The following is a 72,089-nucleotide window of genomic DNA, read 5'->3' on the forward strand; positions in this document are numbered from 1 at the left end:
TTAAACCCAGGGCCTCGCCATGCTCGGAAAGCACTGTAAGGCTGAAGCCTAGCTCAGCGCCAGGTGTCACCTCTGTACCTGAGGCTAAGCCAAGGCTTCCCACCTGGATTAGTTCCCAGCACAGCTGAAAAGCTCCGCCTGAAAAGGGCTGGGGCCTAGCATCTGTCACTCTATCCAATTTCAGCCAGTGATTGGATGCTGTCGGATGTCAATCACGATACAGAGGCGGGCCTGAAGGCCGTTCTTCCCGGATGCTGGGGGAACTGCCCAATCAGTGCGCAGAGGGAGAGGAAGGGCGGGCTTCCGCGATTTCCGGCTTTTCTTCCTCAGCGACTCCCCTCCTCATCCTTCAAGCTGAGAGTTCTCTGCTCCGGGGACTCAGGTGACTCTGCGCTGCCTGTGTCCCCCCCCACCCCCATCTCGGGTGCCTGGAGGTTTCTCGAGAGGACGCCGGGTCACCACAGAAGACAAAAATGGTGAGTTTGCGACCAGGGCTGAAGGTACGCGTCACCACCTGCCTTGGGGCCTGGTGCCCGGGTGAGCTGGGGAGCGCTGCAGAGTCGTGGCCCTGTTCCTTGGTCTCGTGGGGTGAGCTGGGTTTTGGGTTTTTGAGGTGAGCTGCTGAGCGTGGCAGAGTCCCCGCTGGAAGGTGGCCCTGGGCCCTGTCCCCTGGTTCCCTGGGTTTAGAAGGGAGGCTCAGGTCCCTGGTGTCCCCTTTGCTCCCTACTGGTGGCCCGACTCACTCTTCCCAACGTGGAGGAAGCAGGGGCACAAATGCACCTTCCTTCTCCCAGGGCAGCTCCTCTGGAGGCTGCTGGAGGTTCCCCAAATTGCAGGCGCCTCCTGCCTTCTAAAACCCACCTTCCCCCCACCTCACAGCTCGGCCAGACTCTCGTTCTTCCCACTCGTCCAAATGGACACCGCCCCCTAGTTGTCACTTTTCATCTAGTGAAATATTGGAGAGAATAGTTCTTTTCTTTTAATTGGGGATCCAAACTCGGGGAGCTTTATGAGCCACATTCCCAGCCTCCACTTTTACTGAATTTTGAGATCTGCACCCACTTTGTGTGGAAGCTGGTCTCCAACCTGTGATCCTTCTGTTACCGCTGTTTACCAGTGACAAGTCCTTGCTTCCCCGAATGCTGAAGTATAACACCAGAGAAGCACGCTGAGGCAAGTGGAGACTGGAAAGTAGAGGTTTATTAAAGGACAGCAGAAAAAACTTCTCCCCGCAGGAAGAAGGGGATCCAATAGGTGGAATCCCTGTAAGGGGGAGGTCTTCCCTCTTCTATAGCTAGCGTCTTCTTTCTGCTTTCCCACACTTTGTTTCTCATTATGTTGCAGTGATAGAATGCAGGTGGGAAGGTCCAGAAGGTGGCAGATTGGTGGGTTGGAGGAGTAATCTGGGCAAGAAAGGCCTGGGGTGGCTTTTGGATTATGATTAACAGTTCCTTAGAATGGATTCCTGCCTTGGGGACATTAACATTTCAATTGCTGCTCTGGTTTCCAGGACTCCATTCTCTATAAGGGCCTCTGTTTTATTTATCTTACACATTATTAGACCCAATTTGTCTAACTACCTATCTGTAAATCTGGCTTCACTTCTGCTTTAGCCTCCAAAGTTCCTGGGATTACAGGGCTGTCTGGAGGGGGCAAAACTGTGACTTATGCAGTCAAGGGAGAAATAAAGAATGTCCACACACTTGTGCCCCTTTCAATGCTCTATTCACTCAAATTACTCAATACAGTTTAACTGTATAGGTTCTTAATCAAGAAAACAACAATCCTTAATGCTAGGCATTGCCACAGACATAATCAATTCACAGCAAACAATTCTAGGTTAATTAATTCACAGCAAACTTGATTCATTCTAAGCACTGGAAAACCCACTTAATCATGATAAGCTAATGACAGACATTCCCTCTGCATGGTAAGTTTAAAGGTCTTATATCTTAGGCTTTGAGTCCAGCAGATGCACACCCACTCAGACCTCAGACCTCCGTGACTAGGTCTGTAACCAAGGCAGTCTTTACCTGGTGTGGAGCAGAGGACCAGTTGAGGAGGGGGTCCTAGGAATGAGTCGCAGCTCTCACCAAGTTCCAGAGGAGGCAGTGAAGTTTGAGACTCAGGAAAGTTGCCAAGTGATGGGATGTCAGGTCCTCAGCAGGCTCTCCAGCTCAAGTGCATCCTTGAGTGTGCTGGCTGAATCCCTGTTTATTTGCTCTATCATTTATACTAAATTTGCGGGCTTTTGACCCCCCTTTCAATCCTTATCAGCTACCACCATATTTCTCAGTGACAACATTTACCCTGGGGTCAGAAACACCTAGTCCGGTGGTCTCCACCGTGGTCTTCTCCCTTTCCCTCTTATCGGGCAAGGAGAGCCTGGCAGAGGCTTCACTCTCTTTTTCAGGGTGAGGGGAAGAAACTTGTTTGAGGCCTTACTGGAGGGATCTGTGGATGTGCCTGGTGAAACTGCAGGTTTTTTAAAATGGAGTTGCTTAGGCTCAGGCCTAAGGCCATTCTAACAAGGCCTGTGCCAGTGTCCCTGGCAAGAATACTTTTGAAAGCATTTGTTTTCTATTTATGAATATTATACTTGAGGGGAAAGAATAATCACTTAACAGTTCCCTGTGTTTGGTCAAAATAAGTACTTTAAAAGGAAAAAGGCATTTGTACATAGAAGCTAGGAATATTGAATCTTGGGCTATGTACCCAACCCCCCCTCCCTACTTTGACATATATTATTTATTTACTTAAATTTGTTTTTATTAGTTATACATGGCATTATAATGTATTTTGACACAGCACACATAAATAGAGTGTCACAGCTTCTTTTTCTGGTTGTACTCCATGTGGATTCACACCAGTCCTGTAGTCATATGTGCACATAGGATAATAGTGTGTGATTCATTCTTCTGTTCTTCATCCCCAGTTCTTTAAATTTGATTTTCAGATGGGGTCTGGCTATGTTGCCCAGTCTGGCCTGTAAGTCCTCCCCGTCCTGCTTCAGTTTCTCAAGCTGTTGACATTAAAGGCACTGGCAATCCCAGCTATGGAAAATAGTTCATTTTGATCCAAATATTAATGAGCATACTCAGGAACATGAATTCAAGTGACCCTAAATGATGTATGTGTCCCACCCTGAAAGAAAAGGATTGAACCCAGGGGCACTTAATCACTGAGCCACAATCAGTCCTTTTTAGATTGTATTTTGAGACATTATCTCATCAAGTTTCTTATGGCTTCCCTAAGTTGCTGAGGGTGGCTTTGAATGTAGCAATCCTCCTACCTTAGCCTCTCAAGCTGCTGGGATTACAGTTGTGTGCCACTGTGCCTGGCCTACATGAACTTTTATAAAAGAAAGTTGTGTATCACTACATTAACCAAATGCATTGGTAGGAACATCAGATGAGTGGGTTACAGGGAAAATTTAAAAAAAGAAAAAAGAAATTTCTTCTGTCTGTAGTTATTACATTCTTACTTTGGTAGATGGTGGGGACTAGATGTCTGTTAAGGGTAATGATATATTCTGAGAAATTTAATAGTTTTGAGATTGTGTTCTTATACAGAAATTAAGATGATTGGCTATTAAATGGCTTAAGATAGCCCAAGATAATTTTTGCTCTCCATTCAGAACCCTGCCTTTTCACCCTCATGGTGGTCTAGTTAGCCAAAGTCAAGTACTCTGAAGGTTCTTTGATGTAGATGCAACTGTATAGAGAACTTGAGTTCACAGCTATAAAAATCTTGTGCTTCTCCTTATATCTTCCTTAGGTGTAGACACCATGTCAGATTTCTTGGACAGAGGTTCCCTTTGGTTACCTCACAAGGTCTCATGTCCTCAGCCACTGTCCTCTCCTGGAGCTGCCACAAGGTGCCCACAGGTTCCCTGTGCCCTGAAGGGTGAACAGAACTTCAGGCCCTGGGTCAGTTCCTCCTAGGGGGCAGCCTGAGGTGTGGGGTGCAGCCTCTCAGGGAAGCTGCTGGGGACCCTGGGCTGAGGAATCTCCTGGAACTGGCCTCATCTAGACAGCTACTTCCTTGGGACCTTGTTTTCCCCAAGCCCTGTTCCCATTCCTTGGAGACAGGTGGACAGTCAGCCTGTGGATGCTGGTGCTGCGGGGCCAGGTCAGCAGTGACTCCTGCCCTTTCAGTCTCTCACAGTGTGAAGGAGCCCAACCTCTCCCAGAGCATAAGGACCACCCACCCCAGTGCAGAGCTGTGCAAACCTGAAAAGCCTCATAGACTGGAGTCATGGTGCAGGTCCCGGGAAAGATGATCCTGGAGGATATTTCAGGAGGAAGACCAGGAGTGGGCATGTCACAGCTTCAGGGACCTTTTCTGCCTTTTGAGCCTGACACATGTGTGCTCCCTCAGCACCAAAGATCTCTGTGTATCACTTTGAAATGATGCGCTCACTTTTTTGAGGCCCAGGTTTATTTTTTAAGAGCCAAATGGGATGGACTAGTATTAAATAGGCAAGACAGAAGTGGATTTTTAAAAGTCTTGTTACATTTCCATTGTTAAAATTTTCCACCCACGTACACTGGTGCACACATGTGATCCTTGCTCTTCCAGAGATAGAGACATGAGGTTGCAAACTTGAGGACAGCCTTAGCAACTTAGCTAGCCCTTATATCTGGGGATGTGACTCATCAGTAAAGTTCCTCTGGGTTTAATCTCTGGTCCCAAACCAAAGAAAAAGAACAGAGCACAGTCCGAGTGGAGCGAGTGAGCCGAGTGGTTGTGTGGTCGTGTCTCGGAAACCGGTAGCGCTTGCAGCATGGCTGACCAACTGACTGAAGAGCAGATTGCAGAATTCAAAGAAGCTTTTTCACTATTTGACAAGGATGGTGATGGAACTATAACAACAAAGGAATTGGGAACTGTAATGAGGTCTCTTGGGCAGAATCCCACAGAAGCAGAGTTACAGGACATGATTAATGAAGTAGATGCTGATGGTAATGGCACAATTGACTTCCCTGAATTTCTGACAATGATGGCAAGAAAAATGAAAGACACAGACAGCGAAGAAGAAATTAGAGAAGCATTCCGTGTGTTTGATAAGGATGGCAATGGCTATATTAGTGCAGCAGAACTTCGCCATGTGATGACAAACCTTGGAGAGAAGTTAACAGATTAAGAGGTTGATGAAATGATCAGGGAAGCAGATATTGATGGTGATGGTCAAGTAAACTATGAAGAGTTTGTACAAATGATGACAGCAAAGTGAAGACATTGTACAGAATGTGTTAAATTTCTTGTACAAAATTGTTTATTTGCCTTTTCTTTGTTTGTAACTTATCTGTAAAAGGTTTCCCCCTACTGTCAAAAAAATATGTATGTATAGTAATTAGGACTTCATTCCTCCATGTTTTCTTCCCTTATCTTACTGTCATTGTCCTGATACCTTATTTTAGAAAATTGATCAAGTAACATGTTGCATGTGGCTTACTCTGGATATATCTAAGCCCTTCTGCACATTCAAACTTTAGATGGAGTTGGTCAAATGAGGGAACATCTGGGTTATGTCTTTTTTAAAAGTAGTTTTCTTTAGGACTTGTCAGCATGTTGTTGTTGAAGTGTGGAGTTGTAACTCTGCGTGGACTATGGACAGTCAACAATATGTACTTAAAAGTTGCACTATTGCAAAACGGGTGTATTATCCAGGTACTCGTACACTATTTTTTTGTACTGCTGGTCTTGTACCAGAAACATTTTCTTTTATTGTTACTTGCTTTTTAAACTTTGTTTAGCCACTTAAAGAAAATCTGCTTATGGCACAATTTGCCTCAAATCCATTCCAAGTTGTATATTTGTTTTCCAATAAAAAAATTACAATTTAAAAAAAAAAAAAAGAACAGAGCAGAAAAACAAACAAAGAAAAAAACACATCTAATTTACCTTTCGTTGCCCCTGAGTATGCATAGAAAATTGGTGAGATTTGATCTTGTCTTTTCAATGATTTCCAATTGAAATCCATGTCCTAGATTCCAGAATGCCACTTAAGATACAGAGAAACTCTGCCTACCATTATTGCTGCAGAAAATGAATCCATTTCTACAAAAATTGTGGTGGATAAATTTATGAATTTGATTTTATGTTAATTAGTAACAGTCATTGACAAGCTGTTGAATTTGACAGGAGTGACAGTTTGTTGTTGCTGTTGTTGTCTGGACTTGGCAGGTTCATGTTAGTTGTGTGGTTTTTGCTATCAGGAATGGAACCCAGAGGTGCTTAGCCACTGAGCCACATCCCTGGGCCCTTTTAGATTCTTACTTTTGAGTCAGGTTCTTGCTACATCACCTTGGGCCTCTGACCCCTTAACCGCTGGGGTTACAGGTGTACACCATCACACCCATCTTCATTGGAAGTTTTAAGGACAATTTTGGCAATACCTAAAATACCCAACTGTAATCATTTAATCACTGAATAACTTATCAGTGAAATAACAAATGACACCTGTTTTCTGAAAAGGAGAGAGATGTATGTCTAAGTAAGGGTGCTGATCCTCTCACAAGCACTCCCACCATGTCACCTGATTCCTGTTCCCTCCTAACTACCTCCTCCTAGGGCCACCCATATGGGAGCTGGCCCTCTAGCTTATGAAACTTGGTAGTAACATAAATGCTCTCTCTACTCTCTCTGTCCTGTACAATATTTTCACTGGTCTTAGATACAGTGTACTATTTTCATTTTAGATATAGTTTTTCCTAAGTTCACCCCAAAAAACACAATAATCCATAATCCATGCCCTGAATTTCACATAATTTACTGAAATGCTCTTTGTTTTTTTCAGAGTGTAGATCATGGGAAAGTTCAGTCTCCTTTGTAAGAAAGTGTGTTGTCTTTTCATTCATTTTGTTGCCTTCCGTTATGTATCTTTTGTATTATAATATTTTTTATCACTCATTACATATATTTTCAGGGTTTTTTTCTTTTTTAGTGTGTGTGTGTGTGTGTGTGTGTGTGTGTGTACAAGGACTGTTGGGGATTGAACCGAGGGCTATCACATTCTTACTACTGAGCTACTCTCCACCCCAAGAAAATTAGTATTGTAGATGTTGTTTACTTATTTGCTGAAGTATTGAGTGCTGGGATTGAAGCCAGGGACTTGCTCATGCTTATGTTGTCCTCAAAAATGAATTTCAACATGTAAACAGCATTTTGGAGGTGGGCAGGTGTTTTACTGGGGAATAAACCTACAGGCACTTGACCACTGAGCACATCTTCAGCCCTTCCTATTTATTTTGTACCTATTTATTTTTATTTTTATTTTGTATAGTTGCAGATGGGCAGAATACCTTATTTTGTTAATTTTTCTGTGGTGCTAAGGATCATACCCAGTGCCTCATACATGCTAGCAAGTGCTCTGCCACTCAGCTACAATACCAGTCCCCCCATTTATAGTTGATGAAGGCCAAGAATCACAAAATTTCTGGATGTTTTGCTAGATTGCTGAGAGAGCCTCCAACTTGCCGTTTCCCTGCCTTGACCTCCCTAGTGGCTAAAATTACAGGTGCACATCACCCCACGAGCAGTTGGAATGACTTTTGAAGGCTTATCATCCAATTTCTTTCCAGATGGAAATAGTATTGAAAATCAGTTTCCTTGCTTTTCTCTAAAGTTTTCAAATTTGTAAATATGACTTTTCCTCTTTGCTTTATTTTTTACATTATTATTTGTGAAAGGTATTCACTATGTAATATTGTTTCTTATGTTTATATTTGTTAAGGTTTATGGCTCTCATTCACTTCCTTATTCATTCACTTCCTTATTAAATCAATTTGGTTTTTCAGAGCAATTTTAGGCTTACATAGTTTGTTAGTCAGTGTTCTCTAGAGGAACAGCATCAAGAGGAAGTATGATTATAAAAGGGAACTTATTAGACTTGACCCAAAGCAGGATAGTCCACAGTGGCCATCTGCAGGGTGGAGAGCTTGAGAAGTAGCAGCTGCAGAGTCCAAGAGGCTGAAGCCTCAGAACAAGAGGGATCAATGGTGCTGCCCTAGTCCAGACCAAAGGTTCTAAAAATTCCCTGGAGAATCACTGGCAGAGTCCACTTTGGGAGAGTGAAGAAGGCAGAGTCTGATATCCTCAGGCCATTGCAGCAGAGAAGAAAGGGGCTTGCTCTGCTGCTGCTTCTCCTTCCTCCAACTTTTGTTTTCCCCAAGACACCAACCTATTGGATGGTGCTGCCTATACCTAAGGAGGATTTCCAGTTGGTTCGCTATCCCATATGCCAATCATTTGTAGACACACCCTCATGGACACACCCAGAGGCCTCATAATCACAGGTAATATGTGTAATGGCTCATTTGAATGCTGTTGACAATTCAAATGAGCCATTACATATAGTATCAAACACCCTTTCTCCACACTGTTCTCAATATTTTGCATTGATGTTGGATGCTTGTTAGTTACTGAATCAGTGTCCTACATTTTATTAAGAGAGTGGATGAAGCAACACCTTATCATCAGCTGAAATCCATCATTTATCTTGGGGTTCCTTCTCTGTGTGGAGTGTTTTGTGTGTCACGTACTCTACATAATAATGTAATACAGAAGAGTTTCAGTGCATCTATAATGTTGTCTTTTCCAGAATGTTCTTGACTTGGAATCTTACTGCACTTGGCCATTTCAAACTGGCTTCTCTCACTTACCAGTCTGTCTTTAAGGGTGCTGTGTCTTTCCAGGCTGCAGACCTCATTTTCTGGGTGATGTTCTTTGGTGTGGTTAAACTGCAGCTTGTCCATTCATCATTGAAAGGTGCATATTCCTTGCTTCTAGCTTTGGGCAGTTCTGGATATGGCTGCTGTAGTCACTGCTGAGAAGTTTTCTGTGCAGGTAATTTTCACCTCATTTGCATAGATACCTGGGAGTGTGGTGAATTAATAGTAGAGTGCACCATGTTTATTTTGTAATTGCGTAACTGTCTTCCAGAGACAGTGTTCTTCTCTCCATTCACATGAGCAAGGGAAGGGTTCTTGCTGATTAGTGTTTTCACTGTCTTTTGGAGCTTTTAGTGTTTGGCATTTCACCCCTCCAGTTGAGTATCTGGTGGCACCTCATTGTTCATTTTGAGGTTTCCTAATTATATGCAGGTGAACATCTTTTCACACATGTATTAACTGTGCCTATTTATTGAATGATTGTCTTTCCAAATCTTTTTCCCACTTCCAAGTTGGTTGTTCATTTTTTTACTGAGTATTCTTCAGGTATGTTGAATATCAACCCAGTGTCACTATGTGTTGTGACAACATTTTGTCCAGTTTTCTAGCATGTCTTCTCATTCTCTCAAAGTGCATCTTTTGAAAAACGCAAACTTTATTTTGATCAAGTTCTATTTACAAGTTTTTCACTCACAGTTCATGTGTTTGATGTTGCATATGAAGCTGTCATGCCAGCCCAGATTTCTCTGTAAGTACTTCTTTGTTATTTTAGTGAAGTTTGGAGTTTTGCATTAGGTACTACAATGTATAGGCAATTTTTTGGTGCCAACAAGTGAACCCTGGGCCTCCTATGTGCCAGGCAGGTGCTTTGTTAGAGCTGCAGCCCCAGCTGTGTGTCCTACTTTGAGACTGAGGCTCCACTGAGAGCTCTGTGACATTTGTGAAATGAGAATGTTTTCTTTCTCTACATGTTAATTCATGTCCAGTGCTTTGGCAACATTGTCCAAAAGAGTATATTTTTCATTGATTTTCTTTTGCTCTTTTGTCAAAGATCGGTGCAATATTTATATACTGTGCCAAATACCACTGTGTCTTGATGATTGTAGATTTTTAGTCGTTGTTAACCTCAGGTAGTGTTCATCCTGTGAACTGAGTGTTCATTACTGTGTTGGTTGTTCTGGATCTTTTGTTACTGAAAACATAACTTAAAATATTTTTATTGGGATTATATTGAATCCATAAATAATATTGGTAAGAATTGATGGTAACTGAGGCTTCCCATCTGTGAACATAAAAGTATCTCCAAATATTTTCCATGTCTCTGATATTTTTATTAGAAGTTAGCAGTTTTTGTCATACAGATTTTTGTTAGATTTATATATGAGTATTTCTCTTTTATTGGTTCTGTATAAGTGGTGTGTGTTTGGTTTTTTTTTCATTTTGGTGCTGGGTGTTGGACTCAGGGCTGCTCTACCATTGAGCTACATTCCCAAAACTTTTAATTTTTTTTGTTTAGAAACAGAGTCTTGCTAAATTGCCCTGGCTGGACTCAAACCTGGTATCATTCTGCCTCGGCCCCCTGATTGGCAAGGACCACAGGCATGGCCTCCATGCCCAGCTTCCTGCTGTCAATAGTATAATCATTGTCCTATTTATTAACATGACAACACTGATGTCACATCATTGTTTTTCATGATTCTTGAGTGAATTCCAGTAGCATAGAGGATCATGCTGTCTGTCTATGAAAACATTGTGTTTTTTTGAGCTTAAGTGTTTTTTCATTATTCTTGATTTTTTAAATTATTGATATAATCAATATTTATTATTTAGCTTTTTGTTGTGATGGATAATGTTAATTGGTTTTTAATTCTGAATCAGCCTTTCATGTGTGCTGTGTTCCTGGGCTCTGCAGAGGCTGATGTGAGTGGATCTGGGCCACTGGGCTTGACTTCCCACAGTATTATGCTGGTCCCTGGAAAATTTTAACTGAGTTTTAAATTTGGCATCTATCTTACAGAGCTGTAATAATTTCCTCTTGGCTGTGGTTATAATTCTTTTTATTTATTTTTGGATTCAGTAAATTATTGTTTGATGAGGAATTTTGCATTCATGTTCATGAGATTCTTTCATAGTTTTCTATTTAATACCTTTATTTATCTATTTAATTTTGATAATATGGTAAAATATGCCATATAAAGAATTAGAAGGGGGGCTGGGGTTCTGACTCAGTGGTCGAGAACTTGCCTAGCATGTGCAAGGTCCTGGGTTCAGTCCTCAGGACCACATAAATATATAGGATACAGCTATTGTGTTCAACTGCAACTATAAAAAATAAATATAAAAAGAAAGAATTAGGAAGTTTTTACTCAACTTCTGTTGTCTGGAAATAACAATAGAAAATTGGTGGCAGGTCTTAAGTGTCTCATGGAAGCCTGTTTGACATGTCTTGCTTCCTTTCTTTTTTTTTTTTTTTTTAGGGGGGTGGGTTAATTATATATTTTTTAAATTTTTGAAGTGTGTTTTAGACTTTCACAGTTAAATGTATAATAAATGATATTTTTCTGCAGAATAGTGGGATGAAATACCCTTTGCAACTTAGATTTCAGTTTCCCTAGACCATCATTGTGATCTGTCTCCAAGACACCTACTGTCACTCATTATTTTTCCATGCCATGAAGAACAGCCCACTAAAGGCTTTCTCTTGGGCTTCTAGTAGCCTCTGTTGATACTGTCCTGCTTCAAATATCAGTAAATACCATGTTGTTTTAAGGCCTTGAGCATGGTTCTTTGTGAGTGGCAGGGTTGTGTTCAGGTAGGTGGTCCTTTGGGCTGTTCCACACTGTGCAGAAATCATAGCTTGCTTAGAGACCCACATGGAGTGGCCTGTTTCACAAGCAGTCAGCATGGGATAGTTCAGGATTCTGGGCTGCAAACCTGCTGCTTTAACACATCCTGGAAGTGCTTGTGCCTGAGGATTCCTTGCACCAGCTGTGCTAGAGGAATGAGGAATCTCTTTCATGACAGACCACCATTGTACATGTGGCCTATCTTGATCAAAGTGTCCGTGAGCAGTACGGTGGTGTGTGTCTCATGACTGTACATGATCTGAGTGAGACATCTGCTATTCAGAAGAGTTTGAGAATCATTGGATATTCATGGTTGCCATGAGGTTTGGGAAAGGATTTTCCGCTGTCTGTTAAGAAAACTATTTTTCAAACCGATATAATTTTGTAAGGCTTTTGTTTGGACAGAGTTCTTTCTGAGACACATGCCATCTTTTGACACACCCCATTCTGCTTTGACATTAACGACCAAAAATTATTATATTGTTACATTTATTAATCATTGTGCTTGCTTACTAATTGAGTAAATTTGTTCTGGAGTAAAGCACCTGCAAACTTCTAGTTGTCCTCACTGTAATCACCCAAGTTGAGCTCAGTCCCCAGTGAACACATTGTGACAACCTGTGTGGAAGATTGTCTAACTGTTGTCTATGAGGGAAACTCTTTAGTGACTCCATAATCTGAGGGTGTGGGTTGGGGCTGATTCTAGGCACTTCTTTAAGAATGGAACAATTGACTTTCAGAAAGAAACAGGAGATCAGTAAATACCATGTTGTCTATATTAACTGTGTAGGCCCAGTGAGTCATGGTGGTTGGCAGGATCTCTCAAATGCTGAGTTTTGTGATCCCAGCAGTTTCCTACTCAGTCAGCTTTCTTTTCTAATGTTAAGTAATAAGGAGAGTGCTAATATTAGCTCTCTACTGCACCGGATGTAGGTAAGAAGGTGATAGAGATGCAATCAACAAATAAGATAAGGGTGACCTGGGAGCCCCTCTTACTTCCTGTAAACTCACCAAAGGAAGGGTGTACAACACTCTACTATTTACCTTGTGTGGGGCCCAAATCTAGTGTTGTAGTAGCTGTGAAGAATTAAATGCACTGAAGATTTCAATGACCAAATCGTGGAATTAATTGAGAGGCCAGGGAATCATGTGAACATCATGCATGTTGAGTATAGATTTCTCATGCTGTCAAATCTCTGCTGTCCTCCACTACACATTTGTGGGATATTTTAGATCTCAGTGACCTTTGAGGATGTGGCTGTGAACTTCATGCAGGAGGAGTGGGATTTGCTGGATGCTTCCCAGAAGAACCTTTACAGAGATGTGATGCTGGAAGTCCTCAGAAACCTGGCATCTATAGGTAATAATTTGTGTATTTACTTAATTAGATAATTTGTGTTTATTTTTTTTTAATTTATGTAGAACATGAAAAGACAATCAGTTGGTGAATTAATGTAGCATAAAATGCACCATGAATTTGGAAAAGCATTTCTAGCTCCTAGAAATTTATAATGTTTTGGTTTGGCATTTTAGGAAACAAATGTGATGAGAAGAACATTGAAAATCAGATCAAAAATTTTGGGAGCAATCTAAGGTAATTGCACTCACAAGAGGAATCCTTGAGGGAATCTGGGGATGTCATATAATTTTTAAAACCAATGCAAGAAATTTGCACAACTTTAAATGTATTTATTCTTCTAAGATTTTTTACCAGAAATATATACTTCACTGGGACTGGGGTTGTGGCTCAGTGGTAGAGAGCTTGCCTTGCATGCTTGAGGCACTGGGTTCTTTTCTGAGCACCACATTTAAATCAATAAAGTCTATTGTCAACTGAAATAAATTTATTTATTTTATATATATTTTATACACATATATATACATAAAGATATTAAGTCTATTCAAAGTGCTTGACATGCAAAAAGTATTATGAAATTGCATATGTGAATATAACTATTTAAATAATGACCATAGGCAACCTGTGTTGCAAAGCATTGTTTCCTCTCAATCTCTTTATTTTCTGGCAATTTGAACAAGTTTGAAAAATCTAGACTTTACCTCATGTTGGAAGTAACGTTAATCTAGGACCTTAAATAAATACAACATCATGAATTAATCAAGTATTAATAATGTGCTGGTCATGAGATACCAATTCTTAAGCAAAGAAAAATTTTAATAGAGTAAATTAATGTGACTGCATTATGTGTATCAAAGACTTCATATGCCCTTCATTCCTTCATAGGCAGATCACATCTCACTATGGACCCGAATGCTACAACCATGAAGAATGTGAAGAGAAGCCATGTGAATTGAAACAATACAGAAAATCTCTGGTTTCTCTCAAAAGTGTTCACACACAAATGTTAACACATACTGGAGATGGACCGTATGAAAGTACAGTATGTGGGAAAGTCATCAGTCAACAATGTGGAAAAGCCTACACTACTTTGTCTTACCTTCAGATACATGAACAAATATATACTGGCGAGAAGACCAATGAATGCCAACAATGTGGAAAAGTTTTCACTACTTCTTTATCCCTTGACAGACATGAACGAACGCATACTGGAGAGAAGCCCTATCAATGTCGTCAATGTGGAAAAGCCTACACTACTTCATCTTACCTTCAGATACATGAACAAATCCATGCTGGAGAGAAGCCCAATGAATGCCAACAATGTGGAAAAGTCTTCACTACTTCTTCTTCCCTTCACAGACATAAACGAACGCATACTGGAGAGAAGCCCTATGAATGTAAGCAGTGTGGCAAAGCTTTTGCTCAATCATCTAACCTTCACACGCATAAAAAAACTCATACGAAAAAGAAACCCTATGAATGTCAACAATGTGGGAAAGCCTGCCCTACTTTGTCTTACCTTCAGAGACATGAACAAATCCATACTGGAGAGAATCCTAATGAATGCCAACAATGTGGAAAAGTCTTCACTACTTCTTTTTCCCTTCACAGACATGAACGGATGCATACTGGAGAGAAGCCCTATGAATGTGAGCAGTGTGGCAAAACCTTCACTCGGTCCAATCGCCTTCACTCACATGAAAAAACTCATACTGGGGAGAAGCCCTATGAATGTCAACAATGTGGGAAAGCCTTCAGTACTTCTTACTACCTTCTGATACATGAGCGGACTCATACTGGGGAGAAGCCCTATGAATGTAAGCAGTGTGGCAAAGCCTTCACTAACTCCTCTATACTTCACAGACATGAAAGAACACATATGAAAAAGAAACCCTATCAATGTCAACAATGTGGGAAAGCCTTCACTACTTTGTCTTACCTTCAGATACATGAACAAATCCATACTGGAGAGAAGACCAATGAATGCCAACAATGTGGAAAGGTCTTCACTACTTCTTCTTCCCTTCACAGACATGAACAAACACATACTGGAGAGAAGCCCTATCAATGTCAACAATGTGGAAAAGCCTACAGTACTTCATCTTACCTTCAGATTCATGAACAAATCCATGCTGGAGAGAGGCCCAATGAATGCCAACAATGTGGAAGAGTCTTCACTACTTCTTTTTCCCTTCACAGACATGAATGGATGCATACTGGAGAGAAGCCCTATGAATGTAAGCAGTGTGGAAAAGCTTTTGCTCTATCATCTAGCCTTCACTCACATAAAAAAACTCACATGAAAAAGAAACCCTATGAATGTCAACAATGTGGAAAAGTCTTCGCTACTTCTTTTAACCTTCACAGACATGAACGAACGCATACTGGAGAGGAGCCCTATGAATGTCAGCAATGTGGCAAAGCCTTCACTAAGTTTTCTAAACTTCACAGACATGAACGGACGCATACTGGAGAGAAGCCCTATAAATGTCAGCAGTGTGGCAAAGCCTTCACTATGTCCTCTAAACTTCACAGACATGAAAAAACTCATACTGGGGAGAAGCCCTATGAATGTCAACAATGTGGGAAAGCCTTCAGTACTTCTTCCTACCTTCAGATACATGAGCGGACTCATAGTGGGGAGAAGCCCTATGGATGTAAGCAGTGTGGCAAAGCCTTCACTGACTCCTCTATACTTCACAGACATGAAAGAACACACACTAGAGAAAAACCCTATGAATGTCAACAATGTGGCAAAGCCTTCTCTGAGTCCTCTAAACTTCACAGACATGAAAGAACTCACACTAGACAGAAACCCTATGAATGTCAACAATGTGGCAAAGCCTGCACTACTTTGTCTTACCTTCAGAGAAATGAACAAATCCATACTGGAGGGAATCCCAATGAATGCCAACATTCTTCTGCCCTCAGCAGACATGAACAGACTCATAGTGGAGAAAAGCCCTATCAATGTCAACAATGTGGAAAAGTCTACAGTACTGCCTCTAACCTTCACATACATGAACAAACACATTCTGGAGTGAAGCCCTATGAGTGTAAGCAGTGTGGAAAAGCCTTTGCTAGATCTTCTCAGCTTCACAAACATGAACAAACTCATACTGGAGGTAAGCCCTATGAATGTAAACAGTGTGGCAAAGCCTTTGCTGAATCTTCTCACCTTCACAGACATGAACGAACTCATAGAGGAGAGAAGCCCTATGAATGTCAACAATGTGGAAAAGCCTTTGCTACATCCAGTCATCTTAAGAGTCATGGAAGAACACATACTGGAGAGAAGCCCTATGAATGTAAGCAGTGTGGCAAAGCCTTCGCTCAATCCCATCATCTCCACAGACATGAAAAAACGCATACTGGAGAGAAGCCTTATGAATATCAACAATGTGGAGAACCCCTTGACACTCACATACATGGAAGTATTCATGCAGAAGAGAAGCCTAATGAATACCAACAATGTGGAAAAGTCTTTTTCTTGCTTTTTCTTTCACAGACATGAAGGGACTCACACTCAAGAGAAACCCTATCAATGTAAGCAGTGTGGCAAAGCCTTCACTCAGTCCTCTCATCTTTGCTCACATGATCGAACTCATACTGGAGAGAAGCCCTATGAATGTCAACAATGGGGAAAAGCCTTTGATATGTCCCATCAGCTTCACTTACATGAACAAACTCATATTGCAAAGAAATTATACTGATGAAAACAATTGGCAAAGTCTTATGTAATTACTGTTCTTCTCATCAACATGTTGGAAGTTTACTGGAGAAAAATTCTTTACATGTGAAATGTGGTGGATCAATATTTCTTGTCCCCTTCAAACACACTGCTCACTCTGCTGAATATTGTACTGGGGATTGTACTGCAGATTTGGTCTGGTGGCACTCTACCAGTGAGACACATCCTCGTTCTTTTTTATATTTTTAATTTGGAGACAGAGACTTGCTGAGCTCCTAAAATGCTGAGGCTGGCCTCAAACTTGTGATCCTTCAGCCTAAGCCTCCCAAGTCTATGAGATTAAAGGCATACATCACCACATCTGGCTGAATAACTGTTTAAATGTGAAAAAATATGGCAAATCATTCCATTTTCCCTGTTGTCTTCAAAGCCATTTCCCTCACTGGAAAACAAACACTCTGAATGGGGACGATTTGCTATACTCAGCTTCATGTTCTAGACCTATTTTTCTTCTCTTTTATGAAAATTCTCATGGAGAGAAGCCCTATGAATGTGAAAAATGTGGGAAATCTTTTAACTTTTTCAGTTTCTTCTGAGTACTAGAAAGATTCTTTTGGAAAGATTCATGCCAAAATGAATAAATTCTATGCAAGTAAGAAATACCAAGGGTTCAGATGTTTTAGTTTTGTTCAGTTGTATTAAAAAAAAAATACTGTAGAAAATCCTATGGATAAGCAATGTTGGGCAGTACTTAATTTTGACAGTTTTATTCAAAGACATAAAAGGATTTACATCTGGGCTGGGGATGTGGCTCAAGTGGTAGTGCGCTTGCCTGGCATGCGTGCAGCCTGGGTTCGATCCTCAGCACCACATACAAAGATGTTGTGTCCGCCAAAAACTTAAAAATAAATAAATAAATAAATATTTTTAAAAATTTTTTGAAAAAGGATTTACATCTGGGAAAACCTGTCTGCTATTTATCCATTTATTTATTTATTTTGGATAAAGAAATTGCAGCAGAATGCATTACAATTGTTATTACACATGTATACCACAATTATTCATCTCTGTATATAAAGAATTTTGACACCCAATTCATGTCTTTATACATGTACTTTGTATAATAATGTCTTTCACATTCCATCATCCTTGCTAATCCTCTCTCCCCTCCTTTTCCCTCCCAGTCCTCTGCTCTATCTAGAATTCACCTAATCCTTCCATGCTCCCCCTATGTGACCCCTATGAGTCAGCCTCCTTATATCAGAGAAAACATTCAGCATTTGTTTTTTTGGGATTGGCTAATTCACTAAGCATTATCTTTTCCAATGCCATCTATTTACCTGCAGATGCCATGATTTTATTTTCTTTTTTATTGCTGATTAAAATTCCATTTTGTATATATGCCACTTCTTTTTAATCCATTCATCCACTGAAGGGCATCTAGGTTGACTCCACAGTTTAGCTCTCATGAATTGTGCTGCTGTAAACATTGATGTGGCTGTGTCCCTGTAGTATGGTGTTTTTAAGTTCTGTGTGTATAGTCTGAGGAGAGGGATTGCTGGGTCAAATGGTGGTTTCATTCCCAGATTTCCAAGGAATCTCCACACTGCTTTCCAAATTGGCTGCACCAATTTGCAGTCCCACCAGCAAGGTAAGAGGGTACCTTTTCCCCCGCATTCTCACCAACACTTATTGTTGTTTGTCTTCATAATAGCTGTCATTCTGACTGGAGTGAGGTGATAGGTTAGAGAAGTTTTGATTTGCATTTCTCTAATTGCTAGAGAGGATAAGCATATTTTCTTATACATGTTGATTGATTGTATATTATCTTCTGAGAAGTGTCTGTTCAGGTCCTTGGCCCATTTGTTTGGGTTATTTGTTTTTTTAGTGCTTAGTTTTTTGAGTTCTTTATATATAATAGAGATTAGTGCTCTGTCTGATGTGTGAGGGGTAAAAACTTTTTTCCAGGGTGTAGGCTTTCTGTTCACCTCACAGATTGTTTCTTTGGCTGAGAAGAAACTTTTTAGGTTGATTCCATCCCATTTATTGATTGTTGGTTTTAATTCTTGGGCTACAGACAGTTGGGGCCTAATTCCACATGATGAATATTACAGACTACTTTTTCTTCTATTAGATGCAGAGTCTCTGGTTTAATTCCTAGGTCCTTGGTCCATTTTGATTTGCCCTTTGTGCATGGTGAGACCTAGGGATTTCATTTTATGTTGTTGCTTATGGATTTCCAGTTTTCCTTGCACAATTTGTTGAAGATGCTTTTTTCTCCTATGCATGTTTTTGGCACCTTTGACTAATATAAGATAATTGTAATTGTCTGGGTTAGTGTCTGTGTCCTCTATTCTGTTCCATTGGTCTACCAGTCTGTTTTGGTGCCAACACCTTGCTGTTTTTGTTACTATTTCTCTGTAGTATAGTTTAAGATCTGGTATAGAGATGCCACCTACTTCAGTCTAAGGATTGTTTTAGCTATTCTGCATGTCTTATTTTTCCAGATGAATTTCATGATTGCTTTTTCTATTTGTATGAGGAATGCCTTGGGGATTTTGATGGGAATTGCATTATATCTGTATAATGCTTTTGGTAGTATTTTGATCATATTAATTCTGCCTATCCAAAAGCAAGTTAGATGTTTTCATCTTCTGAGGTCTTCTTTTATTTCTCTCTTTATGGTTCTGTAGTTTTCATTTATAGATCTTTTACTTATTTCATTAACTTGATTCTCAAGGTTTTTTTCTTTTTCTTTTTTTTTTTTTTTTAGGATATTTTGAATTGGATAGGTTTTCTCATTTCCTTCTCAGAGACTTTGTCACAGATATACAGAAATGCTTTTTATTTATGGGTGTTGATTTTATAACCTGCTACTTTGCTTAATTCATTTACTAGCTCTAGAAGTTTTCTGGTGGAGTTTTTTGGTTCTTCTAGATATAGAATCATATCATCATCAAATAGTGCTAATTTAAGTTCTTCTTTTCCTATACATATCCCTTTGATTCCTTTCATTTGTCTAATTGCTCTGGCCAGCATTTCAAGAACTATGTTGAATAGAAGTGGTGAAAGAGGGCAGCCCTGTCTTGTTCCAGTTTTTAGAGAAAATGCCTTCAATATTTCTCTGTTTAGAATGATGTTGTCCTGAGGCTTAGCATTGAAAGCCTTTACAATGTTGAGATATGTTATTGTTATCCCTAGTTGTTCTAGCGTCTTGAACATAAAGGGGTGCTGAATTTCGTCAAATGCTTTTTCTGCATCTATGGAGATGATCATATGATTCTTATCTTTGGGTCTATTGATGTGATAAATTACATGTATTGATTTGCATAAGTTGAAGCAACCTTGCATCTCTAGGATGAGTCAATCCCACTTAATCATGGTGTACAATCTTGGTAAGCTGTGTTTTCTATTTTATCACTTGATATTGGTCTGTTTCAATTGTGTATGTCTTCCTGATTCAATCTGGGCAGATTGTATGACTTAAGAAATTTGTTGATAACTTCAATGTCTTCTATTATCCTCTGTATTTCTGACATATCTGTTGTAATATTATCATTTTTATCACATATAATATTATCATTTTATTACACGGGTAATTTGATTTCCCCCTCTCTCTCATTCTCTTTGTTAGCATGGTTAAGGGTCTGTCAATTTTATTTATTTTTTTAAAGAACCAACTTTTTGTTCATATTATCAACTGTTTCTTTTGTTTCAATTTTATTGATTTCAGCTCTAATTTTAATTATTTTTTGCCTTCTACTGCTTTTGCTGCTGGTTTGTTCCTCTGTTTTTAGGGCTTTGAGACGTAGTGTGAGGTCATTTATTTGTGAATTTTTTTTTTCTTTGAAGGAATGAACTCCATGCAATGAATTTTCCTCTTAGTACTGCTTTCATAGTGTCTCAGATTTCCATCAGTTGTTTCTATGTTCTTATTTACCCCTAAGAAATTTTTAATCCCCTCCTTGATTCCTTCTGCAATGCATTGTTTATTCAGTAACCTATTGTTTAGTCTCCAGGTGATGGAAAAATTTTTACTTTTTATTTTGTTTTTGATTCCCAATTTTATGTAATTATGATCTGATGAAAAGTATGGTAGTGTCTCTACTTTTTTATATTTGCTAAGAGTTGATTTGTGGCATAGTAAATGGTCTATTTTAGAGAAGGATCCATGTGCTACTGAGAAGAAAGTGTTTCTGTTTGATGCAGGTTGAAATATTCTATATGTGTCAGTTAAGTCTAAATTATTAATTATGTTATTGAGTTTTATAGTTTTTTTATTCAACTTTTGTTTGGAAGATCTGTGCAGTGGTGAGAGAGGTGTGTTAAAGTTACCCAAGGTTATTGTGTTGTGGTCAGTTTGACTCTGGAACTTGAGAAGAGTTTTTTTGAACATAGCTGCACCATTGTTTGGGGCATATATATTTATGATTGTTACATCTTCTTGGTTTATGGTTCTCTTGAGCAGTAAGTAATGTCCATCTTTATCCCTTTTCATTCCCTTTGGCTTGAAGTCTCCTGTATTTGATATGAGTATGGAAAACCCTGATTACTTGTGCAGTCCATGTGAGTGGTATTGTTTTTCCCAACCTTTCACCTTCAGTCAGTGTATGTGTTTTTCTATCAGATGAGCCTCCTGGAGGCAGCATCTTGTTGGGCCTTCTTTTGTTTGTTTTTTTTTTAATCCAGTGTCCTAGCTTATGTTTTATGATTGGTGAGTTTAATCCATTAGCTTTCAGGGTAATTATTGAGACATGGTTTGTATTTCCAGCCATATTTTTTTATTTTTGTTATTTAACTTGACTTGATTTTCTTCTTTGATTAGTTTTTCCTTTGGGGTACTACTTTCCTCTTTTGATTTTCATTGTTGTTTTTCTTTTCCTCTTCATGGAATATTTTTTTAAGGATGTTTTGTAGTTCTGGTTTTCTAGCCATAAATTCTTTTTTACTTTTGTTTATGATGGAAGGATTTTATTTCATCTTGAAACCTAAAGCTTACCTTTGCTGGATTTAAGATTTTTGGTTGGCACCCATTTTCTTCCAGCTTGATAGATGTTGGTTGTTCCAGGATCTTCTAGCTTTTAGGGTCTGTGATGAAAAAAATCTGCCATTATCCCAACTGATTTTCCCCTATATATATTCGGATTCCTTTCTCTCGTGGCTTGTAAAATTCTCTCCATATCTTGTATGGTGAGCATTTTTATTATTATGTGCCTTGGTATGGATCTGTTTTGATTTTGTACATTTGGCATCCTGTAGCCTCTTCAATTTGGATTTCCAATTCCTTCTTCATCTTTTGAAAGTTTTCTGATATTATTTCATTGAATAGATCATTGATTCCTTTGGTTTGGTCCTCTATGCTTCCCTCTATCCCAATAACTCCTAAATTTGGCTTTTTATGCTATCCCATATTTCTTGAGTGTTCTGCTCCTGGTTCCTCACCATTTTCACTCTATGGTCTATGTTCCTTTCAAGATTATACATTTTATCTTCATTGTCTGATGTCCTATCTTCCCAGTAGTCTTCTCTGTCCGTGATGCTTTCATTTGAGCTTTGATTTTAGTTTATTATTTCTTTCATTTCAAGGATTTCTGTTTGTTTGTTGGTTTGTTTTAGAACCTCTGTCTCCCTGTTGAGGTGATCTTTTGCTTCTTGGATTTGTTTATGTAGCTCATTATCGAAGTGATCTTTTACTGCTTGTCTTTGCTCTCTTATATCTTCATGGAGTTCACAGGACATTTTAACCATGTATACCCTGAAATTTTTCTAGGTCCATTTTTCTGCTGTTGCTGACAATGATTCTAATGATGTGTTGTCTTGATTTCTTTGGGCACTTTGTTCCCTTGTCTTTTCATGTTACTTGTGTGTCTTCCTTTCCAGCTCTGTGGTTCTGAGGTGCTATTGTTTTTACCCTATAGATTTGTAGTGCTCTTGTAGGTTTGCAAGATCCCTCCTTTGTGGGGAAGGACAATGTTAACAGATCCCAATATCAATAATACATCACGTATGAACAATTTGTTGTTATGAAGACATTTACAGTTTAGTCTCAATGTCCAGAAATGTTGGATTCAATTATTATTTACAATATAATCAGTAGTTTTGTAAAAAGGTCTACTGTCTCTGGTGGTGGACAATGAACTGGGGATCTGGCAGGATGATATGTGGCTCAGAGGGAGTTCCCATCTGCCAGCCATGCTCACCATATATGGGGAGAAAGGTGATCCAAGATGGAGCCAGTCTGCTTCCAGCCCTGTGGTGTCCAGTGATGTGGGGGGAGCTGGGTGATGGCCTTGTGCTGTGTGTAGGTAGCAGCTGAGTGGCCTGTGTGGGAATGAGGTGCAGCCTGGAGTTCTGTAGAGAGGCTGAGAGGTATTTCTGCTGAACCGCTCAAGAGCTGCTTGTGCCTAGAGCTGTGGGATTTGGCCCTGGAGTCCAGAGTCTTACTCGAATGCTGAGGCTCTGAATTCTGCACTGGGCTTACAGCATGGTGATTTTTTCATGCTCTCTGAAATCCTGTATTCCGATGAGGTGAGACCTAGGCCACTGAACGACACAGGATGCTGCCTGTCTCTGGCCCACCATCTTGAATTTTCCCCCTTCTGCTCTTGACATGATATGGTACCCTTTCAACTGTCAAGGCCTCTTTAAACAGCAGGGAAGAACTCAAACTGGAGAAAATCCTTGTATGTAGAAATGTGGTATGACATTCCTTGTTTCATATCTAGTTAGACTTGTTCAGATTTGAGGGAATATTTTGCATTATTATTATTTATTATTATTATTATTATTATTATTATTTCAACCCAGAGGTGCTGAACCACTGAGACACATCCCAGTCTTTTTTTATTTTTATTTTTTATTTTTTTTCCAATTTTGAGACATGGTCTCACTTGGTTGCTTAGGTCCTAAGTGGCTGAGTCTGGCTTTGAACTTATGATCCTGCTGCCTCAGCCTGATGTAGTCTTCACTGCCTTCAGCAACCATGCTCTTTTGAGAAAACAATGTGGGAGTGTGAAAAGTGTATGTGCCTTCATTCTGGCTATTCACAGGTGATAAAAATGCACCCTAGAATGGATGTAAAGATGGCATCAAGGTGAAGATGTGAAAGCAAGGTTAAATCTCTGTTATTGTTAGATTCAACTTTTCTGTATTTTATTCTTTGCATCTGTAGCCAAATCTCACATATTATGACATAATCTTATATATACTGTGCATTTTTTTGTGTGCAATAATGTTAGTTGCATTACCTTTTAGTCGCAGCATCTTAATACTTTTTTAGAGTTTTTATCTCTCTCCTTCCATTAAGTACATTTTCTCTTATAGTGTCCATTTTTTTTAGTAAAGGCTTTATCAAATTTAAAATTCGGGTCTCATAATATGAAAACTTTTTTTATATTTTCTGTTTCCTCAAATATTGTATGACTTTTACATATGTTGTGATAAAATAAAAATTGAGAGAGGTTTTAGAGAAATAATTACCAGGGTCAGAGAATGGAGAAGAGAAAAGGAACATTACCATCATTATATCTGGAGTCTGTAAGCACTGAGCCCCATCCCTAGTCCTTTTTAATTTAATTTTTTGTTTGTTTATTTGTTTGTTTCATAGAGGATCTTGCTAAGTTCTTCTTAAGGGCCTCCATTTCTTGCTGAGGCTGGGTTGAAGCTTGTGATCCTCCTGTTATGGCCACTGGGATCACAGACATATGCTATCGTGCTCAGCTCCTGGGTGTTTCCTGAATCCCTCATGTAAATTGAAATGTGCCTTGTTTGTGTTGAGTTTCCAGGTGTCACCAGAATTACTTGCCAGAATTACTTCTTCATGTCTTTCTGTATGTTAACGTCCTTCAAGCTCTAAGATTCTAAAATGATGCTGATCATCATAAGAACATTAACTCACACCTTCCAAATTTTTATTAGTTCAGTTGAACTAAACTGGAGTTGACTTGGAAAAATGTATATTAGATAATTTATGCGAAAACAGGGGTGGAAGAACTAGTTCAATATTTAAGGAAACCAATTATTCATTTCTATGAAGAGCTCATGATATGATGAACTTCAGTTACTTTTCCCTTTCATGCACCAGGCACCAGAAAAGCACTTTAGCAGGGTCACAGAGGCTATCAGAAATGCCCTGGTGCTCAGGTGAGGGTTTTCCAGAGCAGCAAGTCACATGAAAAAACACCTGGGAGGGGTGAGTTGTGCCACCCACACATGCACACTCACACCCACGTGCACACATGTACAGGATCTAGTCACCCTTTTCTCTACATACCCTCCCTAGTGCGGTGCTTTCATCCTCACTGTGTCATGCAACTATTGATTTCTTTGATCTTTCTCACAATGTTGCTGCCCACTATTCCTTCTCAAAAATCAATTGCTATTTCCTGACTTCTCAATTTAGTCTTGTGTCATTCAGAAGTTTCAGACACATTGTGTGTTAGTTGAGGCCTCTCCACTCCAGCCTTGTGTACAGATTAGTGAAATATCTCTTCCTTCCACCTTTTCTCCCTTTGTTATTTCAGACATTACCCAGGAGGGCTCCACCACTGAGCTTCACCCTAACCCTCTTAATTGTTATTTTTTAAGAGAGTGAGGCTGGCCTTGAACTTGTGGTCACCCTGCCTCAGCCTCCCACAGCTGGGACCATAGGTGTGTGCCCTGCAGCTGATCTCTTTTTTTTTCCTTGATGCCTTCTTGGCCTGCTGATAACTCTGGGACCACCACTGTGTCACACATTTTTTTCTAAGTCTCATGTGTTGTGTTGTACGTAGGCACATTAAAGAGTATTATTAAATCTTGTAGTTTGTATGTATAGTTTGGAGAGGCACCTTCTCAAAATACACTTTGCCCTATTATTAATGGAGTTGCTTTCTATTTCTTTTCTTTTCCTGGTGCCAGGGACCCAATTCTGCCTTGCACATGCTATGCAGGCAGTCCAGCACTGAGCACTCCCCTAGCTCAGGTCTGGCTCTGAGCACTCCCCTAGCTCAGGTGGTGAGTTCGCTGCTGCTGTGTGTGTGGACCCACTACTGTCCACATCAGCAGATGCAGCTCTGCAGGTGTCTCCTCATGTTTGCAGCTTGTCCCCTTTCTTCTTCAACATCTTTTACAGCAGTGAATTTTAAATTCAACTTAGCTTTCCTCCCCATGATTAATACTTGAGTGGAGTAAGCCAGAGAACCCAGGCTTAATTTCTTTGTGTGTTTAGGGTACTGTCGTACATAGGTGACTGCATGATCAATATGATTCTGCAACATGCACACTCAGAATAATGACAAATGATATCCCATTTATGTATGATATATCAAAGTGCATAAATGCATTCTACAGTTTTGTGTAAGTGACTAAAAGAAAATAATTTTAAAATAAAACAAAACAAATCCAGGTGTGATGGCTCATGCCTGTCATTCCACTGGCTCAGGAGGCTGAGACTGGAGGACTGTGGGTTCAAAGCCAGCCTCAGGGTAGTGAGACAGTAAACAACTCAGTGAGACCCAGTGTCTAATAAAGTACAAAGTAGGGCTGTGGATGTGGCTCACTGGTTGAGGGCCCCTGAGTTCAATTCACAGGAACACTCCCTCCTTCAAAAAAAGAAAAGAAAAAAAAACTAAAAAGGAATAGGGGTGTGAAACCATCTTTTTGGGCACAGTGTCACACAGCTATAATTCCAGTGGCCAAGCAGGCTGAGGGAGAGGGATCACAAACAGACTGCCTCAACTTACTGAGGCCCTAAGGAACTTAGCAAGATCTGTGTCAAAATTAAAAAGCAAAAGATTTCCTCTACATTTGCATTGCTCTCATCTTCCTAATGGCTCTAATTGACAACCTGTCCATGATCCTTCTCACCCTCCTGAATGTCCACCTCCACACAGCTCTCTATTTCCTGGTGTGTTGGCTGTCCCTCACTGATCTGCATGACATCCCTTTATGTTTGCATTCATTGGAATCCCTTTTTTCTGTGGTAAGTACTTCTTACTCTCTGCTTTATGCCCTAGGGCAGGGAAGAAGGCCTTCTCCCTCTGCAGCACCACCTCACTGTGGTGACCTTCCACTCAGCACCCTTTGCTCTCACCCACAGCCATGATCCTTCTGGTCTTCAGCAGGGAACAAGGTTCTGCCTGTCTTCCACACCACCCTCACCCAATGCTCAACTCCATCTTCTATAACCTGAGGAACAAGGAGACGTTGAGGTCCTGAGCAGATGGACTCAGAAAGTCTGTTCTGTGAGATATAGATAAAAGGTCTGCCCCTTTCCCCAGGACTTAGCTGCAAGTCCTTAAGCACTGTGTAGGAACTGAAATATTATTTTATACCAAGAGTGTGGAAACTTGAAACCATCTACAATATAAATAAACTGCTCAGGTCTGTACAAAATTGTCTTATGAATGTGTGCAATTTAAATAGGATTTTAGCATCCTGCTTCCCTGTGAACCAGAGACAGGACCACACCAGGACCCCACTGTGAGGCATCCCTCATCCGAGCAGAGAGGTGCCCTGACTGGGGCTCCCTATTCACCCATTGGTGGCTCCACAGTTCAACATCAGACACATATAGGCTTGAGGCTGCCACGCCCACAAAACTGGGATCTCACAGCTTCAATCAAGGGATGACAATAAGGACCTGGTAAGAAGGTCTCCAAGGTCCCTATGGGCCTTACTACACCTGTGTCTCCTCTTTACTATTATTTTTTCCACAGAATATCTTTATATCTTAGAATATTATTCTTTAAATAGGTGTCTCTTAATTGTGTTTTCAAAATTATGGTTAAAATTACTTTCCAGTGTAGGGAACAGTATAGAAATCTTACAATGTTTAATGGACTATAGGTCCAGTTACAGAATGTATATAATACAAATGAGTTTCTAACAATGTTTATAAGTTTTGTTGCTCAAAATTAAGATATGGCTTTAATGTGGAGAACATTTTGAATAAGACGTTTTCCCAAATCCCACAAACATCCAATGAACAGAAATGATATGCAAGAATCAGCACCAATCATTGCAATTACTGATATATTTAAATCAATCAAATTTACTCTCCAATTAGAAGTGTCAAAATTGGAATGTAAGTCAGCATTTTAAAACACTTATTGTTTGATCAAGGTTGTATTAATTTGATTCATTATAAATTGATCCTTGATCAAACAGCACAAATTGGAGGTATAAGCTTAATATTTTAATAAGTTCTTTCATGTCAGAATGTGCAGAAAAAGCTTACATCAGCATAATAAAATCAGGGAAATAGGCTAAAATATCCTAGAATTGATTGTTCAAATATACATAGTCCAGTTATACATAAATCTCTTTCTCAATTGTTTTGACCTTTCCATGTAATCTGTCTAGATAATTAACATTTTCATCATGAAAATTTAGAACATAAAGACCTTTTGATTTATCTGAAGATGATTTCTTTCTTCTTAGGACCTCCTAGTAGAGATCCTTTTATTTCTGTCACTTAGGACTAGATAATCATACTAGTAAACGTGTGTGTTTTCTCTCTGTAGAAACATCTTCGTTTTTCTTCTATAGAAATCTTTCTTTTTGTTTTACTTTGGGACAATTTTTCTAAATCTTAGCATCTAAACAAATTACTTATTGTACCTTGATAAGAAGTGTGTCAGTGAAAATATAGTTAAAGCTGTTGGACATTTCTGTTGACAGAATCATATCTATTTATCATCTTATAAAACTTGGTACAGTAATTTGATAATTAGAGATTGCTTGATGGTTGTATATCTCTTGAAATAGATACTTTATAATAAAATACATTCATCTTAAATATCTGTACTATAAAATGCAGAGCATGAGATAGATGCATGTATAAGAAATATAACTAAAGTGTTTTCTTTTGAAAAACAATTAGAAGAAAATAGATACATATTAATTAAAAAATCAGACATATATGTCAATTATTTTATGAATTAAGGACTCTAGATTATCCAAATAACTGGAAAGATATGCATTCATAATAAAAATATAATTTACTGTTATATAGCCACAGAATTTTAAAGTGAGTCTCATTAAATCATGTGGCTCTTAAAAGTATTTGGGCCCATTTATTTTACTTTGGACTAGTAGTGCACTCATTCTATTTGTGATGTCATGTGATGTGGTTAAAAAAATTCTTGTGTATACATTTGTTTGTTTATTGTAATTACGTAGTCAGGAAAGAGAAGAAGGATTTCTTGGTCATCACAGAATCATTGTGAGAAAAGATCTCAGATGCTGGTTTTGATGTCTGAGTGGTGCAAAACGCATTCCCATGATCTCCAAAATTGTAAGAAGCCTATGTTTGTGACTTCTCATCAACGGAATATTGTTTAGTAATATTACCATGAAGAGCAAAAAGAAGCACTGTAAAGGAAGCTGTTGAGACACACACACACACACACACACACACACACACACACACAGTTATTTAGCTTCAGAGCGAGTCAGGCTTAGGGCTGTAACGGGGAAGCCTGTGGAGTCAGATTTTGCCTGAAAGTGATCACTTGTATTTCAGGTGCACATTCTTAAAAATGCAGGCTCCTTGAAGCTCCAGTAGCCAACCTGGGTGAAGCAGGAAGCACAGGTTAGTGGCTGGGAGGCGGGACCAGAAGCCCTGCCTGGGTGGCAGAGGAAGGACCAACTGGAAGCCCTGGAAAATGGGAAAGGTCTGATGAGGAAGCCAGGTTCCACCTCCCAGGCTCCCCTGTTTACCATGGTGATGGAACAGCCCAGAACTGGCTGTGGCTGCTGCAGCTGCCTGGGTCCCAAGGTCAGGGGTTAGCTCTCTCCTACTTAATGGGCTGTTTCCCTGTGTCTTCCCCTCACCCCTCGTGTTCTCCCATCTTTTACATTTTCTCTTTCCAGAGCGTGGGCACTTTAAAACAGTGATTTAAAGGCAGAGGCCAGCATTACGGTCCAACCCTAAGGCAGTCTGCTTTTGGCCCCCAGACTAGGTTGCTTAAGGGTCAAAAGCACAGCTAGGTGGTTCTAGTTAAGACCTTTTAGGGAGCAGGGGCTGGTTCTATGTCCTTCAGCTGAGTTAATTAAAGCTGTTCCAACCCCAATGGGACAAAAATGCAGGGATGAGGCTCAGTACAAATTGTTTGAGCACATTTGGAAAAACAGCAGAACACAATTTGCCTCTCTACCAGCAGAAAATGCCCTGTATCAAGTCGAACCATAAAAAATGTTTTCTTTTTCCTCTTACTCTCCAAACATTGACCCCTAGAATATAGATTCCAAAAAATCTTTATGTTGTGAGGGGGCAAAATTGCGATGTATGCACTCGAGGGGAGAAGAATGTCCACGCGCTTCTGCCTTTTCCAAAGCTTTATTCACTCAAGTTGTAAGGGTAAAATTTCTAAGCTGCTTCTAAGCTGCAAAGCCTGAGTTAAAGTGTAAAAGACCAGGCATTGTAAAGCTTCTAAGCTACAAGGCTTGGGTTAAAAAGTAAAAGACCAAGTATTGTTAAATTTCTCTGCTACCCCAAAAAACTGTAATTCCTATAGCTGTTAGGACAATACCCGAACTGCCCAGTAAATATTCCCATTGACTCCCTAGTTGTCTAATAACTTGGGACTCTGTGAAGCCTAGCACGTAGGCATTGCAGGACCTAAACCAATCAGTTTGAATGTGTACCCCGCTTAGGAGTGACCAATCACCCCTGCCCCATCTGTTCCCGCCAATGAATGTACTAATCATGTCTCAGACTTGTTGTTCAATTTTCCCGTGCCTCATGATGATTTGTTCTGATGTATGCAAAGGCCCCCACCCTTCCCAAAAAGTGTACTTAAGCTCTGCTTGACCTCTGCTCTGGGCTCTGGGCTCTGGGCTGCTCTCCCTTCTTGAGCGAGCCTGCCTGGAGCCTCAGCGCGCTGAATTGGATCCTCAATAAACTCCCTCCTGCTTATTGTATAAAGTCAGTCTCTTGGTGGTCTCTTCCTCCGACGCTTCACCGGAACCTTACAAAGTTACTCCATACAGTTTCACTCTATAGATTCTTAATCAAGAAAACACAATCCTTAATGCTGGGCACTGCAATAGACATAATCAATCCACAGAAAACAGTTCTAGATTCATTCTAAGCACTGCAAAACACACTTAATCAGGACAGGCTAGTGACAGACATTCCCTCTGCATGCTAAGCTCAAATGTCTTAAGTCCTAAGCTTTGAGTCCAGCAGATGCACACTCACTCAGACCTCGGTGATCAGGTCTGGAACCAAGGCAGACTTTTTCCTTAGTGTGGAACGGATGACCGGTTGAGGAGGGGGTCATAGGGAGGAGTTGGGGCTCTCACCAAGTTCCAGATGAGGCGGTAGAGTTTGAGAGCAGTGAGGATCATGCAGAGAATCAGGAATGATGAAAAGTGATGGGATGTCAGGTCCTCAGCAGGCTCTCCAGCTCTAGTGCATCCTTGTTTCAGCTGGCTGAATCCCTGTTCATCAGCTCTATCATTTATACTAAATTTGGGGCCTTTTGACTCCCCTTTCGATCCCTACCAGCCACCACTGGATTTCTCAGTGATGTCATTTACCCTGAGGTCAGAAACTTGTGGTCCTGTGGTCTCCACCCTGATCTTCTCCCTTTCCCTCTTATCAGGCAAGGACAGCCAGCCAGAGGCTTCACTCTATTAGAGTGAGCTAAAGTAACTTGTTTGAGGCCATACTGGAGGGATCTGTGGATGTGTCTGGTGAAACTGCAGGTTAAACTGAAGTTTTTAAAGTGGAGTTGCTTAGGCTCCGGCCTAGGGCCATCCTAGCACTTTACCTAATACTTTAAAATAAAAAAATACACAAAAACAATAAAAACTTTTCAGAAAAGCAATTTTCCCATAGAAGAGCACCGAACTTAGCAACATATCCCATGAATCACCTTCATAATTCTTTATATTTACTTATGGTTTCTAGAATGGCAAAAATAGTTTATGTTTATCTTTCTACAGACGAAAAATTCCCAGATCTTATGAGTCTAACATCACAACTTCTTCTTCGGTCTAATTCACTTACTTTCTACAATTCAACCCACCACACTCTGAAATCCTAAGTGCACTTAACTTCTGGAGAGAAATTCCAAACTCACTAAATTTCTAAAATTTACACTGAAGTTCAAGTACAGGACACCACTTGTCCCGACATAGGACTAAACCAGTCAGGGTCACTCCAGGTGAACTGGGCTGCATGACATTATCACACAGAGACAGAGAAATGTCTTTTTCTTTGGGTTCTTTGATGGCTTCCTCACCCAGCTCCCCTAAAGGAGGCAAGGCAGGCAAGAAAGAGAGAGAGCAGGTCTGGAGCCCCATTTTATTAAGGAGAAGCCATTCAAATGAGGATAGGGTCAAGATTCAGGGGGTGGAGTCTTCCTGATGTCTGCTGCCAGTAGATTGACATTCTGGAAGGCCACACCCATCTCATGTGCTGTGTGGGGATCAAGGGCAGAACAAGGGAAGTAGACACACAAGGGGAGGTTCCATGGAACATTCTATCCCAAAAGTGCAAAGAGTAGAATTCCAAAGGAACAGGTGGGTGTAACTCGACCCCACTGGGTGATGCCTACTCCTGGAGCCACACCTCATTATCTGAATGGGGGTGAGGCCCAATGTGTTCTGGGGCACAGCAGCTGTTCCATACTCCCCTACACAGGACTTAAAGGGACTCCCAACAGCAGAATTCACAGCTCAGGTTGGACTCCGGGGCCAGCTGCCCAGCGTGTGGTGGTCAGAGCACCCCAGGAGGCTGTCTCCTGAGCAGTCAGCACAAATGCAATCGCTTCTCTTGGGTAAAGCTGTGAAACCAACGTGAAGCAGTCAGTGTCCTGGTCCAGCAGTGCTCACTGGGTCCCACTGTCCCATGGTCTACAGAAGCAAAAATTGCTTCTTCCCCCCTATCCAAGCTCTGGGGTGGGCACGTCACAGGCTTTAAGTGGGTGTTATTTGAAATTGTCACCCTCAGACTCAGAGTCTGAGCCATGACCTAATGGAGCACAGCTCCATGACCATGGTTTACATCATGAGTTGGAAATTGTGATGTATTGGCAAAAATAATGGTGAATATATTGTCATAGAAATTGTCTCATTTCTCTGTTCTTTTTAGCTTGATTTCATGGGAGTTTTTTTTCATATTTCATCTGACAAGGGAGCAATATGGATGCTGGGTGAAGAGGGTGAGGGGCTCCCTTGGATTGAGGACCCAGGATGCTCCTCTGAGCATATCCCTGCATCCTCCAGGTGAAGTTTGATGTGCAGGGTACCTTTTGTCTGGGGTGTCTTTGGGTAAATTTCTCTCCACTGTGAGGAGAGGGTCCCGGGGTCAGGACTGTTGGGGGTCCCAGGAGCCTGGGTTTCCTATTGGGAGTCAGAAGCCTGAGCAGTCACCTCCACACAGGGGCCAGGAGCTTGGGATCCTGTCCCCATTGCTCAAGTGAGGAGAAGGACACGTTTCCCGCCACAGGGGTGGCTGAGGTCATGACACAGTGCCAGGCTCCCCAAGTTCCTCTCCTGCAGGGATGCTGCTGCTGCGGTTTTGCTTTGGTTTTTATTTCTCTCCTTTGCAAGTGGCACCTTGTATGGTCTCTGTTTCCGGAAATGTTGATATATTTTCACTTTTTACATGAGATTTGTGTGTATTTTATAGTAGTAAATGATAAAGTATCATAATGACAGCATAGATTTATGCATTCATGACATTCTAAATTTTTGATAAAGATTGAATATGTAGGATGGGGCTGTGGCTCCATGGTGGAGTGCTCACCTAACTTGCAGGAGCCACTAGGTTCGATTCTCAGCACCGCACAACTATGAAATAAAGACAAGTGTCCACCTAAAAAACTAAAAAAAAAATAAATATTTTTTAAAAGACTGAATATTTAGTTACATGTTTTGTCTTTTAGTTTATCAAATGCTTGCAAATCTCTAAGTTGTTTTATATACTGAACCAGATTTCTGTATGACTTGCCCTTGTACTTCAACCCCATGATGTTCAAGGATCAGCTGCACATGGTGTTTCCTAAATCCTATAAGGTGGTTGTTTGGGGTGTTCTTTGTACTTCTGAGGTTTTGACAGGAGCTCAGGAACTTGTGTAGCTGGAAGAAGCAAAGGATAGTTCTCAGCAGGTGTGTGTCCTCCTGTTCTGCAGTAACAATGAATCAGGGGTGGATAAGGGTGAAGATGGCAGTCACATTTCCTGGGTGCAGACCAGCTCTGCCCCTCCACGTGGGACATTCACTTCACACAAGTGTCTCCGTTTCCTTTCTATAACTTGGGAATAATAATAATAACCCCAGCAGAGCCTGCACAGCACAGATAGAGGTTATGTGAGTCAGTAAACAAGTCCTCACTGTGCTGCTTTAAGCCTGGCTAGGAGCCCACACTCCAGCAGCCCTTGCCGCTTCTGCTGTTGACACCTCTCCTCAGGTGCCATAGAGATCGATGGGACCAATGGCAGCTCCCAGGGCCTCTTTATCCTCCTGGGATTCTCCAGTTTCCCCAATGTGAAGAGGGTCCTCTTTGTGGTCCTCCTGGTAGCCCAACTGCTGACCCTGCTGGGCCACACTCCATCCTCCTGGTGTCGCAGCTGGACCCCACCTCCACATACCCGTGTACTCCTTACCCCCTTCGTACTTCCTGGACCTCAGATTCACCCCCAGCCCCATCCCCAACTGCTGCACAACCTACGTGTCCACAACAAGACCATCAGCTCTGCAGAGGCACAGTCCAGCTCTTCCTGTTCCTGGGCCTGGGTAGAGTGGAGGGACTGCTGCTGAGTGTCATGGCCTATGACAGGTTAGTGGCTATCTGGAAGCCCCTGCCCTACACTGTGATCATGATTTCCAGGCTGTGGTGCAGTCAATTTCTTGGTCATGTGTCAGTGACCCTATGGTTACACTGCTGTGTGCACAAGAAGAAGGATCACTTCCTGTGTGAGATACCTATCCTGATCCATGTGGCCTGTGTCAGCATGGTGGCTATTGAGGGCACTGTCCTTGTCCTGGATGTGGGCATCATGCTGTTTCCCGTGGTCTTCCTCTTTGTCTCCTGTGGTCACATCATCAGTGCTGTGCTCAGCATGCAGTCATCCTCAGGAAGACACAGTCTTCAACACCTCGTCCTGGGCTCCCTGTTCTTCGGGAACATCATCTTCAAGTACATGCAGCCAGGAGCCGCTCCTCCCGGGACCAGGGCAAGATCCTCATGCTCTTCTACAACCCCGTCACCCCCTCCTGAACCCCTCATCTCCACCCTCAGAAACAGGGAGGTGAGAAGGCTGATGCTGGGGAACAGAAAAGGGGACAAGGAGGGAGGGCCCAGGGAGTGACCAGCACACAGCTCTGGGGTCAGCTCCATAAGGGCCACTGCTGTCCTCTGAGCCGTGGGGCAGATGAGGTGTCTGCCTGCAGCTCTCAGCACCCTTGCAGGGCTGGCCTCTGGGCGCCTGATTAAGGCCAGCGCTGTGGGTTTTATAACAGCACAAGGCCTGTCCTCCACACCCGGATGTGCAGACCTGACCCCGCAGGCTCATGCCAGATCCACACTGGCAGCAGCCCCCAGGGTTCTGCTTCTGTAGCTTGCTGAGTTCACAGTGGTGCTCTCGGCGTTTTAGCTGGAACCTCCCAGCTCTCTCAGGGCTCTTGGTGTGAACCACTGTGTCTTCCTGGGTGGCGTCAAAGCTGAGTTCAGCATGGCTGGGTGTCTCCCTCCCATAGGCTCGCAAGGAAGCATGTTGTCTTTTTCTGCCCTTTGTTAGGAGACAGATAAATGAATGTGGTGGGAGCACAAGGTTAAGGAGTAACTATAAATGTGGCCCAGTGGGCAGACCACACATGCTCCATTTGCCAAAAAGTAATGTCTCTGCAGTGCCGCAGCCCGGCTGGCTGCAGCAAAATAACGGGGCGGGGGTGGGGGGAGGGCTGACGAACAACTTGTGTACATTGATACAGAAAGAGTAGGAGCCATTTATTGTAGGACAGGAGCGGTATTTATACATTCCACACAGCTTATCTAATTAACATAAACTAGATACAGCAGTCAACCAATCAGGAATCTCCACACTTAGGGCTCGCTGGCGTTACTTCACAAACCACTCCCTCTGGCATTTTCCCAGGCGCCATCCAGACATGTTTACAGACGCTAACAGTGCAGCCCTGCCTGGAGGAAGTGAACAGGGTCTGTCCCATACCCCAGCAAACCACCTGTTGTCTGCATGGAAATGCAGGTCGGAATTAGTATGGATGAGAGGAACCCAAGAGAGTATGAAGGGCCTGACTTTTGTGACCCCTTTGGCAGAGCAGATTCTGAAACATAAGGATGATTCCTCCTAACCATAAAACTTGTAGCAATGGATAGTTAAGAATGCAATTAGCACTGCTCAGCATGGGGCCCTGATGTCTTGGAAATGACCAGGCCACCAGACAGGCCCGAGCCATGGTCTCCAGAAACCCACTCCAAGAGGCCAGAGAGCCTTTGGAAGGTCTGTGGAAGATAAGAGATGAGGAACTCAGCCTGCCACCAACACAGCCCCGCCACAGCACCCTGCTGCTTGGTACCCACAGGCATTGGGTGCCCTGAAGGAGGGAAAGAAGGCAGTACAGGGGGTGGGCCCCAGGGGCCATCTGCAGAGCAAGTGCTGAAATCACTCAGTCACAGTTTATGGACAGAGTGAATAAGCCATGAAAGGAAAAGTGTCTCATGAAGCAGCAAGGGAAGCCACAGCCAAGGAGGTGATCAGGGAGGGACTAAACAAGGGACAGAGAGCAACAGGCACCAGCACAAAGCAGCCCACTGGATGACTGGATTTGGCCACCCAGGATACAGGGACACAAGGGGCTCAAGCATCTCTGCTGGCCTCAGCCTTGGCCACTGCATAAAAGCAGGAATAAGGTAGCTGTAAAGGAAGAGGCAGCTCCACTTGCTGGGGGTGTGGAGGGACAGGACAGTTCTGGCGAGAATGCCCAGAGCCTCTGCAAATTATTTCCTGAACTGACCAAGGAGGCTTGCAAGTAGCTAGTCAAGACCACAGAAATATGCCCCTTTCCTTCCTGTTGTCGCTTAACAACCTGCTGGAGTAAATCCCCAAGGTTAAAATCTAATGCCTTATGGCAAGTAGATGTCACTCATTATGTACCTTCAGGAAATTAAAATATATGTATGTGGTCACTGATACCTATTCAGGCTGTAGAATGGCCATCCCCAGCTACTTAAGTGCTTTGGGATCATGGCAGCTCCTTTCTCCATCAAAACTGACACTGCTCCAGCCTACGCAAGCAGAGCCTTCAAGGAATTTTGCTCTGCATGGCACAGAAATCATGTCACTGGGATCCCCTATAACCCTCAGGTTAAATGCATTGTAGACAGAACACGCAAGGAATTAATGACCATGCTACAAAAATAGGGCAAGGGGATGGAGGAGGCTCTACAAATGCCCTCACAATGCCTTGAACAAAATCTTGTTTACTTCAAATTTTCTTTCAACTTCAAAATTTTCCATGGAAACAGCCACCCACAAACAGTAGGCCCCCTTCACTGTGCCCTCCCATTTACCTATAATCTCCCAGCTGGATCCCATCACAAGTGCATGGAATGGTCCAGCGTCCCTCCTAAAACTGGGTCCAGGGTTTGTTCATGTTGACAGAATCCTCACCCCATCTGGGTGCCTGCAGTGAAACTGCCTGCCAGGTAAATTAGTCTTTGGTACCTTGGCCACCAGATTAGCGGTGGTCAAATGGGAAGGAGCCCCATCTAAGCTATTTTCTAATAACTCCTCCCTGATTGATCCTGAGGTAGCTGTAACATGACCACCTGTGCAGGGGAACACTAGCACTCCCACACCTGCTTGGCCAAGTGGTTTCTCCATCGTTGGTCGTTGATAATGAGACCTACAACCAGGACCGTCCTCTCTGTTTTGCTCTTGCTAATGAAGGATTTGTAGATCAATATAACAAGTCCTATGCTGGCTGTCTCTCACTGACACTTGGTAGTTAATGCTACCAATAGCCATAGACTCCCCCTCCCCCATGGCAAGTGCCAGAAACCCTGGCTGCCAGCATGCCCAACAACACTGTATAGAAAGCCCCCCTCTGATAATGACAGCACCCCTGGAATCCATGTGTGACAGCCACACCTTATCTCCTTGGTAAGAGAAATTTCTCTAGGGAAGATCAATACCTAAGCGCCTGGGTGGGCACAGCTCCCTGAAATGTAACCTATGTGCCCAAATACCATGTGGGCTACGGAGTAACTGCTACCTGGGACAATCTGTCATCAACCACTATGCAGGAAATCAATCTCGCATCACACCAATATTGCTGGCCACTAGACCCTTCAAATAGGCATCAGCAGGCTGCATAAATGGGTTGATTAAGGGCCCTAAATCCAACATATGCCTTCATTCCTAAGTATACCCATACCCACTGTGCACAAGCTTGTGTCACGCCACCCTTGCCATGCTCATAACCACTGCCTCTGATGGTGTAAATATCACTCATACAGAGATCCCTTGTGCATCCTGCTGGCTCCCAACCTGTCTACACCTGCTCTGAAAGCTAAATGTGTACATGATCCTCAGATGCCCCCCGCAGCTGGGATTCCAGTGAACCAGTCCAAGGAGTGGAGGGACATGTAGAGGAAGAATCTTCTGAGTGAGATCCTGCACCAGACAAGGCGTGATATTGGCCTCATCATTGCTGGGATTGTTGCCCTAGTGGCCGCCATCGCCGCCACAGCCACTGCCACTGCTGCGCTCACTCAGGGGATCCACACTGTGCACACTGGAAGCAATGTGTCCCCTGCTGTGGCAGCAGCCTTTACCTCTCAAAATGACTTAAATAAACTGAACTGAACCACTATTTTCCTCATTCAGCAAGAACCAGACCTCCACCAGGAGCCACAAAGTGTTCTGTTTATGTTGCTAAGGCTCACGGTCACCCTGAATTTTCATAGTATTTGTGTCACCCAATACTCTGTATCTGACAATGGAACCTTACAGTTCTCCACTTGTTCTCAGTTCATGAAGGGCGCTGGGATGCTCACTGTGTTACGACTGCATGACGTCACTAAGTCCATGGTCAAAATCAAGGGGACTAAGGTGTCTGTCTCAACAGCCTCCTCTTTCTTCCAGGGATTGGTTGAACATTGGAAAACCCTGAGAGCCAAGTTACTAACCCTTATAACACTATTACCCTGGCCCTACTGAGTGTGACAGCAATAATTTTTTTCTTTTGTTGTGAGATGCTTATGCAAGCATGTGAAGGCCACCAAACAAAAATAAGGCATGCTAGCAAAAGTCCTTGTGGCAAGTCTGAGGGGGAGACGTGGGGACAAGTGCATGGAGAACTGCATATGTGGCATACATGAAGGGCACCTGAGTGGCAGGCCACTCCCCTCCAGGTAGGGGTGTGAGCGGCAGGCTACTCACCCTGTAGGCCCCTCCCTGGGCATGAGGCCACCTGTTGCAGACCCTGCACTTGCTCCACGGCCTGCTACTTGATTGGTTGTGGCTCTTCAGAGCCTCTCCTGTGCCAGCAGTTGTTCAACAGAACAACCTTGGAATCATCAGTAGGCCAGAGGGAATATTGGGGGACTTTGGTCTCCTAGAGTTGTTCAGAATTTGTATTGGTGGCTGCGTGTAATGTGCTTAGCTGCTGCCCGAGTGTATACACGTGGTAACTGCACAATAAAATCAGACCTGCTTCCTGCTTGGTGTCTGGAGGTCTTGATTTGTGACTCTCTAGCCACACTGTCCTCGACCCTGTTCTGTGGGCCTCATTGCTGGATGAGACAGAGCCCACACAAACATAAAGGCCTGGTTTCATTGGAAGCAATGTACAGAAGCAAATGCTTCTGACATGGAGCAGTGCACCTGAAACAGAAGCACGTGGGGATTGAAGATTGAACACCACGGAGGAGGCTTGTAAAACCAGCTGTCATAACGCAGGAAATAAAAAACTACAACCCCTCCCCCAGCCTTGGAGGGCAAAGGGCTTAGACCAGTGGTCACAAGGATGAGCTCCCTCCACAGGATCCAGGGAGGCTCCTGCCTGCCTCTCCCAGCTCCTGGGGCTTCGGGTGGCCCCATAATTCCAGTCTCTGCCTCTGTCTCCATGTGGCTCCATCTCTGTGTCTGTGTCCTCTCTTCTGTCTCTTGTGTGGACACTGCATTGCATAAGGGCCCCCTGACCCAGAAGGAACCATCTCAGGACCTTTCACTAACTACCTCTGCAGAGACCCAGATCCCACACCAGGTCCCACTCAGGGGTTCTAAGGGCCAGATGTGGACAGGACCCACCTCTTACAATGGTGTCCAGCTCCCTCCACAAGCTCCACAGAAGCTCCTTCCTGCCTCTCCCAGCTCCTGGGGCTCCAGGTGGCCCTTGGCAGAACAATGTGGTGGCCTCTCAAAAGCTTAGGATTGAATCACAGTATGACCCAGCAATGCCACTGCTGGGTTTGGACCCAAAGGATTTGAAAGCTATGGGTCCAAAAGACACTTGCATATCCTGAGTTCACAGAAACCCTGATCCCCAGTATGACTGGGGACTAGAGAAAAAATTATGTCTTAGTGGGGTGTGGGGGAGACAGCGCCAATATGGGGGCAAAAGAGATGGTCTGAGTGGGGGACTTTGAAGGCCCGAGGATCTTAGAGAGTGCGGCAATTTTTTTTTATTTTGGCTGAACTGTGTACATGATGTCATACAGGCTTGTAGAACTGTACTCTGTTCTGAGCCTTTTATTCTCAGGATTAGCAAATCACTATCATTACTCAAATCCATCAGCATGCATCTGTGTATATATCTATCCTTCTGTCTATGTACCAGCCATCCCTGCTTCCACCCATCTGCCCATTTTCTCTCCCATGCATCATGGATTTGTCTATTTGCCCACCCATCTACCCATTCATCCAGCCATCCATTCAGACATACATACATCTTCCCATCAGTCCATGCATCCTCCCACCCATTCACCCATCCTTCCATTCATCCAGGAGCAATTGGCCACTTCACCACATCCCTAGCCCTGTTTTGTATTTTATTTAGAGTCAGAATCTCACTGAGATGCTTAGCACCCTATTTTTGCTGATGCTGACTTGAGCAAGCAATCCTCCTGTCTCAGCCTCCTGAGAGGCTGGGATTACAGTCCTGCACCACCATGCCTGTTCTTCTTATTTCCTCATTGGTCTGATAACAGGTTGGAGTCACCATCTGGGGTTATTTTCTCAGATCCATCACACTTATGCTCCCACCCACCTTCTTTGAACCACAATGAAAAGGAGGCTGGGGATGTAGCTCAGTGCTAAAGTGCCCCCGCCATCAATTCAATCTCTATATGGGGGACAATAAAAGCACCTGGGATTCAATTCTCATCTCTGGGCAGCTATGTGCCCACGTTTCTACACTTTTTACACATGAGCCCCCCTTGTCCATGGCCAATATTGTTAGGTAGAATGAATATGAGACACTGTGCAGGATGTGAAAGAGTTCACAAAGTCCAATTTAAGAGAAGAGAATAAAATTGTATATCCTTTCCATTATTGGGGTTAATATGACAGGCTGTATTGGCCCCAAGTGGCAAATTTTTATGTTTTATATGTGGGCTTTCTGGCAGAGCTGAGCAGGGTTATTATTTCTTCCTGGTTTAACTATCAGTTGAAACCCAGGAAGCTGAGAGCGCTGGGTCAGCTTCTGGGGGTACATTGCTTCCTAGGCAGGATGCAGATGGGCTTGTGGCTTTTCTTGAAAATGTTGGTGCATCTGAAACCTTGACATAAAAAGAGTTCACAAAGGGGGACTTTATACTGAGAGAAAATAATGAGGTCAGTCTGTGCAATGGAATGACATGTTTCAAGGAGGCAAATGAGCTTGAGTCACAGACATGTTATGAGACTACAGATGCCTGAAGCCTAACCTAATACAATTATACATATTATGATATTATTTGCATATCATCTATTGCAGTAATAATACAATATTATTCTTTTACAATAAATACTGACTCCTACATACAATTTTCCCTATACATTCATGACAATGATTTCCCTTTCTAGAAAATCTCACAGCCCTTGTCAGCACCTGAACACAGGGTAAGGACAGGGTTTCCTTGTCTCCCTGGTGTAGCTGCACTGGTCAAAGTTCCTTTCCTGCTTTGAATCAACACCTTTTGTTTTTGCTTTTAGGGCAAACAGCTGAGCAGACTTGTGGGCTCAGCAGAGTCAGGTCTGTACATACGAATTGATAATTGTAGAATGTAGACTATCTACATTGATATTAGATATAGCACAAGGTGCCCATTTTATTTCCGCTGCCCATTGCTGTTTTAGAGGGTTGCCTGCCTCCCCCCACCCCACCCCTTTCTCTGCTGGGGATGGAACACTGAGCCACAGCCCCAACCCCAAATGTTTCCTTTTATAGCTCAGGCTGCCTCCTCAAAGAGGAGGCCAGGAGGTAATGAGAATTACTAAAATAATTTTCAAATTGTTTTCATTAGTAGATATCATATATATGTGTGATATATATGATAGCTTTAAAGAGTGTTTCAAAAATATGGAGACCGTGTCTTTCTAATTTGCCTGAGGTATATGTATCTTAAATATATATAAATACATATAATATATATATATATATTATTATTAATTATCACAATATAATTAATAATATATAATAATTAATTATATGTATAATAATATATAATATATAATTATATCATATATAAATATATAATATTTATATCTATATATTATATAATAAATATATAACATATATTATATATTATATATATTATTTATATGTTATAGTATATATTTATAATATATAACTATATAATATGATATATTATTATTTAATAATATTTAATATAATAATATATAATAATTAATTAATAATATAATTATTATTATTAATCAATATATATTATATATATTTTATATATATAAATATATATATTGAACCCATTGGGGCTTGACCTGGACCACTGAGCTACATCCCCACCCTTTTGTTTTATTTTAAGAGAGGGTCTCTCGGGGCTGGGGTTGTACCTCAGTGGTAGAATGCCTGCCTCACACACATGAGGCACAGGGTTCGATCCTTAGCACCACATAAAAAGAAATACATAAAGATTGTATTATCTACAACTTAAAAAATAAAAAGAGAGTGTCCCACTGTTTGCAGATGCTGACCTGACCTTGGGCTCCTCCAGACTCTGCCTCCCTGAGAAGCTGTGCTTTGTTTTTTTTGTTGATGTTAAACCCTGGGCCTCGCCATGCTCGGAAAGCACTCTATGGCTGAAGCCTAGCTCAGCGCCAGGTGCCACCTCTGTACCAGAGGCTAAGCCAAGGCTTCCCACCTGGATTAGTTCCCAGCACAGCCGGGAAGCTCCGCCTGGAAATGGGTGGGGCCAAGAATTTGTCACTCTACCGACGTTCAGTCAGTGATTGGATGATGCTGTCTGTCAGTCACGATGCAGAGGCGGGCCTGGAGGCCATATATCCGGGACGCTGGGGAAAACTGTCCAATGGGTGGGCAGAAGGAGAGGAAGGGCGGGCTCCGCAATCCCGCGGGTTTTCTTCCTCAGTGACTGGGCTCCTCATCCTTCAAGCCAGGAGTTCTCTGCTCCAGGGACTCAGGTGACTTTGCGCAGCCTGTGTGTCCCCCCGCCCCGCCCCCATTTCGGGTGCCTGGAGGTTCCTTGAGAGGACGCTGGGTCACCAGAGAAGACAAAAATGGTGAGTTTGCGACCAGGGCTGAAGGTACGTGTCACCACCTGCCTTGGGGCCAGGTGCCCGGGTGAGCTGAGGAGCGGAGCGGAGTCGTGGCCCTGTTCCTTGGTCTCGTGGGGTGAGCTGGGTTTTGGGTTTTTGAGGTGAGCTGCTGAGCGTGGCAGAGTCCCCGCTGGAGGGTGGCCCTGGACCTGTCCCCTGGTTCCCTGGGTTTGGAAGGGAGGCTCGGGTCCCTGGTGTCCCCTTTGCTCCCTACTGGTGGCCCGACCCACTCTTCCCAACGTGGAGGAAGCAGGGCCACAAATGCACCTTCCTTCTCCCAGGGGAGCTCCTCCGGAGGCTGCTGTAGGTTCCCCAAATTGCTGGTGCCTCCTGCCTTCTAAAACCCACCTTCCCTCCACCTCACAGCTCGGCCAGACGTTCGTTCTTCCCACTTGGTCCAAATGGACACCGTCTGCTAATTGTCACGTTTCATCTAGTGAAATATTGGAGAGAATAGTTCTTTTCTTTTAATTGGGGATCCAAACTCGGGGAGCTTATCAGCCACAAACCCAGCCTCCACTTTTACTGAATTTTGAGATCTGCACCCACTTGGTGTGGAAGCTGGTCTCCAATCTGTGATCCTTCTGTTACCGCTGTTTACCAGTGATGAGTCCTTGCTTCCCCGAATGCTGAAGTATAACACCAGAGAAGCACGCTGAGGCAAGTGGAGAGTGGAAAGTAGAAGGTTTATTAAAGGAAAGCAGAAAAGACTTCTCCCCACAGGAAGAAGGGGACCCAAGAGATGGAATCCCTGTAAGGGGGAGGTCTTCCCTCTTTTATAGCTAAAGTCTTCTTTCTGCTTTCCCACACTTTGTTTCTCATTATGTTGCAGTGATGAAATGCAGGTGGGAAGGTCCAAAAGGTGGGAGATTGGTGGACTGGGGGAGTAATCTGGGCAGGAAAGGCCTGGGGTGGCTTTTGGATTATGATTAACAGTTCCTTCCAATGGATTCCTGCCTTGGGGACATTAACATTTCAATTGCTCCTCTGGTTTCCAGGACTCCATTCTCTATAATGGCCTCTGTTTTATTTATCTTACACATTATTAGACCCAATTTGCCTAACTACCTATCTGTAAATCTGGCTTCACTTCTGCTTTAGCCTCCAAAGTTCCTGGGAAAACAGGGCTGTCTGGAGGTGGCAAAATTTTGACTTATGCAGTCAAGCGGAGAAATAAGGAATGTCCACACACTTCTGCCCCTTTCAATGCTCTATTCACTCAAATTACTCAATACAGTTTAACTGTATATGTTCTTAATCAAGAAAACAACAATCCTTAATGCTAGGCATTGCCATAGACAGAATTAATTCACAGCAAACAATTCTAGGAAAATTAATTCACAGCAAACAATTCTAGATTTATTCTAAGCACTGGAAAACACACTTAATCATGATAAGCTAATGACAGACATTCCCTCTGCATGCTAAGTTCAAGGTCTTATGTCTTAGGCTGTGAGTCCAGCAGATGCACACTCACTCAGACCTCGGTGACCAGGTCTGTAACCAAGGCAGGCTTTCCCTGGTGTGGAGCAAAGGACCCGTTGAGGAGGGGGTCCTAGGGAGGAGTTGCAGCTCTTACCAAGTTCCAGAGGAGGCAGTAGAGTTTGAGAGCAGTGAGGATCCTGCAGAGAGTCAGGAAAGATTCCAAGTGATGGGATGTCATGTCCTCATGAGGTTCTCCAGCTTAAATGCATCCTTGTTTCTGCTGACTGAATTCCTGTTCATCACCTCTATCGTTTATACTAAATTTGGGGGCTTTTGATCACTCTTCCAATCCTTATCAGCTACCACCCTATTTCTCAGTGACATCATTTACCCTGAGGTCATCTCCACCCTGATTTTCTTTTCTTTCCCTCTTATCAGGCAAGGACAGCCTGGTAGAGGCTTTACTCTCTTTATCAGGTGAGGGGAAGGAACTGGTTTGAGGCCTTACTGGAGGGATCTGTGGATGTGCCTGGTGAAACTGCAGGTCTTTTAAAATGGAGTTGCTTAGACTCTGGCCTAAGGCCATTCTAACAAGGCCTGTGTCACTGTCCCTGGCAAGAAGAACATTTTTGAAAGCATTTGTTTTCTATTTGTGAATATTATACTTGAGGGGAAAGAATAATCACTTAACAGTTCCCTGTGTTTGGTCAAAACAATTACTTTAAAAGGAAAAAGGCTTTTGTTTATAGAACCTAGGGATATTGAATCTTGGGTTATGTTATGTTTTTAAATTTATACATGACATTATACTGCAATTTGACACAGCACACATAAATAGAGTGTAACTGCTCCTTTTTCTGATTGTACTCCATGTGGATTCACACCAGTCCTGTAGTCACATATGCACATAGGATAATAGTGTTTGATTCATTATTCTGTTCTTCATCCCCAACTCTTTAAATTTGATTTTCAGATGGGGTCTGGCTATGTTGCCCAGCCTGGCCTGTAAGTCCTGACCCTCCTGCTTCAGTTTCTCAAGCTGTTGACATTGAAGGCATTGGCAATTCCACCTATGGAAAATAGTTCATTTTGATTTAAATATTAATGACCATACTCAGGAACATGGATTCAAGTGACCCTAAATGATGTATGTGTCCCACCCTGAAAGACAAGGATTAAACCCAGGGGCACTTTAATCACTGAGCCACAATCAGTCCTTTTTAGATTGTATTTTGAGACATGATCTCATCAAGTTTTTTATGGTCTCACTAACTTGCTGAGGCTGACTTTGAATTTAGCAATCCTCCTACCTTATTCTCTCAAGCTAGTGGTATTACACTTGTGTGGCACTGTGCCTGCCCTACATGAATTTTTATAAAAGAAACTGTGTATCACTACATTAACCAATTGCATTGGTAGGATCATCAGATTGGTGGGCTACAGAAAGAAAGGAAACAAGAAAAAAGAAATTTCTTCTGACTGTTGTTATTACATTCTTACTTTGGTAGATGGTGGGGACTAGATGTCTGGTACGAGTAGTGATATATTCTGAGAAATTTAATAGTTTTGAGGATTGTGGTCTGATACAGAAATTAAGATAATTGGCTATTAAAGGGCTTAAGATAGCCCAAGATAATTTTTGCTCTCCATACTGAACCCAGCCTTTCCACCCTCATGGTAGTCTGGTTAGCCAAGTCAAGTACTCTGAAGGTTCTTTGATGTAGATGCAACTGTATAGAGAACTTGAGTTCACACCTGTAAAAATCTTGTACTTCTCCTTTTATCTTTTTTAGGTGTAGACACCATGTCAGATTTCTTAGGCAGAGGTTCCCTTTGGACACCTCACAGGGTCCTTTGTCCTCAGCCACTGTCCTCTCCTGGAGCTGCCACAAGGTGCCCACAGCTGCCCTGGTCCCTGCAGGGTGAACAGAACTTCAGGCCCTAGGTCAGTTCCTCCTGAGGGACAGCCTGAGGTGTGGGGTGCAGCCTGTCAGGGAAGCTGCTGGGAGCCCTGGGCTGAAAAATCTCCTGAAACAGGCCTCATCTAGACAGCTACTTCCTTGGGACCTTGTTTTTCCCAAGCCCTGTTCTCATTTCTTGGAGAGTGGTGGCCAGTCAGCCTGTGGATGCTGGTGCTGAGGGGCCAGGTCACCAGTGATTTTTGTCCTTTTAGTCTCACAGTGTGAAGGAGCGATACCTCTCCCAGAGCATAAGCAACACCCACCCCAGTGCAGAGCTGTGCAAACCTGAAAAGCCTCATAGACTGGAGTCATGGTCTAGGCCCTGGGAGGGTGATCCTAGAGGTTTTCAGGAAGCAAGACCAGGAGAGGTCATGTCCCAGATGTCAGGGACCTTCCCTGCCCCTTGAGCCTGACACATGTGTGCTCCCTCAGCACCAAAGCTTTCTGTATATCACTTTGAAATGGTCTGCTTACATTTTGAGGCCCAGGTCTATTTTTTCAGAGCCAAATGGGGTGGACTAGTATTAAATAGAAAAGTGAGAAGTGGATTTTAAAAAGTCTAGTTACATTTCCATTGTTAAAACAATTACATCTAGGTACAGTGGTACACACCTGTGATCCTTGCTGTTCCAGAAGCTGAAGCAGTAGGATTGCAAACTTGAGGGCAGCCTTAGCGACTTAGCCAGGCCTTATGTCTGGGGATGTGACTTATCAGTACAGTTCCTATGGGTTTAATCTCTGATCCCAAACCAAAGAAAAAGAACAGAACAGAAAAACAAACAAACAAACAACAACAACAAAAAAGCACATCTAATTTATCTTTTGCTACCTCTGAGTATGCATAGAAAATTGGTGAGATTTGATCTTGTCTTTTCAATGATTTCCAGTTGAAATCCATGTGCTAGATTCCAGAATGCCACTTAAGATACAGAGAAACTCTGTCTACCAGTATTGCTGCAGGAAATGAATCCATTTCTACAAAAATTGTAGTGGATAAATTTATGAATTTGATTTTATGTAAATTAGTTACAGTCATTGACAAGCTGATGAGTTTGACAGGAGTGACAGTTTGTTGTTACTGTTGTTGTCTGGATTTGGCAGGCTCATGTTAGCTGTGTCGTTTTTAGTATCAGGAGTGGAACCCAGAGGTGCTTAGGCACTGAGCCACATCCCTGGCCCCTTTTAGATTCTTCCTTTTGAGTCAGGGTCTTGCTACATCACCTTGGGCCTCTGACCCCTGAACCACTGGGGTTACAGATGTGCACCATCACACCCATCTTCATTGGAAGTTTTAAGGACAATTTTGGCAATACCTAAAATACCCAACTGTGATCATTTAAAAATCACTGAATACTTATCAGTGAAATAACAAATGACACCTGTTTTCTGAAAAGGAGAGATATATATGTCTAAGTAAGGGTCATGATCCTCTCACAAGCACTCCCACCATGTCACCTGATTCCTGTTCCCTCCTAATTACCTCCTCCTAGGGCTACCCATTTGGGAGCTGACCTTTTAGCTTATGAAACTTGGGAGTAACATAAATGCTCTCTCTACTCTCTTTGTCCTGTACAATATTTTCACTGGTCTTAGATACAGTGTACTATTTTCATTTTAGATATAGTTTTTCTAAGTTCATCTCATAAAACACCATAATCCATGCCCTGAATGTCACATAATTTACTGAAATGCTCTTTGTTTTTTCAAAGAGTGTAGATTATGGGAAAGTTCAGTCTCCTTTGTAAGAAAATGTGTTGTCTTTTCATTGATTTTTGGTGCCTCTCATTGTGTATCTTTTGTATTATAATCTTTTTTATTACTCATTACATATATTTTCAGGGGTTTTATTTTGTGTGTGTGTGTTTGTGTGTGTGTGTGTGTGTGTGTGTGTGTGTGTGAGAGAGAGAGAGAGTGTACATGGACTATTGGGGATTGAACTGAGGGCTATCAAGTTCTTACTACTGAGCTACTCCCCACCCCAAGAAAATTAGTATTGTAGACTGGGGTTTACTTATTTGTTGATGTATTGAGTGCTGGGATTGAAGCCAGGGACTTGCTCATGCTTATTTTGACCTCAAAAAAATGAATTTCAATGTGTGAGCAGCATTTTGGAGGTGGGCAGATGTTTTACTGGGGAATAAACCTAGAGGCACTTGACCACTGAGCACGTCCTCAGCCCTTCCTATTTAGTATGTACCTATTTATTTTTATTTTTATTTTGTATAGTTGTAGAGGGGCAGAATACCTTATTTTTGTTAATTTATCTGTGGAGCTAAGGATCATACCCAGTGCCTCATACATGCTAGCAAGTGCTCTGCCACTCAGCTACAATCCCAGTCCCCCCATTTATTGTTGATGAACACCAAGTTTCACAAAATTTTTTGATGTCTTGCTAAATTGCTGGCAGCCATTGGAGAAGAAAGGGGCTTTCTCTGCTGCTGCTTCCTTCTTCTTCCAACTTTTGTTCCAACTAAGACACCGTCCTATTGGATGGTGCTGCCTAAACCTAAGGAGGTTCTCTAGTTTGGTTCTCTGTTCCACATGCCAATAATTTTAGACACACCCTCATGGACACACCCAGAGGCCTCTTAATCACAGGTATCTCTTAATCCAATGTGGTTGATAATTCAAATGAGCCATTACATATAGTGTCAAACACCCTTCTCTACACTGTTCTCAATATTTTGCATTGATGTTGGATGCTTGTTAGTTACTGAATCAGTATCTTACATTTGATTAAGAGAGTGGATGAAGCAACACTTTATCATCAGCTGAAATCCATCGTTTACCTTAGGGTTCCTCCTCTGTGTGGTGTGATTTTGTGTGTCCCATACTCTACATAGTAATGTCATACAGAAGAGTTTCAGTGCATCTATAATGTTGTCTCTTCTGGAATGTTCTTAACTCAGAATCTTATTGCACTTGGCCTTTCAGACTGGCTTCTCTCACTTTCCAGTCTGCCTTTAAGGGTGCTGTGTCTTTCCAGGCTGCAGAACTCACTTTCTGGGTGATGTTCTTTGGTGTGGTTAAACTGCAGCTTGTCCATTCAGCATTGAAAGGTGCATCTTTCTTGCTTCTAGCATTGGGCAGTTCTGGATATGGCTGCTGTAGTCACTGCTGAGAAGTTTTCTGTGCATAATTTTTACCTCATTTGCATAGATACCTGGGAGTGTGGTGAATTAATTGTAGAGTGCACCATGTTTATTTTGTGACTGTCTTCCAGAGACAGTGTTCTCTCCATTCACATGAGCAAGGGAAGGGTTCTTGCTGATTCATGTTTTCACTGTCTTTCAGGGCTGTCATTGTTTGGCATTTGACCACTCCAGTGGGTATCTGGTGGCACCTCATTGTTTAATTGGAAGTTTCTTAATTATGTCCTGATGAACGTCTTCTCACATATGTATTAACTGTCTCTGTTTCTTGGATGAGTGTCTTTCCAGATCTTTTGTTCACTTCTACATTGCTTGCTTTCTTCCTGCATGTTGAATACCAATCCAGTGTCACGATGTGTTGTGAAAACATTTTGTCCAGTTCTCCAGCATGTCTTCTCATTCTCTCAAGTGCATCTTTTGAAAAACACAAACTTTATTTTGATCAAGTTTGATTTACAAGTTTGTCACTCACAGATCATGTGTCTGATGTTGCATATGAAGCTGTCATGCCAGCCCAAGTTTTTCTGTAAGTACTTCTGTGTCATTTTAGTGAAGTTCTGAAGTTTGCATTTAGTACTATGATGTATAGGCAATTTTTTTTGGTGCTGGAAAGTGAACACAGGGCCTCCTAAGTGCCAGGCAGGTGCTGTGCTAGAGCTACAGCCCCAGCTCTGTGTCCTACTTTAACACAGAGGCTCCACTGGGAGCTGATTCTGTGATATTTGTGAAGTGAGAATGCTTCCTTTCTTTGTACATTAATGTCCAGGTGGTTTGGCAGTATTTTCCAAGACAGTGTATTTTCCATTGATTTTTCCTTTGCTCCTTTGTCAAAGATCAATGGAATAGATTTATACTGTACCAAATACCATTGTGTCTTGATGATTGTAGATTTTTAGTAGTTCTTAGCCTCAGGTAGTGTTCATCCTGTGAATTGAGTGTTCATTACTATGTTGGTTGTTCTGGATCTTTTATTACTGAAGAAATAACTTAAAAGAATTTTGATTAGGATTATGTTGAATCCATAACTGAAGTTGGTAAGAATTGATGATAGCACTGAGGTTTCCCATGTGTAAACATAAAATATCTCCATGTGCTTTCCTTGTCTTTGATAGTCTCATTGGAAGTTAGCAGTTTTTATCATACAGATTTTTATCAGATTTATATATGAGTATTTCTCTTTCATTGGTGCTGTATAAGTGGTGTGTGTTTGTTTTTCTTTATGATTTGTTGCTTGGTGTTGGACTCAGGGCTGTTCTACCATTGAGCTACATTCCCAATCCTTTTAATTGTTTTGTTTGGAGACAAAGTCTTGCTAAATTGCCCAGGCTGGCCTCAAACCTGGGATCATCCTGCCTCGGCCCCCTGAGTGGCAGGGATCAGAGGCATGGCCTCCACGCCCAGCTTGCTGCTGTCAACAGGATAATAATTGCCTTACAACACTGACATCACGGAGTTGCTTTTTATGAATCTTTGGGGGATTCCACATAGAGTAAAAGATCATGCTGTCTCTATAAAGAAATGGTGTTTTTCTGAGCTTGAGTGTTTTTCATTATTCTTGATTTTTCTCTTTAACTTTTTATATAATCAATATTTATTGGGCTGGGGATGTGGCTCAAGCGGTAGCGCGCTCGCCTGGCATGCGTGCGGCCCGGGTTCGATCCTCAGCACCACATACAAACAAAGATGTTGTGTCTGCCGAAAACTAAAAAATAAATATTAAAAAAAAATATTCTCTCTCTCTCTCTCTCTCTCTCTCTCTCTCATTAAAAAAAAAATATTTATTATTTAGCTTTTTGTTGTGATGGATAATGTTAATTGGTTTTCCAATTTTAAATCAGCCTTGCATAGCTGTAATAATTCCCTCTTGGCTGTGGTGTATAATTTTTTAAAATTTATTTTTGGATTCAATAAAGTAATGTTTGAGGAATCTTGCATTCATAATGAGAGTCATTCATACTTTCCTTTTCTATATAATACTTTTCTTTATCTATTTAATTTTGATAATTTGGTAACATAGAGCTCAGAAAGAATTAGGAGGTTTTAACTCAGCTTCTGTGTTCTGGAATAAAAATAGTAGTAAGTTGGTGGCAGGTTTAAGTGTCTCCTGGAAGCCTGTTTGACATGTCAGAGCCTTTGTGTGTGTGTGTTTGTGGGGGGTAGTAATTAGTTATTGAGCCTGTTTTGTGTATTTCTCCTTGTGTGTAAGTTGTAGGAGATTGTTGATAAAACCAGTCTGATTCCCTCTTTAAAATTGGGAGCCATCTCACCACAAAGACATGAAAAGCTAATTTCAGGTTTACTATAAATTACTGCAAATTCTGATTTTGCTTGGAATGCCTGCACGTGCCTTGAACTCACCCATGCCTGGCTCTCTCTGGGCAGATAGCAGCCCTCTCTGAAATTTTAGTGACGCCTCATAAATCTTAGTCTTCCCTGGCCAGAAAATGACCCTCTCTGAGGCTCTAATTACCTTCATAAATTTTGATGTGGAGGCCAGCAAAAATATAAACCAGCCTTGTGTTATGCTCCTCAGAGTTTTGTTATCTGTAATTTCTCAAGCTCCTCTTTGTGTGACTTTCTAGGCTATAAAGCTGGGCTGCAAGAAAGCTGCAGAATTTATGAAGGTCATTAGAGCCTCAGAGAGCATCATTATCTGGCCAGGGAAGGCCAAGATTGATGAGGCATCACTAAAGTTTCAGAGAGTGCTGCTATCTGGTCAGAGAACCAGGCATGGATGAGTTCAAGACATGGGCAGGCCTTCCAAGCAGTTTAGAGTTTGCAGTAATTTATAGCAAAGCTGAAATTAACTTTTCATGCCTTTGTAACAAGATGGCTCCCAATCTTAAGAGAGAATTAGGCTGGGTTTATCACATTCTAGGGAAGCACTCTTGCACTGAGCCACAAGCCCAGTGTCTGTCCTCTGTATTTTGGGCCTCATGTCAGTTTATCTGTGATGCTGATATTCATGAAGAGCTTGATTTTGCAGACTGCGGATTTCCTGATTGTGGTTTCATCAACACCCACTCTGTTACCTTCCTATGCTTGATTTAGGTTTACCTTTCCCTTCTTTCTCTGGTTTCCTGAAGTGCAAGTTTTAATGATTGCTTTAGCTCTTCTTTTCTGAAAGGTGCTTTGGATGCCTTAGATACCAATGAAGCATCCCCTGTGCTGTTCTCTATAGATTTCCTATGGTGGACTTTTACATTTCATTTCCTTTAAAATGATCACCTTTTCTCTCACCTCTTTCTCCTGATCTGTTGAGTCCTGTGCTTCATCTCCCTTTGCCTGGAGGCTTTCTAGCTGCTTCTGATCTGATTTCTGCTTTAACTCCCATGTTCTTTGAGCATACATGGGCTTTCACTGGTGTTGCATACTCTCACAGGTGTAGTTTATGGCTCAGAATGTGCCTTGTCCTGGGGAGTGTTGCTGTGATCCTGAGAACTCTGTGTGCTTTAGCTTTGAGTGAAGGCCAGTGAAGCCCTCCTGTCTGCTTTTCAGTCCCCATGTCTGTCCTGACAGAGTTGGGCTGGTGTCTCCCAGTGGAAGTGTGGACTTGTTGTCCTGGGCAGTTCTGTATGTCTCTGCCTGATGTGTTTTGACTTTGTTTCAGGTGCATGCTTATTAAAACTCTCAGACAGTTAATTGAAAGTTTAGCCTAGGGAGGGCACAGGCCTGTAATTACAGTGGTCAGGAAGGCGGAGGCAGAAGGACTCTGAGTACAAAGGCAGCCTCAATATCTTAGAGAGGACCTGAATAAATTATAGAGATCCTATCACAAAACAAAAATGAATAAATAAAATTAGAAAGGGCTGGGAGTGTGGCTCAGTGGTTAAGCACCTCTGTGTTCAAATCCTGGAACAAAAATAAAAGAGAAGAGAAAGAAAATTTAACCTTGGCATGCTGGAGTCTGACATTTCTCAGGGTTGGTCAATCTCAAGTCATGTATTGTTTGGTGTTGAGCATTCTTCGTACATTTTGGTTTTGGAAGTGCATGGAAATGTGTTTCTCCCCTTTTCTCCTATGGTGCTCTTCCTGTTGGGAAGGCTTCATGCATTTGCTGAGTCGCATTCCTCACACTGAAACACTCAGGGTCACTCCAGGGGAACTGGGCTGCATGAAATATTCACACAAGAGACACAGATACCTTTTTCTTGGGGTTCTGTGATGGCTCCACTGACCTTAAGAGTCTGCAGAGAGCGAGAGCGAGAGTGAGAGAGAGGGAGAGAGAGAGAACCACACACAATCACACACACACACACATGCTGAACTTTTTTATTAAGGAGAAGCCATTCCAATGAGGCAAGGGGTCAGGTTTCAGGGGGCTGAGTCTAGCTTTCTGATGTCTGTGTCAGCAGGTTGACTGACATCTAAGGCCACACCCAAAGGCAGAGCAAGAGAAGGGGACACAGAAAGGGTGTTTCCATGGAATATTCTATCCCAAACAGGGCAAAGGGGTAAGATTACAGAAGAATAGGTGAGTGTAGCAAAACCCTGTGGGTGACACACTTACACTTGAAGACATGCCTTTGACTTCCTTAGCTGGGACAATGCCCAAGTCACCATAAAATATAGTGATTGGTCAGAATCTCTTGCTTCAGGACTGGAAGGCATGAGTCATTCAGAGTGGCTCCCTACAAAACTGCTTGGTCTGCGGTGTGTGTGGTGAATTGGCTTGTGTTCAGTCCATTTCTAGACTCCCCTGAGTGCCAGTGTGGTGAGACAGAAGGGAAGCTTCAGCCATTTGGGAGCTGCCAGGCTGTGGATTTGCAGGCTATCACCCAGCAGCTCTGCTCTCTGGCCTTTCACCCTGCAGGCTGGCAGCAGACAGGTCCCTGTAAGGAGAGAACCAAGCAGCAGAAGCAGCCCAGAGAGTAGCAGGGAGGGAGCACCCCCTCTTTAGGTTGAGTGCAGCCAAAGGCCTTGGCCTCTAAGAGCTGAGTCCCTAGGCAGGGACAAGCATGTGTCCATGTAAGGGATATCAAATAGATGGCACCAACTCCCCTGCCTCAGTGTTCTCAAAAGTTTCTTATGCTTAAAAGTAAAGGCCCTGATGTGCTCAGGCTCAGGCTTTCAGAGTTGTTCCTCTGGGCTCTGATGCCACTACTAAACTGTTGCTGCCAGATCTCGGTGTCCTTGCCCTCATTTGCTGCTTCACCAGAAGCAAGGAAAGAGCAGTGGAAACAGCAAGAGCTCAGTGCTCTGGCTCCTCCAGGGAGCTGTGCTGGGGCCTCTGCTTTAACACAGACAGGTGCTGCTTCAGACTCTGCTGCTCCTGCACTCTGCCCACCCCAGCCTGGAGAGACACCAGTGCTGAGCTTGCAATGCAGCTCTTGGTCTTGCCTGAAAGAGTTTTTCCTGTCCTGTGTGAGCTTCCTGACTTCTTCAGTATACCTAGGTAGTTTTATATTGGGGGACAATACAGTGGAGTAAACCCAGGTGTTTTTAAACAATGAGCCATATCCCCAGCCCCCTGTATTTAAATTTTGTTTTAAATTTTGAGACAGGGTTTTGCCCAATTGTTCAGTGGCTCACTGAGTTACTGAGGCTGGCATTGAACTTGCAATCCTCCTGCCTGAGCCTCCTGAACCTGTGTATTTTGGAAAGTTGAGTTCTAAAAGAAATTCTCCCTCAGCTTTCTTCTCTAGACTTTAGGTGGTGGTTGAGTGGGAAAACAATAATTTGCTATTATTCCTGTAGGCAGGCTGTGAATCTAGTTAACTCCTTTTAAGGAATTCCAGCTACTTTTTCACAGTGATTTCTTCTGACTTAGAGGAGTGAGAACCTTTTTAAAATTTCTTTAAGATATTAACATAGTTAGTTCTGTGATGACTTTAATAGAAATTGAAGAAACATGGAAAAGATCTGCTGTGTGCAGTCTGTAGCCAGTGACCAGGGTCTCACACTGGGAGGTCACACCCCTGTCCTGCACCAGAGAGGGGCTTACTGAAGGGTGAGTGAAGGTCACACCATGCTTGCTCCTCTCTACTGTTCTCTAAGACTGCTTCATGGAGCTGTGGACAATCTCTCAGGGCTTTCATGCACGATGACATTGTTGTTCTAATGGTTCTGCTTGTGTTTCCACTTTTCTCTGGGGGGCATGTGTGTGGAACACACCCTCTCTCTGAATTCATCATCACCTTGAATGTAAATGACTTTACTTCCAAGGTCCGTGACTATATTCATGGGAGTCTCTTTCTGGGCTCTGTTCTGGTCTATGTTGTGGTAGTACTCTGAGGGTCCCAGGCTCTGAGTTGTGTCATGTTGGTGTCTGTTTTGATCTTTTTTCTTTTCTGCTTATCATTTTTAGAAAAATTTTTAGCTTATTTTTCTATAAAAGTAAATTTTTCCTAGACATAGTGGTGAGTGCCTATAATCCTAGCTGCTGGGGAGGCCGAGGCAGGAGGATCATAAGTTTATAAGCTAGTCTCTGCAACTTAGGAGGCCCTGAGCAACATACAATATCCTGTCTCAAAACATCAAATGTGTCAGGAATGCGACTGTGTGATTTGTTTCCCTGGATTTGCTCCCCACTGTGTTTTTGTTTATTTATTTGTTTTTCAACTTGTCACACATAAATAAGTAAATAAAAATATATTTCCTTTAAATTTCTGAAATGGGTTTTAGTCTTTCACAGTTAATGTACAATAAATGACACTTGTCTACAGAATAGCGGGAGGAAGTACTTGCCACATAGATTCTCATTTGCCTGGACCATCATTGTGATCTGTCCCCAAGACACCTGCTGTCACCCATAATTTTTCCATGCCATGAAAAATATCCCACTAAAGGCTTTTTCTTGGGCTCCTACTAGCCTCTGTTGATACTGTCCTGCTTCAAATGTCATGTGTTTTAAGGCCTTGAGCATGGTTCTTTGTGAGTGGCAGGGTCGTGTTCTGGTAGGTGGTCCTTTGGGCTGTTCCACACTGTGCAGAAATCATAGCTTGCTTAGAGACCCACATGGAGTGGCCTGTTTCACAAGCAGTCAGTGTGGGATAGTTCAGGATTCTGGGCTGCAAACCTGCTGCTTTAACACACCCTGGAAGTGCTTGTGCCTGAGGTTTTCTTGCACCAGCTGTGCTACAGGAATGAGGAATCTCTTTCATGACAGACCAACCTTGTACATGTGGCCTATCTTGATCAAAGTGCCCTTGTGCAGAACGGTGGTGTGTGTCTCATGACTGTACATGATCTGAGTAAGACATCTGCTGTTCAGAAGAGTTTGACAATCATTGGACATTCATGGTTGCCACATGGTTTGGAAAAGGATTTTCTGCTGTCAAGAAAACTATTTTTCAGACCTATATAATTTTGCAAGGCTGTTGTTTGGACAAGGTGACATCTTGGGGTCATCGAGTTCTTTCTGGGACACATGCCATCTTTCAACACACCTCATTCTACTTTGACATTATTATATTGTTGTGTTTATTAATCATTGTGCTTGATTACTAATTGGGTAAATTTGTTCTGGAGTAAAGCACCTGCAAACTTACAGTTGTCCTCAGTGTAATCACCCAAGTCGAGCTCAGTCCCCAGTGAAAACATTGTGACAATCTGTGTGGAAGATTGTCTAACTGTTGTCTATGAGGGAAACTCTTTAGTGACTCCCTACTCTGAGGGTGTGGGTTGGGGCTGATTCTAGGCACTTCTTTAAGGATGGAACAATTGACTTTCAGAAGGAAACAGGAGATCAGTAAATACCATATTGTCTATATTAACTGTGTAGGCCCAGTGAGCCATGATGGTTGGCAGGATCTGTCTCAAATGCTGAGTTTTGTGATTTCAGCAATTTCCTACTCAGTCAACTTTCTTTTCTAAGGGTAAATAATATGGAGAGTGCTAATACTAGCTCTCTACTGCACAGGATGTTGGTAGGATGGTGATAGAGATGCAATCAACAAATAAGTTAAGGGTGACCCGAGAGCTCCTCTTACTTCCTGTGAACTCACCAAAAGTGAGTTCACCAAAGGAAGGGTGTACAACACTCTACTGTTTACCTTGTGTGGGGCCCAATTCTAGTGTTGGAGTGGCTGTGAGGACTTAAGTACACTAAAGATTTTATGGACAAAATCGTGGAATTAATCGAGAGGCCAGGGAATCATGTGAACATCATGCATGTTGAGTATAGATTTCTCACACTGTCAATCTCTCCTGGTCTCCACTACACATTTGTGGGATATTTTAGATCTCAGTGACCTTTGAGGATGTGGCTGTGAACTTTACCCAGGAGGAGTGGACTTTGCTGGATGCTTCCCAGAAGAACCTTTACAGAGATGTGATGCTGGAAGTCCTCAGAAACCTGGCTTCTATAGGTAAGAATGTTGTGTAGTTATTTACTCAAATAGAGAAGTCGTGTTTATTTTGGTCATTTATGTAGAACATGAAAAGATAATCAATTGGTGAATTATTGTAGCATAAAATGCTCCATAAATTTGGAAAAGCATTTTTAGCTCCTAAAAATTTATAATGTTTTGGTTTGGCATTTTAGGAAAGAGATGGGATGACAAGAACATTGACGATCAGATCAATAATTCTGGGAGTAATCTAAGGTAATTGTACTCACAAGAGGAATCCTTGAGGGAATCTGAGAATGTCATATAATTTGCAAGAAATGTGCACAACTTTAAATGTATTTATTTTTACAAGATTTTTTATCAAAAACTGAGACTGGGATTGTGACTTAGTGGTAGAGAGCTTGCCTAGCACACTTGTGGCACTGTTTTCTCTTCTCTGCACCACATTTAAATCAATAAAGTTTATTCACAACTGAAATAAATTTTATATACCTGTATATTTAACTGTAAAATATACTCAGTCTTTTCAAAGTACTTGACATGCAAAAGTACTATGAAATTGCATATGTAAATATCACTATTTGGATAATAGTCATAGGCAAGCTGTGTTGCAAAGCATTGTTTCCTCTCAATCCCTTTATTTTCTGGCAATTTGAACAAGTTGGAAAACCTGGTCTTTACCTGATGTTGGTAGTAATGTAAGCCTAGCACCTTTAAATAAATATAAAATCATGATTGAATCAAGCATTAATCATGTGCTGATCATACTTTAAAGAAATCTTATGGTAAACTTCAAAGGCAAAGAACAGTATGGGGAAATTTTCAATGAGATTCCAGTTCTTAAGTAGAGAAAAAAAATTTTAATAGAGTGAATTCATATGATGGCATTATGTGTGCAAATGACTGCATATGTCCTTCATACCTTCACAGGCACTTCAGATCTTACTGTGGGAATGAATGCTATAAGCATGAAGAGTGTGAAGAGAAGCCATGTGAATTTAAACAATATAGGAAATCTCTGGTTTCTCTCAAAAGTGTTCACACACAAATGTTAACACAAACTGGAGATGGTCCATATGAAAGTACAGTATGTGGAAGAGTCATCAGTTTTTCCAGTAACATTCAAAGACATGAAGATTCTCATACTGAGTGCCAATCATACGAATGTCAACAATGTGATGAAGCCTTTTCTTCTCTCCCAGCTGTTCAAAGACACATGAGAACACACAGTGGAGGTGAACCATTTCAATGTGAGGTATCTGGGAAAGCCTTTCATTCTCCCACTTTATTTAGAAAACATGAAAGAACTCATTCTGGAGAGAAAATCCATAAATGTAAACAAGGTGGTAAAACTTTGGTTTCATTCACAGGTCTTCGATGTCACATTATCAGGCCCACTGGGAAAGCACATTTCAAATGTAAGGTATGTGGAAAGGACTTGGCTCATCCCAGTTTACTTAGAATACACCAGAGGACACATACTAGAGAGAAACCCTATGAATGTCAACAATGTGGGAAAGCCTTCAGTACTTCATCTTGCCTCCAGATACATGAACAGACTCATACAGGAGAGAAGCCCTATGAGTGTCAGCAGTGTGGGAAAGCCTTCACTCAGTCTGCTCACCTTCACTCTCATGAGCAAACTCATACTGGAGAGAAGCCCTATAAATGTCAACAATGTGGAAAAGCCTACACTACTTCATCTTACCTTCAGATACATGAACAAATCCATGCTGGAGAGAAGCCCAATGAATGCCAACAATGTGGAAAAGTCTTCACTACTTCTTCTAACCTTCACAGGCATGAACGAACTCATACTAGGGAGAAGCCCTATGAATGTAAGCAGTGTGGAAAAGTCTTCATTACTTCTTCTAACCTTCACAGACATGAACGAACTCATACTAGGGAGAAGCCCTATGAATGTAAGCAGTGTGGCAAAGCTTTTGCTCAGTCTTCTAACCTTCACTCACTCGAAAACACTCATATGACAGAGAAATCCTATGAATGCCAACAATGTGGAAAAGTCTTCAGTACTTTTTCTAACCTTCAGATACATGAACGGATTCATACTGGAGAGAAGCCCTATGAATGTAAGCAGTGTGGGAAAGCCTTCACTCAGTCCACTCACCTTCACTCACATGTGAAAACTCATACTGGAGAGAAGCCCTATGTATGTAAACTGTGTGGAAAAGCCTTTGCTAGATCTCCTCAGCTTCACATACATAAACGAACTCATACTGGAGAGAAGCCCTATGAATGTAAGCAGTGTGAAAAAGCCTTCACTAACCCCTCTAACCTTCACAGACATGAAAGAACACATACTAGAGAGAAACCCTATGAATGTCAACACTGTGGGAAAGGCTTCACTACTTCAACTTACCTTCAGATGCATGAACAAATCCATACTGGAGAGAAGTCCAATGAAAGTCAACATTGTGGAAAAACCTTTGATACATCCAGTAAACCTCACATGCATGGAAGAACTCACAAAGAAGAGAAGACCAATGAATGCCAACAATGTGGAAAAGTCTTCAGTACTTCTTCTTACCTTCAGATACATGAACGAACACATACTGGAGTGAAGCCCTATAAATGTAAGCAGTGTGGCAAAGCCTTCATTCAGTCTGCTCACCTTCGCTCCCATGAGCAAACTCATACTGGAGTGAAGCCCTATGAATGTAAGTGGTGTGGCAAAGCCTTTGCTAGTTCTTCTCAGCTTCACATACATGAACGAACTCATACTGGAGAGAAGCCCTATGAATGTAAACAATGTGGTAGAGCCTTTGCTAGATCCAGTGTCCTTCAGACACATGGAAGGACGCATACTGGAGAGAAGCCCTATAAATGTCAACAATGTGGAAAAGACTTTGCTGCATACTCTCAGCTTCACAAACATGAAAGGACGCATACTGGAGAGAGGCCCTATAAATGTAAACAGTGTGGAAAAGCCTTCACTGACTCCTCTAACCTTCACAGACATGAAAGAATGCATACTGGAGAGAAACCCTATGAATGTCATCAATGTGGAAAAGCTTTCACTACTTCAACTCACCTTCAGATACACGAACAAATCCATACTGAAGAGAAGCCCAATGGAAGTTAACATTGTGGAAAAACCTTTGATACATCTAGTGAACCTCACATGCATGGAAGAACTCACACAAAAGAGAAGACCAATGAATGCCAACCATGTGGGAAAGTCTTCAGTACTTCTTCTTACCTTCAGATACATGAATGGACTCATACTAGAGAAAAGCCCTATGAATGTAAGCAGTGTGGCAAAACCTTTGCTAGATCTTCTCAGCTTCACATACATAAACGAACTCATACTGGAGAGAAGCCCTATGAATGTAAGCAGTGTGGAAAAGCCTTCACTGACCCCTCTAACCTTCACAGACATGAAAGAACACATACTAGAGAGAAACCCTATGAATGTCAACACTGTGGGAAAGGCTTCACTACTTCAACTTACCTTCAGATGCATGAACAAATCCATACTGGAGAGAAGTCCAATGAAAGTCAACATTGTGGAAAAACCTTTGATACATCCAGTGAACCTCACATGCATGGAAGAACTCACAAAGAAGAGAAGACCAATGAATGCCAACAATGTGGAAAAGTCTTCAGTACTTCTTCTTACCTTCAGATACATGAACGGACACATACTGGAGAGAAGCCCTATAAATGTAAGCAGTGTGGCAAAGCCTTCATTCAGTCTGCTCACCTTCGCTCCCATCAGCAAACTCATACTGGAGTGAAGCCCTATGAATGTAAGCGGTGTGGCAAAGCCTTTGCTAGATCTTCTCAGCTTCACATACATGAACGAACTCATACTGGAGAGAAGCCCTATGAATGTAAACAATGTGGTAGAGCCTTTGCTAGATCCAGTGACCTTCACACACATGGAAGGATGCATACTGGAGAGAAGCCCTATAAATGTCAACAATGTGGAAAAGACTTTGCTGCATACTCTCAGCTTCACAAACATGAAAGGACACATACTGGAGAGAGGCCCTATGAATGTAAACAGTGTGGAAAAGCCTTTGCTACATCCTATCAGCTTAACAGACATGGAAGAACACATACTGGAGAAAAGCCCTATGAATGTCAAAGATGTGGTAGAGCCTTTGGTAGATCCTGTGAACTTCATGTACATGAAAGAATACATACTGGAGAAAAGCCCTATGAATGTAAACAATGTGGAAAAGCCTACACTACTTCGTCTTCCCTTGTGATACATGAGCGAACTCATACAGGAGAGAAGCCCTATGAATGTCTACAATGTGGAAAAGCCTACACTAATTCCTCTTCTCTTCTGATACATGAACGAAGTCATACTGGAGAGAAGCCCTATGAATGTCAACAATGTGAAAAATCCTTTGTTACATCCTCTCAGCTTCACTTACATGAACAAACCCATAAGGCAGAGAAATTGTACTCTTGAACACAACTGGTAAAGTCTTCTGTTATTACTGTTCCTCTCATCAACATGTTAGAAGTTTATAGGAGAAAAATCCTTTAAATGTGAAATGTGGTGGGTCAATATTTCTTGTCCCCTTCAAACACAAAAAAGGGATCACTTTGCTGAATATTGTACTGGGGATTGTACTGGAGATTTGGTCTGGTGGCACTCTACCACTGAGACACATCCCCATTCCTTTTTGTTTTTTGAGACAGGGATTATCTAAGTTCCTTATGGTCTTCCTAAGGTGCTGAGGCTGGCCTCAGACTTGTACATTCCATCAGCTTCACGTCCCAGACCTATTTTTCTTCTCTTTTATGAAAATATTCATGGAGAGAAGCCCTGTGAGTGTGAGAAATGTGGAAAATTTTCCCTGTTCCTTCTGGGGACTGGGAAGATTCTTTTGGAAAGATTTATGCCAAAATGAATAAGTCCTATGTGAGTAAGAAATACAAAGGGCTCAGGTGTTCCAGTTTTGTTCAGTTGTATGAAAGGACTCAGACTGTAGAAAATCCTGTGGATAAGCCATGTGGGGCAGTATTCAGATTTCACAGTTTCCTCCAAAGATATGAAAGGATTCACATCAGGGAAAACCCTACTGCTCTTTAAACGATGTGGTAACACTTTCAACTTTCCAGGTGTCTTGTTTTTTCATGTCTTTATATATGTAGTTTTATTTTGTTGTTGTTGTTGATGATGATGATTGTTTGTTTTTGCATTACAATTCTTATTACACATATATACCACAGTTTTTATATAGTATGTTGACACGCAATTTGTGTCTTTATATATTTACTTTGAGTAATGATGTCCATCACATTCCACCATCCTTGCTAATCTCCTGCCCCCTCCGTTTCCCTCCCATCCCTGTCCCCTATTTACAATTCATCTATTTCTCTCTCCACACCACTATGGGTCAGCCTCCTTATATCAGAGAAAACATTCAGCATTTTTTGGTGGGGGATTGGCTAACTTCACTTAGCATTATCTTCTCCAATGCCATCTATTTACCCGAAAATGCTATGATTTTATTCTCTTTTATTGCTGAGTGAAATTTCATTCATAGGGCTTCTCTCCAGTATGACTTCGTTCATGTATCAGAAGAGAAGAGGAATTAGTGTAGGCTTTCCCACATTGTAGACATTCATAGGGCTTTTATTGCTGAGTAAAATTTCATCTGACTTGAGCCCCCAGTATGGTATCATCTCCCTCTCTCACCTAGAGATTTCCCAGATCCTGATCTCTCAGTTGTGTCCCAGATTGTAGTCCCCTTCCCTCTCTTATTTATCAGGTTCCAACTGGGGGCCTCTCAGCCCCAGCTCACTCCGGGTGGGTGGTGCACTGCACTCCTGTCCACCTGAGAGCTGATCTTGTATTGGGAGGCCACTGTGAGGCGTTATCACCGCTGGGGGTGGCTGGAAATCAGGTACCTGCTGAGGTGACAATTCCATCTGTGAGCCATGTCCCCCATAAAATGGCGAGGAAGGTGATTCAAGATGGAGTCGCTCTGCTTCCAGAACCGGAGTGTCCAGTGAGGTGGGGGAGCCGGCCGATAGCCTTGTGCTGTGGACAGGTAGCAGCCGAGTGAGCTGCATGGGAGCAGCGCAGCCTGGAGGTCTGCAGAGGGGCTGAGGTGCTTCTGCTGAGCCGCTGGAGAGCTGCATGTGGGCTCAAACCCGGGCCCTGGCTCCAGAGGCCGAAGACTCACTGGAGCCCAGCTGCTCTGATTTCTGCGTGGGTGGTCACAGCGCTGGTGATTTCTGTGAAAACCCACGGCTTGGGGGGCTTCTCCCTCTCTCTGAGATGCCGTGTTCCGTGTAGGCGAGACCTTGTGGAGAAGCAGCCTGCGGACTTCCTTGGCTTCACCACGGAGCAGCAGAAACAGCACCTCCTCTAGCCCCACCTTCCGCCTCCCGCCTCTGAACAGTGGGAAGGATCGCCCTGGAGGAAAGCGCCAGAGAAGAAATGTGGTGAGGCTTCAGTTGATTCAGATTCACTTAGACTTGTTCAGACCTGAGGAAAATTTTTTGAATTATTATTATTATTATTATTATTATTATTATTATTATTATTATTACTACTACTACTACTACTACTACTACTTAACGTAAAGGTGCTTAACCACCGAGCCACTTCCCAGTCCTTTTTATTTTATTTTATTTTTTTTCAATTTTGAGACATGGTCTCACTAGTCATGGTGCTAAGTTGCTGAGGCTGGCTTTGAACCTGTGATCCCGCTGCCTCAGCCTGATATGGTCCTGCCCTGTCCTCAGCCAGCAACCTCTTTTTTGAGAAAACCACTGTCACTGAGGGGAAAGCGTGTGTTCATTCCTCCTGTGTCTCTTCAGAGGTCATAAAAATGCAGCCTGGAGTGCATGTAGGGATTGTTTCAGCATGAAGATGTGAAAGTAGTAGCATGTTTTTCTGGGTTGAATCTCTCTTATTGTTAGATTCAATTTTTCTGTATTTTAAGTTTTCTGCATCTCTTATATATATACTGTGCATGTATGTGTGTGTGAAAAAGTTAGTTGTGTTAACTTTCAGTCACAACATTTTAATTCTTTTTTACAGTTTTTATCTCCTTCCATTAAGTACATTTTCTCTTATATTGTCCATTTTTTTTTTCACTAAAGGCTTTATCAAATAAATAGTATTTTAAAACTCTGGTCTCATAATTTGAAAACTTTTTCCATATGTAATTCTGATATTTTCTGTGTCCTCAAATATCGTATGACTTTTACATATGTTGTGACAAAATAAAAATTGTGCAAGGTTTTAGATATATAATTAGCAGGCTCAGAGAATGGAGAAGAGAAAAGGAACATTACCATCATTATATCTGGAGTCTTTTTTTTTTTTTATTCAAAACATTACAAAGATTTCAGAATCACATCGGTTACACATCCACATTTTTACATAATACCATAATAGTAACTGTTGTATTCTGCTACCTTTCCTATCCTCTACTATCCCCCCTCCCCTCCCCTCCCATCTTCTCTCTCTACCCCATCTACTGTAATTCATTTCTCTTCTTAATTTTTTCCATTCCCCTCACAAACTCTTATATGTAATTTTGCATAACAATGAGGGTCTCCTTTCATTTCCAAGCAATTTCCCTTTTCTCTCCCTTTCCCTCCCACTTCATGACTCTGCTTAATGTTAATCTTTTCCTCCTGCTCTTCCTCCCTGCTCTGTTCTTGGTTGCTCTCATTATATCAAAGAAGACATTTGGCATTTGTTTTTTAGGGATTGGCTAGCTTCACTTAGCATAATCTGCTCTAGTGCCATCCATTTCCCTGCAAATTCCATGATTTTGTCATTTCTTAGTGCTGTGTAGTACTCCATTGTGTATAAATGCCACATTTTTTTAATCCATTCATCTATTGAGGGGCATCGGGGTTGGTTCCACAGTCTAGCTATTGTGAATTGTGCTGCTATGAACATCGATGTGGCAGTATCCCTGTAGTACGCTCTTTTGAGGTCTTCAGGGAATAGTCCGAGAAGGGCAATAGCTGGGTCAAATGGTGGTTCCATTCCCAGCTTTCCCAGGAATCTCCATACTGCTTTCCATATTGGCCTCACCATTTTGCAGTCCCACCAGCAATGTATAAGAGTACCCTTTTCCCCACATCCTCGCCAGCACTTGTTATTGTTCGACTTCATAATGGCTGCCAATCTTACTGGAGTGAGATGGTATCTTAGGGTGGTTTTGATTTGCATTTCTCTGACTGCTAGAGATGGTGAGCATTTTTTCATGTACTTGTTGATTGATTGTATGTCCTCCTCTGAGAAGTGTCTGTTCAGGTCTTTGGCCCATTTGTTGATTGGGTTATTTGTTTTCTTATTGTTTAATTTTTTGAGTTCTTTGTATACTCTGGATATTAGGGCTCTATCTGAAGTGTGAGGAGTAAAAATTTGTTCCCATGATGTAGGCTCCCTATTTACCTCTCTTATTGTTTCTCTTGCTGAGAAAAAACTTTTTAGTTTAAGTAAGTCCCATTTGTTGATTATATCTGGAGTCTTTAAGCACTGAGCCCCATCCCTAGTCCTTTTTAATTTTTTGTTTGTTTGTTTGTTTCATAGAGGCTCTTGCTAAGTTCTTCCCAGGGGCCTCCATTTCTTGCTGAGGCTGGGTTGAAGCTTGTGATCCTCCTGCTATGGCTACTGGGATCACAGACATATGCTACTGTGCTCAGCTCCTGGGTGTTTCCTGAAACCCTGATTTAAATCATAATGTGCCTTGTTTGTGTCGAGTTTCCAGGTGTCACCAATTCAGATGCAGGAATTAATTTTTTTATGTATTTCTGTATGTTAACATCCTTCAAGCTCTAAGATTCTAAAATGATGCAATCATCATAAGAACATTAACTCACACCTTCTAAATTATTATTAGTTCAGTTGAACTAAACTGGAGCCGACTTGGGAAAAAATGTATATTAGATAATTTATGTTGAAAACAGGGGTGGAAGAACTATTTCAATATTTAAGGAAACCAATTATTCATTTTTATTAAGAGCTCATGATATAATGAACTTCAATTAATTTCCCTTCCATGAACCAGGTACCAGAAAAGCACCTTAGCAGGGTCACAGAGACTATCAAAAATGGCCTGGCCCTCATGTGAGTATTCTCTAGAGCATCAAGTGACTTTAAAAATGGGGTGAGTTTTGGCACCCACACATGCACACTCACACACTTGTGCACACACATGTACAAGATCAAGTCACCCTTTTCTGTACATACCCTCTGGTACCACCACTCTATCACTCATGTTTGTTCTAAGTCTCATGTGTTGTACGTAGGCACATTAAAGGGCATTATAAAAGTTGTAATTTGTATGTATTGTCTGGAGAAGCTCCTTCTCAAAATATACTTTGCCCTGTACTTAATTGAGTTCCTTTCTATTTCTTCTCTTTCCCTGGTGCCAGGGACCCAATCCTGCCTTGTGCCTGCTAGACAGGTGCTCTAGCACTGAGCTCTCCCCTAGCTCAGGTGGTGAGTTTGCTGCTGCTGTGTGCGTGGACCCCACTACTGTCCACATCAACAGATGCAGCTCTGCCGGTGTTTCCTCCACATTTGCAGCTGGTCCCTTTTTTCTTCAAGGTTCTTGACATCAGTGAATTTTAAAAACTGACATCCACTTAGCTTCTCTCCCCATGATTAATACTTAGGTGGAATATGCCAGAAAATCTAGGCTTGACCTCTCTCTCTGTTTAGGGTACCTCAGTAGCCCTGGGAACATCATGTGATGATTTTTTTTCATACAAAGTATGTAACAAAAGGCAAGGTAAGGAGAGTCCCACTCTGATGTCCTAATGTAGTGGCACTCCCTTCTCCACCTAAGAATTTTAAATAAGCTTCTCCAGAGACCCTCACCATAATTTTCTTTAAACAGAATGTCAGGAAAAGGTTTTGCAAAGAACTCAATGTGGGTTCCTATGCAGACTGATGAGTTTACTTCTGGTTTTCTGGTAATGCTTGAAAGAACTCTCTAATCTTATTCTGAATGGTACACAAAGCACTTTCTATGAAGTAATGGATAAAAAACTTTATGTAGACTCCTACAAAAAATGTACACCTCCACCCCCTCCCACTGGGGGTAAACATAATGAAATTTCAAACTGGAGGTTTAGAAAATTTTAGGGATACCCCTGTCAGCCCTGCAGCTAGTAACTTGGCTCCCTGAATCTTCCCTGGGTGTCCAGCCTCATCTGCCCCACATCACTAATGGGGCCTCCACTGGTAAAAGACCCCAGGTCATAGCCAGGAAATCTTGTTTGGACATTATACAGCAGGGTCTCTGGTGGGAATTCAGGAGCACTGTATTCAAGGTTTCCAGACACTTTAGACCTGCAACCTTCTTACCCAGTGGTCATGACCCACACGAAGTCCACAGTGGGTGCAGCACCCCAGAGGTGGTCAGCACTCACAAGGGCAATAGTACTCTCCATCCTATAGCCAATACATTCCCAGGAGTCCTATCCAGTGCTTGCCCTATGCTGCAGGGGGTCCTACATGTTGCTATAAACTTCTGGGTGTTCTTGCTGTGCTCTGCTGGGGTCATTGTGCCCAGGAGGCCTGGACATTGCTGGTCCTGGGGTCTATCAATGACTGTAGAGTAGGAGGCACTTGCATGGATGCCCATTTACTCCTGGGTCTGATGAACTTCCTGGGCCACCACCACCCAGTCGTGCCTGGATCTGCTCTTCACTATCACCTCCTTTTCTGCACTGCCTGAGCTCAGAGTCCTCTCAGTTCCCCACACTCATGATCCTCCTTCCCAAAGGCCTTGGTGGCCATCCTGGACCATGCTCCCTCTCCTGGAATCACTGATAAGAGTTCCTTACATACCTGAGTCCAAATATTTAAGGTAGAAAACATGCTAAAAATAGGGTAATTGTCACTGCTATCTCTGTTACCAGCCTTTTGCTGTGTCTCTCATGGTGTTTATTTGGAAAGGAAGGTCAAAAGACAGTGCTATGTGTTGAACCACAATGCAAACAAAAGACCACCAACTCCAATTTTAAATCAAATTAAAGCAAGCTTATATTGTGTACAGATAGAATGATGGCCAGCTGCTCTCTCTCCCAAACCCAGGCTACAGATCAGCCCAGCTCTCAGGAAAGAAAAGACATTCTGACATGTAGTAAGGAGGGAGCCTGAGCTTTATCTCAGTAAGGTGGGGCTCCTACAAACCTTCGGTGAAGTGTTCTAGTTCTGAAGCTGATCTTTGTTTCTTAAATATCCTTTTACAAAGCTTACATATATTGTTGCTTGAGGTTACATGAATATTAGCTAACACAATAGGATGTTAATTTAAAGCATAAATTAGAGAAAGGCTGAGAGCTTTAACCTTTTGTAAAAAAGTAACAAAACGATTTTGTGTTTCACAATTTGAACCTTTATATAACTTAGGCTTTCATTAACTTAAAAATATATTTAAATTATCCCACAGTGTAAAAAGTAACATAAAACTTTATATCTTATTGATAACAGGTTGAGTTATAGAGCATAAAAGGATAAAAAAATAAATTTCTAATAAAGTTTATCATCCTTATGAGCCCCAAATCACCATACAACTTTAGTTTGAAGGACACCAGCTTGATATAATGTTCTTTTAAAACTTCTGCCTTTAAGACCTGTATACCTGGAAGATATGAACATATGTAATATACAGACAACAGTAATAGCATCACAATTTATTGATATTTTTATAGTAATTCCGTTTAGCTCTTACAGAAATAATATATTACAATAATAAAAAAAAAAGTTGTTTAACCATAGTTGTATAATTCTTAATTCCTTCAAGTTTACTTGCTCAAAAAAAGAAAATGAAAGAAAGAAAAAACTTAATAAACAAAACATTATGGGTAAATTAATGTTTCAATTTACCCATAACATTAATTTCTTAAATTAATGTTTTAAGAAATCCTTGTCTTTTAACATATAGATTGAACTTTGGTTTATATCAGTGTATTAACATTTGTCCTTAATGAAAAACCTTAAGAACATTAAAATAGAACTTTTAATTTCTCTTTCCCATCTGTTAACCCCATTTTTTTAAATAATCCTTGTAAATTTCTGAATTTAGGCAAATTATTTTATTTTAATAAGAAATATCTTATTATTTGCAGTACACAGTTAATCACATCTGTTTACCATTTTATGAAAACACAATGTTTAAGAATATAAAATTTTACCTCCAAACAATAAAACAGGGCCTTACTTCAAGCCTCTGTCATCAGTTTATCACTGAGAAAAATAACTCTGGGAACAGTTATTCCTAAAATATTAGACAGACAACCCATAGCTTATTTCAATAAGAAATTTAACATGATAGACCTTTTATCAACCTTAATAGTGTGGAATATTGTCCTGCATACATTGATATTATTAAAATTGTAAGGCCACAAATTATACATAATTATTGAAGCTAATTTTCTATATTAAGTAAAGTTATTAAGGATTTTCTTTCAACTGTTTCTTTTTACCCAAAGAATGTTTTAACATAGATCCTTCAAAAGGTTATCACTAGTTCAATGCCATGTAGAATTCTAATTAAATCACTGTCTGAAACAATACTGTTCACGTTTTTTTTTTACCCATTGATATTTGAGATACTAACTCCCCCTACTTAGGTTAACACTATGTTTGATAATAATAATGATAGTTTTTTTACGGATTCATAGATAAAAGACTATTCATTTGTCTATTTCATTCTTTATTAATGGTAAAAAACAAAACATCTTCTCCAGGCTTATTTAGCCTATGGACTTCCTATTTTAGATGGATGTTTACATATTTCTCAGGCCCATAGTAAAGACCACCACTCCTAAGTTATAAACTCTGTCTCCCTTTATTCCAAATTAAGATAATTATTAAAGTTTATCTAGAGCTAATTTCAAAATATAAATTTTGGTTATATTTCCATTTTTGTTAATTCTATTAAAGTCAAAATTATGTCATTCAATTAATGAAGGCTAATTTCTATTTAACATGGTCCCTTTCCAATTCATTGATACTAAACTTAACATAACTAGTAGATGACCTTTGTGAAGTTTTATCATCAGCTTGAGTAATAAATCCTTTCTTATTATTTAAATACTTGTCTATTGTCTATCACTTAAAACTAGTGATATTATGGCTTATGCCAGCCTTTATTCAATTTTATTAAATATAGAAAAGGGGGGGAAGAATCTTGTATGCACATACTGGATCTTACAAATAATTCAATTTTTTTCTTAAATTTTGATATTAACAGTCTTGTGTTATTGAACATGATTCAGTAAATTAACTGAATTTCAAAATAATTTTAACCTGGGCTGGGGATGTGGCTCAAGTGGTAGCACGCTCGCCTGGCATGCATGCAGCCCGGGTTCAATCCTCAGCACCACATACAAAGATGTTGTGTCCGCCAATAACTAAAAAATAAATATTAAAATTCTAAAAATAATAATAATAATAATTTTAACCTGTCATCATGATATGACTAAACAACCTGACCCAGAAAGGTAAATTTTCATCTGCAGAGTTTACAGCCATGCAGCTTCATGAGCTTATCAGGTAAGTAATGATTATAAAGAGACCCCTGTGGGCCCCCCTCTCATTTCCACTCTTAATATGCCTTGCAGTGTGCACTGTAAGTTCAACCCATGAAACCAGATTGATTGTACGACTGTAATGGTCAATTATATTTATATGTTGAACCTATGGTAAACAAGCTGTCTGGGAGTATCTTTTGAGAATAAAAATAGCATATGAGAAACATAAATCAGTCAATCATGCTGGCCCTTGGATAATAAGACTATTTATCTGGATAATTGTCAAAATAGAAAAATTGTTGAAATAGAATTTTTCTATACAGGCCAGTTATTTACATAAAATATCCACCAATGCATTATTGTCCTAATTATTCTACAGTAGAAATTGGCACCTTTCAGAAGTGGATGGATTGTGCAAATATCTTCCCAATATGACATAAGGTGTCTAGAAAT

The 72,089-nt window shown here is 41.6% G+C and overlaps 3 protein-coding genes and 1 pseudogene across 6 annotated transcripts; all 4 read left to right on the forward strand.

Moving 5' to 3' along the window:
- Positions 1–340: 340 nt before the first annotated feature.
- LOC143639746 (uncharacterized) lies at positions 341–28,334 on the forward strand. Of its 4 annotated transcripts, none has more exons than XM_077107787.1 (5): positions 341–476; positions 12,755–12,881; positions 13,055–13,115; positions 13,764–16,424; positions 26,648–28,334. In XM_077107787.1, exons 1-4 carry the CDS (start codon positions 474–476, stop codon positions 16,390–16,392), a joined length of 2,820 nt encoding a protein of 939 aa, XP_076963902.1. In that variant the 5' UTR covers positions 341–473; the 3' UTR covers positions 16,393–16,424; positions 26,648–28,334. The 4 variants fall into 4 exon arrangements, with proteins under 4 accessions (XP_076963902.1, XP_076963904.1, XP_076963901.1 ...); XM_077107789.1 differs by lacking the exon at positions 26,648–28,334 and having other exon boundaries at positions 13,764–16,312; positions 16,395–17,525; XM_077107786.1 differs by lacking the exon at positions 26,648–28,334 and having other exon boundaries at positions 13,764–16,493.
- Positions 4,701–5,749, forward strand: LOC143639761 (calmodulin-alpha). The gene has a single exon (XM_077107821.1). It carries the CDS (start codon positions 4,787–4,789, stop codon positions 5,144–5,146), a length of 360 nt encoding a protein of 119 aa, XP_076963936.1. The 5' UTR covers positions 4,701–4,786; the 3' UTR covers positions 5,147–5,749.
- Positions 28,335–32,143: 3,809 nt separating the features above from the next.
- LOC143639729 (olfactory receptor 2W3-like) lies at positions 32,144–34,783 on the forward strand (annotated as a pseudogene).
- Positions 34,784–43,140: 8,357 nt separating this feature from the next.
- LOC143639794 (uncharacterized) lies at positions 43,141–61,982 on the forward strand. Its single transcript, XM_077107854.1, is given in 5 exon segments — positions 43,141–43,268; positions 58,025–58,151; positions 58,328–58,388; positions 59,064–60,953; positions 60,955–61,982. Coding segments are annotated over 5 exon segments (3,018 nt in total). The 5' UTR covers positions 43,141–43,265; the 3' UTR covers positions 61,892–61,982.
- The last annotated feature ends 10,107 nt before the right edge of the window (positions 61,983–72,089 follow it).

The sequence above is a fragment of the Callospermophilus lateralis genome, chromosome Y (genome assembly GCF_048772815.1).
Source record: "Callospermophilus lateralis isolate mCalLat2 chromosome Y, mCalLat2.hap1, whole genome shotgun sequence".
Classification (NCBI taxonomy): Eukaryota; Metazoa; Chordata; class Mammalia; order Rodentia; family Sciuridae; genus Callospermophilus; species Callospermophilus lateralis.

Excerpts from the sequence above, each read along its gene's own strand:
- LOC143639746 (XM_077107789.1), top strand. Across the intron at positions 12,882-13,054 it reads CAGAAACCTGGCATCTATAG|GAAACAAATGTGATGAGAAG; the intron begins GTAATAATTTGT and ends TTGGCATTTTAG. Across the intron at positions 13,116-13,763 it reads AATTTTGGGAGCAATCTAAG|GCAGATCACATCTCACTATG; the intron begins GTAATTGCACTC and ends ATTCCTTCATAG.
- LOC143639761 (XM_077107821.1), top strand. The coding sequence starts at position 4,787 with ATGGCTGACCAACTGACTGAAGAGCAGATTGCAGAATTCAAAGAAGCT.